Source organism: Amblyomma maculatum, chromosome 11 (assembly GCF_055883805.1).
Source record: "Amblyomma maculatum isolate TAMU_Amacu chromosome 11, ASM5588380v1, whole genome shotgun sequence".
Classification (NCBI taxonomy): domain Eukaryota; kingdom Metazoa; phylum Arthropoda; class Arachnida; order Ixodida; family Ixodidae; genus Amblyomma; species Amblyomma maculatum.
Genome location: NC_139354.1, coordinates 65,790,008 through 65,850,955, shown reverse-complemented (window position 1 = coordinate 65,850,955; position 60,948 = coordinate 65,790,008). Strand labels below are relative to the sequence as shown.

At 43.6% G+C, this 60,948-nt stretch overlaps 2 long non-coding RNA genes across 2 annotated transcripts; one reads left to right on the top strand and one right to left on the bottom strand.

Annotated features, from left to right (window-relative positions):
• Positions 1-15,531: 15,531 nt before the first annotated feature.
• On the bottom strand, positions 15,532-17,511 carry LOC146174004 (uncharacterized). Its single transcript, XR_014701912.1, has 3 exons — positions 17,486-17,511; positions 16,267-16,355; positions 15,532-15,557 (listed from the first exon to the last, which is right to left on the bottom strand). It is a non-coding gene; the product is annotated as an uncharacterized LOC146174004 (long non-coding RNA).
• A 40,386-nt stretch (positions 17,512-57,897) lies between these two features.
• On the top strand, positions 57,898-58,443 carry LOC146174003 (uncharacterized). The gene is made up of 4 exons (XR_014702292.1): positions 57,898-57,932; positions 58,062-58,106; positions 58,287-58,334; positions 58,407-58,443. It is a non-coding gene; the product is annotated as an uncharacterized LOC146174003 (long non-coding RNA).
• The last annotated feature ends 2,505 nt before the right edge of the window (positions 58,444-60,948 follow it).

Genomic DNA, 60,948 nt, shown 5'->3' with positions numbered 1-60,948 from the left:
GGCGGCTGCGGCAGTAGCGGGACGTATGACCAGCCCGACAGCAGACAAAGCAAATAGGCCTATTGTCAGATGTGTGCCACTCCGCAGGACTGCGGGTAGGGTAGCGCAGTGTGTAGGGCGGTCTTGTGGCAGCAGCAGCATGCCACAGGTATTGGCTGTGGTGCAGGAGGTGGCGTGGTAGGATTGGAGACGAGGCCCACATTCGCGATTTCTTGGCCGACAACAGCCTGTATCATAGCTATTGTTGGCTCTGGAGGAGGTGATATAAGTGTAACAGGAGTCAAGGCCTCGGTTTCCCTGCGGACAATAGTAGTGAGGTTGTTCTGGCTTGTAGGCTGCTGCAAAGTGCGCAGATCGTCACAAGAGGATGTAGTCGCCGTGCTGGGAAGGCGCTCAAAACGATGGACGATGCGGTGCTGCTTCGCCTGTTCGAAACGGCGACAGACATGCAGGACTGAGTCCACCGTAGAGCAATCTTTGCAGAGAAGTATGTTGAATGCGTCATCAGCGATACCCTTAAGTATATGGCCAACTTTATCATCTTCGGTCATGAGGTGTTTACCTTTCGACACAGGGCGAGGATGTCTTGTATGTAGGCGAGGTATGATTAGGTTGACGATTGAGCACGTGTAGCCAGATCTTTTTTGCTGCTAGAGCTCGCCCAATCGGCTTACCGAACAAGTCTTGAAGATTTTTTTTTTTGCAGATGTCGCAAGTAGGCATCTCCTGTTCGTAGTTGGTAAACAAGGTCTTCTCCGTTCCCGCTAGATAGAAGATGATGTTGGCAAGCATTATGCTAGCATCCCACCGGTTGCTCTTGCTGCACCTTTCGTATTCATCGAGCAAATCTTCAACATCCGTCTTGTCGTCACCGTTAAAAATAGGCGGATGGCGGATTTTGGTTAAGACCATGGGGGCAGGTGGAGTTTGCGTAGCTGATGATTCGTCCTGGGGTGCCATGCTTACTGTGGCAGTCGGTGGGGTGAGCTCGGAGAGATGGCGTCCATTGCGCAAATCCAGGTTCCTGGCGCGGAAGTACGAGGAGCTGTGGCAAGGGGATCGAAAGCGCCTCCACCAAGATGTTACGGGGGGGGGGGGGGGGGGGGGGGGTAGTTCAGCTTGAGTTTGTAGAGAGCGGAGGCGAGAGTCGAGGCTTTCACACAACAGGCCTTTCTTGCAGGCACTAGTCGACACTGCTCGAACGTCGTCGTCGTCTTCGCCGAAAACGACCGAGATTATTCTTTTTCCTTCTTATGCGCCTATCCGCGCATGCATCGCATAACGTAACACGTTATTGGTTTGATTTAGTTTATGCTGTTTAATGTCACAAAGCGTCTCTGTCTATAAGCGACACCGCACTTAAGTGCTTGGGAAATTTCGACCAACTGGTCTTCTTGACGTGGACTGAAATCGCAGAGGATAAGGGCGCTATGCTTTTCGCCATCGCCGAAAAGCGGCTGTCGCGATCGCGATTCAATACCGCATTTTTGGGCACAGCTGCCAAGTGCTCTACCCACCTAAACCACTGCGTCGATGGGCCGTCAGATAATTGACAAGTGAAATACGCCTAACGTTCAGCCAAACAAAGGCATTTTAAAAAGATAACTGCTGTCTAAACCGTAAACGCTCTTCATAGAGTGCAGCTTTCCATACAGCGGTTAGCACAGCAAGAAACGTTTAGAAGAATATGAAGATACTCACGTCCGCAGCGCGGTTATGTTTGTAAAACTGAGGGTCATTTTGAAACAAAACAGCGAACCGACTTAAGATTCGACTACATAAACAACAAGTGAGACAAGCAGCATGGTGTTCTGTAGCCGCAAAAAAATGGAGTAACGTCACCTGCCTTTCAAACACCAAACAATCTTTTTATCCCTGTAAATTCTGCGTATTCTGCAAACAAATCGTGGAATTACAAAGGATTTGGGTTCGAACAATTTTCGTCATTTTAACCTCATACACATTGTTCTTCGCGACCTTAGCTTTATGTAAAATAGAGCAGAGCAGTTTAAATAGGCATTTGAAAGTTTGCCATTTCACGAACATAGAGAGAAAAATTATGTAAGAATGTAATAGCTTTCTTGCTTTGTCTTTCGGAGATTATGTATTCTCATTTCAGTTGCAGAAATTATATTGCGAAGGACCACTTAAATATTTATCCTACTGATAATTAAAGCTATCGCTCCTGCATTGATTGCTTTTTACTAAAGAATATTTGATACGTATATGCAAGAAATTCGCGATATATTGGCTGCAAGGGCGAATTTGTCTGACGGACTGTGGCCAAACGTATTTTGTTGACGGAACACTATCTTTCGCTGCGTCGGAGATAGTTGACAGAAACTAAATTTATTTACGTTTTGGATGTAAAATATATTTTAATTGCCTTAATAAATTGCTTTAAACTTGAACTACCGCAGACAACAAAACGAAAGATGCCAGACAAACCTGCATATTAATAAATTATCCAGGCAAAGCCATTTCTTCCCTCACCTGTGCTGCCTTGCCAGGGTGTCAGAGAAAACGAATAAGCCGCATTGTGCTCTCAATCAATACTAAAATAAAAATCGACCCCTTGCCAGAACACGGACCACCCTCCGCGTGTTTTCCATGATGTTTTCCTCGCTTTCTTGAGTTTTCTGACTTATTGTGGTTGGATGGCTTGGTAATTGTTTCTTTTGTAGCTTGCTTATTGTTTCTTGGGTTTTTCATGAGACTGTTACCAGAAAGACATTTAGGATATCGCCGAAACCGTAATGCAGGGCTCCTTAAATTTTGACTACTTGCGGTATTTTGGCGTTTCGCAGAAAGACACCTGCGTTTTATCTCTATCGAAATGGACGCGCCAGGGCAAGTATCGAGCTTGAATACTCATGTCAGCGCACGACCACTGTGGCAAAGGAGCGGGGCTATTGTACTTGCAGACAAAAAGTGAAAGTTGTATATCTTCAGGCGAATAAAACCTAATTCGGGGATCGTCCGAGCTCTTATTTCTGAACACGCATGTCAAATAATTCAGTAACTTTCTCAGATTTAAGCAAAGGAAAAAATATCTTCAACAGGGTTCGTGTTCGAACTTACTTTTTCATCCTTCGTCTCGTACTACGCCGCCTAGTGCCAAATTCTTCCTTGTCTGGCACCGTGCCATAGCTTGCATCAAGAATACGCCCCTAAAGGGCGCTAAATCATCCCCTCCCCCCCCACACTCAGAATATACAAATCCATGGGATCTCTCTGGAGGCGTCAAGGGGGAGGCGTTAAATGTGAAGGAGCCGTAGTATAGGCGGGTTTTATTCAGTCAGGAGACACGTCTTCGCAACTATTATTGCCAACCATGAAGTGTTTTCGCCGCAAAATTTAGGAGACTGTTGCAAGGGGTTCGCAGCTATCGCACCAATGCCAACAGTCATTGCAATAGACTCGTGAGCACCAAGGACAGCTTTGGCCTTGAGGCTGCGCTTACTGTGGAAGCATTGTGAAAGCATCAAAAAGCCCCAGAAAGTTACGAAGCGTCGTCTAATAAAAACAACGCTTTATGTTTCATCAAGTAAACCGACCGAAGAAGCAGGCCGAAGAAAGGAGAAACAATCACACTGTAGCTGTGTTGATAGCTTCTAATTTTGTCCGGGAGTTAGCGAAGTTTTTGTACACACGGCATTACAGAGGCAGAGAGGGAAGAGGTCCAAACACCACAACGGTTATCCCGGGACATGATCACACCAGCTGCTCGCAAGCAGACACATTGGCATTCGAAGACCTTGCAACCCTTAGCAAAAAACAGCCACACTAAAAATGTACTTCAAACGCATTGTATTTATTTCGTATTAATTTCGCATTTTTTTGTCCCAATTCCATACAAATATGTTATAAATATACTAGGAGTACAACACTGCATATCTTAATATAAATATGTTTAAAATATGCTTTTTGCCTATTGAGCATATTATTAACATACTGAAAATGTACTTTCTTCAGCTTGGCAGGGTTCACAAAATCTTCCACCAATAGACTGACAATGTACTTTGAAAGTATTACTAATGTACTTGACCTATTTTTCATGCTGACAGAAGTACCCTTGGAATGGATTAAAAATATATGAAAAATAGGATGCGCTCATATTTTTTTGAGCATTACAAATATGTTGCAGTTATATTTTCTAAACAAGAAAAATATACTAATAATATACTAAAAGCATAAATTTATACAATTCTCGGAATGCACTAAAAATACATGAAAAATGGGATGCGCTTATATTTTTGATGCATTACAAAAATGTTGCAAAAATGCACCAAAAATATAGCTGCCAAATGCTGAAAATACGTCAGACATTTTGAAAACTAGCTACCGAGAAACATAAATGAAGGGCAATGCCGACAAACACCTCAATGCGACATTTGTGTTCATTGTCATGACCCTTTTTCATGCTCCTTGGTTGACAATTTTCAAAAGTCAATGTTACTTAAGCTAACTTACCGTTATTTCTGTCCCTGTATTTTACCCACCCAGTCTGAATATATGTGACATAACTTCCTTTATATCTTTATTTGAAGAATTTGAGTACAATGACCCACCGTGGTGGTGCTGTGGTTAGGGTGCAAGACTTCTGTGCCCGAGGATGTGGGATCGAATCCCGGCCGCAGCAGCAACTTTTCGATGGAGGTGGAAAGCAAGGCGCCTGAGTGCTGTGCAATGTCAGTGCACATTAAAGAACCCCAGGTGGTCGAAATTTCCAAAGCCCTCCACTATGGGGTCTTTCATAGTACTCGCAGCAAACAATTTCGGCCATACCATATCACACATCATTAAATCACAATACAGTCCATGGAAAGGAATACGCCTATGCCACTCAATATCTATTTACAGAGTTTAATTTTCAAGAAACAATGCTACAATACACCACTATATAGATTAACAAAACACTGATCTCGTGCTAAACGAAAGCAAGTAGAAAGTCCGGACCGCAGATCTGGATAGGTTCCAAACTTTGGACGCAACGTGGACTGAAAAGGAAGAAAACAAGACACAAATTAAAGTCGGCTTTTTAACATTCCAATTAACAATCATACTGCTACAAGAACTAGCTGTAGAAACCAGATGGTTTGTTCCTTCTTAACATGGTTATGAATGATGACAAAACAAAAGTAAAAAAAGCTGAGCTGGAGTTGGAAACCGCAATGTCTGAAACGCCGTATTTGAAATGTAGACTATGGCAAAGCCACCAACCTGTAATGGAAACCACAATCGGGCATTCTGTTTTTTTTTTATCTGATCCTGACATGAATATAATAGTTCAATTTTTCAGAATAAAGGAGTGCGGGTTAGAATCTTGGAAGCATATATATTTTTTTTTATCAGAGAATGAGAAATGAAACATACTTCCCGTTTATGCATGAGGTTCCATAGCGTGCATCAAAGAAAGGACTGAACACGAGCGCTTGTGTTCTGTCCCTTCTTTAATGTGCGCTATGGAACCTCATGTAGATTACCCACTAGCCCGAACCCCGACCCTTCCTGTTTATGATCCTTTACTTGCTTTCTTCAATGCACTCGCTGCATTGTTGAATTTGTGACGCAAAAAACTCTGGACCATAGAGTAAGGTAGGTGGGGAAATTTTGACATCGCATGAACTGAAGAAGAAGGAAACAAGACACAAATTAAAGCCCTCTTTTTAACATTTGAAACAATCAAATACTGTAACAAAATAATAAATACTGTAAGCTGTAACAAATATGGCAGCCCCTATTAACGCAAAATAAGTGAATGAAATTCTCAAATGCAGCCCGAATCTGGCCAGGTTAGACATACCAGTACTGCCCTTCTAAAAGCCGGTGTCATGATCACAGCTGACTGCATGCTTTCGTTGATTTATAAATGCAAGAATGGACAACTCTCGCAAGAAAAAAGATAAATTTGCCGCTTTTTAACATTTGCATCCACCATAGCTTATGCTACTCCGCACGTTCAGACGACAAGGACGGTCGACTCTGGCAAAAAAAAAAAAAACAAGAAAAAAAAAACATCTGCCGCTTCTTAACGTCCGCCCTAATCCATCCTAATTTACAACGAAATTTTGTTTTTACACAGCAGCATTAATATAAAAAAAACACTGTTATATTACGAACTTCACTGCATGAACAGTTTGTCTTTTAGCGGTGTAGAAAATACAAAACCCAAGTTTTCGAACCCTTCCCTTTCCGCTTAATCTTGAATGCATGCATTTGTGACTATAATACAAGCGAATTTGGAAGAAACAGCAAACAAAACAAGTAAAGCTTTGGTAACATACAAATGCATACCTCAAAATATCAGTACAGTTGAAATTTTCTGTGGAACCAAGCTGCTCCCAAAAGGTGCTCTACCATTAATTTTAACCAAAGAAAACCTTTTGACCAAATTTGGGACATCTCAATTAAAATCCTGACTGACGGCTGGAGGTACAAACATTGCCATCAAAAATTATCATGAGCTTCATGTGTTGATACAACTGCCATGAAATGGGTGCTCCCACTTAATACGAAACCAATTGGCGCTGTGAATGTTTTAACGGTGCCTGAAAGCCTGCAACTGCATTGCAGGTATACTAGGAATGGGATGTGCAAACTGAAAGTCTCAGCAATATAGACCACCAAGTTCACTTTGATTCTTGTACTGTAAGTTCTCAATGGTTTTCTCACATGAATGCAAACTAGCGCCCATATTGTAAACGTGCCTCGACTCGACGCTCTACCACCAATGCTTGGAGTGGAGAAAACAGCCACTCCTCCACTTCAGGGCCAATTAGGATTCATGAATCCAGCTCGGCATTTTCTCTGACAAGTTCTCTCTCCACTCGAAGCAGCGCAAATGGCGTATGGGGATGAAATTAAGGCGTACTTTTGGCCCGAAAACTGTGTGCTAAAGTAGCACGCTTAGTTTTTCATGTTGAGTCTTCAACAACCTTCGCAAGCAAGTTCGATGTTAAGAGCATAGTGGAACTTGTTTTGCGGGCTAGATGAAAAGGGTGGCTGTGAAAAACGACCAAAAATGTTTTTGCACCTGGCAACAGTCGCTGCTGGTGACAGTTTACTCAGTACATGACATATGCTTTGAGAAATGGTGTGAATACTTCAGTTTATTTGTTTGGTGTGAGATGTTCTCGCCCTTTGCTGCTTTGCCTCCTTTTTATTGCCATGCTTTGACAGACATCAAAATACATTTGAAAAAAAAAAAGTAAAAGCCGGCAATTTCTATGAACATGGCTTTGGCCTTCAGAGGGCTCGGGGGCAAACGGTGAAAACCTGCATGCTGCTTCACAGTGCGTTTCAGCGCATACACACTGAATTCGGAGCCCTAACTGAAAATGTGCTTGAAGAGAATGCCTTCGCTGCCAGCGAATATCTTTCCGTAGGACAAGCACACCAATGCACTCCCTCGACAGTGCCGCGCGTCCGAAGACGCACTACGTACCCTCAGGTGGCAGGCAAGCCATTGATGCGTGGGGTGCAGCACAGATGTCCGCACAGCCCCACCGCGCCTTCGGTGCACCCCAGCTTACTGCATGTGACATGCTGTTCCCCCAAGACAAGTTTGCCGCCGTTCATCAGACAAGGCGAGCTATGGAAGGAGTGCGCCTCCCCCACAGCTCGAGTCCACCTGCAAGCAAGCTCACCATTAACCGTGAAATGCGCGCCTCAACTCTGCAATCAGTAGGCTCCGACAAGTTGTTCACTTCATCGGCAACGACTTGAAATGTACCCACACCACAGACGCATAATGCGATAATCAATTACAGTACTGGTACCGGCGGCTGATGACAGTTATAAAAGCTCGGCACGGGCAGCAAGAGGCTACGGCCACACCTGTAAAACGATAACGTGCCAGATGTCCTGGGTCGCTGTCACTTTCAGCCAATGCTTTAGAGAAAGGTTTGGTGCATCCTCGTCATATCCACTTTCGTGAAGTTTGGTATACCGGTAGAACAAAGTCCACACAGCGAGCAAACGATGTGATGTCCTCAGTGTTTACAAGTGGAGTGGTCGAGGAGCGGCGCCAAGGCAGCGGCACTGCGGACTAGAGATTCTTGAGAAAACTCGAGTTCTCTCTGCCACTGTGGGAGTTATACGAGTGGAGGTTGTTTTCTGAAACGAAAAATGGGCCTCAGGGGCCGCTTGGAGTAGAAGTTAGAGTGAAGGCGCAGTCGTGAATATGGCGGTAAGACTAACTGCCACATTCACGACATGCCTTCACTGCAACTTCTACTCCAGGCCGCTTGGAGCGGCAGATCTGTTTTTTTTTCTTTTTTTTGCCAGAGTCGACCATTTTTATAGTCTGAACATGCGGCGTAGCATAAGCTTTGATAACTCTGATCAGCTGCCGGTACCAGTACTGTAATTCATCATCGCATTACACTTTTGTGGCGTGGGCACATTTCAAGTCGTCACTGGTAAGCGAAAGTTTCGTGGCTTGCCCTGCGCGATGGCTTCCCCAGACGATGGTGAACTTGCAGGGGAGCAGTGTGTTACATGCAGTAAATTGGGGAAACTGGAGGTGCGGAGAAGCTGTGCGGACATCTGTGCCGCACCCCACGCATCAGCGCCTTGCCCATCGCAGTCGAGGAAGCGCATTTATTTGCTCATCCTACAGAGCGATATTTGCAGTCAGCAAAGGGCATGGCTTTTCAAGCAGGTTTTCAATTATGGTTCCGAACTTGTCCGAAAGAGACTGGGCAATCAATGAACAGAAGGATAAATGAACACCGGGCAGACACAGGCAAAAACCTCCCAAAAGCAGCTTCCCAGCATTTCAATCAGATGGGCCGTAAGGTTATTGAAATTTATTTATTCTCCATGTTGGGCTTTAAATCTTCAAGGGACACAAAATATAGGGTGGCATATCTAATCCATAAATTTAGAAGATTTGAACCAACAGGAGCAAATATTGTTACGTGGAAACTCTATGTATTTACAGTATATTTACAACAGCCTCAACAAGCATAGCCGCGAGCAGCAACATGGAACCAGGCCCACTTTGTTGTCATCTCCTTGTCCCTTCCAAGAGGCAAGTGAAGGAAACACTTCGTTGTCGTTATCTCGCAACAATATCTTGAAAGAAGCATTAGTATTCCTTAAATATATTTCCTCTCTGCCACAACTAGTCATGACAACAATCCCATAAAGTGTGAATAGTACACTTTTTTCATAGCATATGTACCGTCTTTGCCAAAAGTAACCAGGCTGCACGGTTTGCTCTTTAAGCCGGTAGTTCAGCTTTATGGGACATCTGAAATTCCTAATCGCTTGTACGAGAAGACCACCACTTGCCCTTATCTGTGAAGACCATTTTTTGTCATTTTGGATAGATCAAGGCTTCTAAACCCAGCTGGGAAGCAAACCCTGCAGCCTGGTTACTTTTGGCAAAGACTGTACATACTCTGTATCCCCGCCCCCCTCCTGTAATAGCAAAAGCTCCAAGTGTTTCTTCAAACATGTTCGTTTCTCATTACTTCTTACTTTGGTTCCCCCTTGAATCGTTTCAGATAATTCCATGCTTGGCAGGTATAGTATACTCTGATTTGTTGTTATTTTGATTTTTTTTGTCCTTCTCTCCCCTTTCCAAAACCTCTTGATAGCTGTTCCCATGAAGCTAGCTGTATTGCTCATCAGGTCCCTTTGGAATGCTTGTCCCTTTCAATGTATGAAGGAGCACTGAACAAGGGTAAAAGGGGTACAAGAATGCTGAATTGGGTGAGTTGGTGCGTTTGCATTTGTCCTTGTCTTCTTTGCGCTACGTTTCCTAAAATGTAAAAGGGGTACATCTCAGTTTGCAGGTCGAGCCTACGTTTCGACAAGTGGACTTGTCTTCGTCTGGGCAAAGCGATCATCAGTGGCAGGGGTTTAAATACGCTTTTGCTTCCAAAGAAGAAAAGCTGTGGAGGTGAAAGTGGGTGAGAATAAAGCAGGTGAAGGAGTGGGGAGGGGAGGATGGGTGAGAAGATGAGAAGAAAGTAGGTCATGGAGTGAACAAAAAAAAGACATCTTCAGTATGTATTTCTCAGCCTGGAACCAGGGATCCTGTGGCCAGCAAAAGAAGTAAAAGCAGCATACCAGGAAAAACTACAATACCGGGTAGATGATTAGTCACCACTTAAGAGAATCCCTTAAGTATATTTCATATGCAACATAACTATTCGGGGAAACAATCCCACATAGCGTTAATTGCACAGTTTATTCACAACGCATGTACACTCTATTCCCTTCTGCAATAGCATAAGCTGTACATGCTTCTCCAAACACATTTCCCCCTTATCACTTGTTGCTTGAGTTTGTCCTCAAACTTTTTCTTTTGCATGTCATTTGTGGTTCACTGTGCAGTTATTATCCTGTGACTTTGTACTCACCTCCCCCCCCCCCCCCCACCACCACCACCACCACCAGCAGCTTTGCAGAAAGTTTTAAGAATTGGCCCCCTTAGATATATTCCTTATCAGGGCCCTTTGCAAAACCTGTCCCTTTGTAAGGTGTATCTGCACCAAACCCTCTTAAGTGGTGACAAATCATCTACCCGGTATTGTAGTTTTTCCTTGTATGCTGCTTTTACTTCTTTTGCAGGCCACCACAAGATCCCTGGTTGCAGGCTGAGAAATACATACTGAAGATTTATTTATTTTTTCACTGCATGACCTACTTCCTTCTCACCCATCCTCCCCTCCACACTCCTTCACCTACTTTCTTCTCACCCACTTTCCCCTCCTAAACTTTTCTTCTTCGGAAGCAAAAGCATATTTAAACCCTTGCCAGTGATAATCACTTTGCTCAGACGAAAACAAGTCCACTTGTCGAAACGTTGGCTCGACCTGTGAACTGAGGCGTACCCCTTTTACCCTTGTTCAGTACTTCTTCATACCGGGTAAACCATCTTCCTTTCGTTCTACCTGTCCCCTTTCAAGAAACACGGGTCAGCATCGAACCTGCTTTAGGTGCTGACAATCGTCTACTTCGCATATTAGATTTTCTTGCTGCTGCTGCTTTTCTTTTTTTTTTTTCATGTGATGATGGAAGCACTGGTTCCATGCTCATAGAAATTCATACCCAAGGAAACATTCTTTCACTTCTCGCCCTGCTTCTTTCTCCCCCCCCCCTCTCCCTAGCTTTTCTTCGGAAGCAAAACCGTATTTAAAACCTCCACCAGTAATTGTGCTGCCCAGACGAAGACAAGTCCCCTTGTCGAAATGCTGACTCGGCTTGCTAACTGAGGCTCCCCCTCTACACTTGTTCAGTGCTCTTTCATCCTACAAGCGAATTCCCTACTTTGATCTAATAGATGTGCCACCTTCATGGTCCCAACAGCGCGACAAACATTGTTTAGACTTGATGTTAAACTCTTCTGTTCATAGTAAAACTGAAGGTGTATCTGGGACGATTAGATTTCTTACTGCTTAGACTGTGCAGCTCTGTCAGGTCAATTTTCAGTGCCCCAATGAGGCATTTACACTACCCAACTTGACACACAGTACTTTCTGAGAGAATCATGATTAGCAACGGGTATAAAAAAATAATGCAGAATAGGTGCCTCTTATAAAGGGCTACAGGTTAACTTAATTTTCATTGCAACAGTTGATCAACACTTACAGGATGGCCAAAACACTCAGTACCTCCAGTATTTCCTGCTGCTACCAGCCATCCCAGAAGTATTGAAGACGTCAACAAGTTCTGGCAACTCTATAAAACAACAGAACATTACAGAAAGAAAACATGAGCAACACTGCACATCGGAGCTTCAGATGGGTGAAGTTTAAATTTCCCAAACTTATTTAGCTACCGACAGCACAGAGCAACACAAAGATGCTACTCAGCTAGAAATCCTTTGCACTACGTCGTGCAGCTACCAACAATGCTACTCAGTAAAACTTATTTGCCTTTGTCTGGGCCTTAGAAAATAACCTTTTTTTTTCATTTGCTCCTGCACAAGGTCTGCAGACATAATCAGAAAGGTATCACTTGAAGAGTTTAGAAATCGTTCTTGAGGTGGCACCACAAAAGGCAGCTATGTATTGTACAACCAACGCCGATTGAGCTACCACTGCACAGCACCAACTATAAGATTGGAATGCAAGGAGGCAGTGTCCATATTCCAGTGTACATAAAGCAATACCTACAGGAAGAAGGTGTGCCTACATACACACCCGCCAGCTGCTCGGTTAAATGGACTCACTTGCTCAAAATAATGCGCAATGGTCTCAACTGCCTCAGATGAAACAGACAAAGCGAGCACTCAGATTAAAATATTCAAGGTGCATTCTGAATGAGTGAGCCCAAGAAAATTTGCACTTTTCTTTCTAGATGCAAGATTTCTGGCTCCCAATTCAACGAAAATGTTTGTACTCTAAAAAAGTATTCGCATAAAGTGCTATCTGAACGACAAGCACTGCATCGCAACAGTGCTCAGATAACAACATTTTAGCGCACATTATTTGGATTACATAACTGGTATCAAAGCCTCCCTTGACCTTCACCCACTGGAAATTCCGACGGAAAATTGCACAACTTTGTCCTCATTCACCAAACTTGCTCTTAGAGTTGCCACTAGGCACTTCTCGTTGCAATTATAATTCAATGAGCGTTCAGCGTCTTCATGGTCACACTGACGCTTTCAACACGTCCTTTTTTCCTAGACCAATTGCAGCATGGAATAAATTACCCGAATCAATAGCCTCCAAGCATGACATTTAAATTTACGATTATACTTGCTGCCCATCTAAACGAACAACTACAATGGTTTCCTTTCTGTGCCATTTTTATTCTTTCGAGTTTATGTGATTGTGGTCTATGTTGCATTTGTTTTTGCTCTTATACTGCCATAGTCTGTTTTAGGAGTTTTTGAATTGTGCTCAGGTAAAATTTATGGCATTCTTGTATTGCTGTTGTATTACTGCATTGTAGTGCCTGTTCTCGTTTTTCATTTCCTGACCGCTGATACATATGTTATCGATCCCCCCCCCTCCCCCCCAATGTAATACCCCACTTGGGGCCTTTAAGGGATAGAAAAGGATGGTGATAATGATGATGAGAGACTATTTGGCTGGCAGAAAATGTCTGCTCCTTTCCAGCTCTTCAACACAGTAAAGGTTATGTGAACGCATAACTTTTTCTATCACGCGAACAAGACAGGCAGTCTTGCTCGTGCCGATAACTTTGGCATGTAATTATGCGACATAGTACAGCTAGAAGCAATATAAGAGAGAACACAGGAGCACGTGGCCTCCACACTTTGCAAAGTGCTGCCACCGACATGTGATCAGAATCAGCAGTAAAGGCGCACGCAGAGTAAGCTTGGACGGCTCCTCTTTCCGAGGATGCCCTTTACATTATTTCTTTAAACAAAGAAATAAGTGGTCAGTGGTACCATATGCTCATGGATTGACCCATAATTTGATGAAGATTGGACACAGACATGGCATCCGGATTGTGTCCTGCGACATAAAACAGAGCCAAAGGCAAGTTTGCTTGAGTGAATAACCAGGAATTTAAGTCTAGATGCCAAACTGCGCACCGGACAAGGTACTCCGACTGTATCCAGGGGATTGTCTACCAGATTCCCTTACATTGTGGGAAGCAATACATTGATTAAAACTTCCTGCTGGGCGAGTTGGTAGTTTGTCTTGATGTAGGGTTTTTTTGTTTTTTTCTAGCGCAAACGTCTCGCCTTTCTTGTCTTTGTCTTTGTTTGCGCTAAAAAAAACCTACATCAAGCAGTACATTGGACAAACAGGAAGATTCATTAATGACAAAATTAGAGAGCACGCTGCAGCAATATCGGAGAAGTCAGACACCAACCTCACAGTACACTGCAGAGGCTGCTTTATTTGTATTTGCAAAGACCAAAAATGTCCAGCTGACCTTCACGATGTGAAGGTTTTAAAAAGGAATAAGGACAGGTTAACAAGGGAAATTTTCGAAGCACGTGCAATCAGGAGCTCGGAAGACCAGTGTGTTACCACGCCTTCAGTGGTACTGTTGAAAAAGGAATTAGATTACGCTTGTTGGTAGGATGTTAAAGATAAGGAATAAGTTAGCTGCAGAGGTAAAGTGAAGGGAGAAAAGATGCGCGGGTTCAGATCAATATAGTTGTCAGTGCAGCGTTGTCCTTGTGTCATTGTGCGCTTCTTCGGTTTTGTTCCCTTGCTCTGCTGCCTCCTTCCTAGATGTTACACCAACTAGCTCAACGTTCTACTCTATTATTGTTCAACTGAGTGATTTCATGTGAAAACCAAAGCCTTGAATGTAAAAGGCATTGCGTTTCACTGTTTAGGGCATTTAAAAGGCAATAGATGAGAAATCTATGCGACAGTCAAGCACAGCAAAACTGAACATGCCGCGCCTACATTTCTTGCCATCACTCCCTTGTGTTTCGCCCTGCAGCTCGGAAATTTCTTTCTTCCCCTACTTCTTGCTACGCTTTTCCTCTCTTTTACTTCTGAGTGAACTGCACCACCTTCCTTCCATATTCATAGCCAACTTTACTTTTTTATCCTATGCACTGCATTCTTTCCTTCACGGTTCTAAGGCTTATGTAAAGTTGGCTCCTTAGTGTTGGTGAGCCTGATGGTAAAGCCATTAAAAAAGCAGTTTTGCGTTTTTTGTTTGTTTTTTATATCTGCCCTTCGATTCTAAGTAGTGCGTGTGCAGTGATGTAAATTCAAGGGAAGTACATCCCCGTGGCCAGGTGCACTTTACGACAACTGATTGTTACCAAAAATGTTTTTACCATTTAGGCAAAAGATGTCACTTATGGAAGAAGAACTGGGACTTCAGTTTCATTTTACTATATCCGAGTTTACTATAAGTGAGGTTCCACTGTATTAGCACTGCGCTGCATGTTCGTTTATTGTTAGTTTCGCTGAGCTAAGACAGTGCACTCTTAGACAGGCCCTCCAATAGTTAACCGGCTTCAAGACATAGCAATAAATGAACCAGCTGTGAATGGACCTCTTTCTAAGTCAAGCTAGAGCTTTGAAATCAATACTGGGTTGCAGGCAGTCCCAAATTTGCAGAGATGGCAGATAGGACTGGGACAGACATTGAAAAACATTCCTCATCATATGTCTAATTCTGCACATGCACCATGCCAATCATTTAATGTGCCAGAGAGTGCCATGTAATGATTGATCACAGGCCTTTAATTGCGACACTCAATTGTACCGTGAAAATCTTTCCCCATTTACTAAAGTAATCATTAGCTGTAACATGACCTGTAGAAATTGACACAGAGAGCTGAGGCTGTGTGATCACTACATGTATAATATGATGCTGCATTCCCAGGCCATTAAAATTGCAAACAAGCCATTCCTTTCTCCAGTAGACACAATATGAAAAATTTTTGACTGATTTTAACTCTTATTTATGTGGAGGATCATAATATTGCAAAAGTGTATTTAAATTGCCAATGACAATTCTTTATTCAATATGAGTTATGCATAGATAAGCCTTATAACTACTTCAACATAGCCAAAAACATGTAGTTGCTTACCTTTTGATCTAATTCCAGCCTAAGATGTCTCCCCCTTTCGTTTTCCTGGCTTCTATTATACAAAAAAGAAACACCATAATTTTTTTTTCAAAAATGAGGTTTAACTGCTTAAACACAAACAATTTAGAACTGATTCCTAGCTTTTAACAAGCAGCAGTCATTCATCAATAAGAGGCCTGGAGGAATGTAAGAGACTAATGGTATAATGAAGAATGCAATTTGAACATTATTTTCAATAGCAAGCTGTGGTACTTAAGAGAATAGTGAAAGCTTAGCATCAACACTAAGGCAACAGGTGATGCCACCAAGCTGCCCAATAAGGCTCAGAAAAATAATTTCTTTTTCCAATGTACTGCATGTTAAACTCGCTGAAATTGGTGTGCCAGACTTACTGAATAACATAAAAGACTTTCTGCTGAATAATTTGACAATCTACCAGCTCCAAGATGCTGTGGAGCTGGCCGATACATATGGGGTTCACGACCACCCTGTACAAAATTTCTGGCTCAAACAGGCTTCTGCAGCACACTGCTAACTCGAATAAGGAAGTTGCTACATGATGATCTTAAAACACATCTTAATAGCCTGCAGATCTATTTAATTTCTGACTCTGTCTCAGGGATTAGATTGCAAACGTAAGCATTTTATGCTGTTGTCAAAGAAGGAAAACAATACATTTTTACAGAAATCTAAAAAGCAATAGAAAACATTTTCTCATTATGGCCTATAACACACGAATGGAAGGTACAGAAGACAGAAACCTTGCTGGTCTTCAGTCGATGGGCATCACCATATCCCTCCTCTTCCTCAAGCATTGCATTCAGTAATATTTCCAGATTGCTGCGCACAGCTAGGAAGAAGAAAACCTATTAGCAGACATTCTCATACCCGTCTTTGCTTCACTCTATATTATGGCTTGTGAATGACATCACTTACCTTAACATACAAATGGCACAGTTCAAAATTGAGCTCTTGCTCTGAAAAAGCAATGACTACGTTCATTTTTGTTTTTACATATCGAACACCCTGGGCGGGGACACTTATATCCCCACCCACGGTGTCCGATATGCAAGAACAAAAATGTTGAAGCAGACATTCACCACTTGCTGTGGGACTGCCCAGCACTGAAATTGACACGAATCCGGCACTTGGCGATAGCTAGCCTACCAGCAAACAATCCTGCCTCGTATATCACCTGGACGCAGGGACATCATTGCTCACTCCTTGACTTCATAAAATCACCCAACCTTTTTCCATTAATTTAATCATTTCTTCATTCTTCATCTCATACCCTACTGATGCCCTTAGGCAGTAAATATCGTTAAAAAAAAAAACACAGGCGGCACAAGCAGGCAATGTACTTTCCGGTTCTAACCAAAAAACATTAATAAACATTCGCCGGTAAAAAAATTACGGCTTCTGAAAAACCCAATAACGCCGGTTTTTGGTATCTAGGACCAGTTCTTGACGAAAAAATTTCCTCTTCCGTCCCTTCAGAGTACAGAAACAAGCACGAAGTATTTTAACCATGGCTCCACTCGTTTACGTCACTGCAAAATCCGGACACAGCGATATGTGCCAAAAGTCTTTCTGTGGCGTGACATCGTATTTATTTCTCCCTTAATACCAACGTTGGGGGAAACAAAATTACTGCACTGTCGACATGTTGAGTACTACGTGCATGCCCCTTCTCCCCAAGGAGGGCCGTAAATATAAATAACCAAAGAACCTGGGAGACCCTGCACAGCTCTGACCCTGAGACCCAGCTGGGCACGATCAACCTGACCGAAGAACAACGCGCACCAGCCAGCATCCGAGGCGAAGCGCCAGACGCGGGTGGAGGATATGCGCGAAGTCTATTCCTCCTTCTTGATAAACATGCATGCATACCGCCACAGCGAAATAGCAGCGCTATCTGGCTCAATGGAAGGACGCCAGTTCTACATCTGCAAAAAATACAATAATAGTCTGTATACTTACGGCTGAACTTGACAGCTTGCGCGACGGGCAGCTTTGATGAGCCAGTTGCCCGCGGTTTTTTATCCTCTCGGGCCAGGCAACGTTTATCCGATTGACCTTCTGTGAAGGGCCGCTGAACGTCGGCAAGGTTTTTGAGTTACGTTTGACGACTGCGTCGTGCCCCTGAATTACATTAACATACTCTACAGCAAAAGACTCATCGGGAAATTGGAACAACGCGAACTTGAACAAGGTGTCACATGTCACCAATGGATCCCAAAATGGCCTAATCGCACGTGTGTCGCACCCGCCACCTATAAGGAGTAAATAATGTTTCTGTCTCTTCTTTCAGTAGCAACTCACACCATTTAGCCCCAAATCTAGCCCTTGTTATTCTATTTTAACAATCTTTTTCCTCATTTATTTTTTTTTTTTTCACTTATGACATTAGCCTCCGAGATCACCAAACACGCGCGTTTGGTGATCTCGAAGGCCATAATACAAGCAACTTTTTTATATATTTATTTTTCAAATTTTGTAGGCCTACACGACACATTTTTGTCTCCCTTGACATTGACACACACAATGTTCTTACACAGCTCCTTCTGCATCTGCTTTTGTGTCTGCTTAGGTTTTGTAACGCACCATAATGTGTACAGCTTCATATACAAAGGCGTAGCAATTTCATTATCAACTCCAATCTTATTTTATTTTTATTTTTTTTTGTCAATTAGCGGTCGCCGTCGTCAGACAAGTCGTACTGCATGTTGCTCCTTTTGCCCGGAAGTTAACGAAGAACTCGTCCGCAGCGTTATGAGGACGATTGTTCGAAAGGATAACAATTCGGCTTTCTCGCTGTCTCGGCATCATTTCGCTAGAACTGCTAGCTGAGAGGCGCACACGACCACAAAACATCAGTCATGATGTATGTGCACCCCTCGAATGTATTCAGGAAAACAAAAGGGACGCAGGAGGTTTAGGAGGTATGATCTAGTCCTGAAAGTGGTATACGTGAGTCCCTCTTAATCACTTGAGTTAGAGACAGAGAAGATCGGCATCGTGGCCATCGTGGCCACGGACGTTCCGCCACGCTACGCTCTGTGGCCATTTCAACGTGTTAGCAAACACATCGCAAGACATCGTCGCTGCCGTATTCAACTGATTGTAGTATATGTGAAAGAGCATATGTGTGATCCGTACTAAGCTCGCCATACGTGTTTGACACGACGTCCCGTATATTTGCTTGTGTTATATACGTGATCGGGATTGGGGCAGGGGGTCGGTAGAACACTGCACGGGAACGGGCCGCGGGCCGGAAATGAAGGAAACCTGCCGCTGAATTTGGTCCAGTGATTTATTTGACGCCGAATAAAAGAAAGCGTATTGTAGACAGAGGAGTAAAATGTCTTCCCAAAACTCTCTTGACGAAACCTTTGCTTCTACAGATACTACTGCCCTTAATTCTCTGTTGAGAAGAATATTACTGTAAGTTTCTTTTTTTTTTGTCTCATCTTGGCTTATTTTTATGTACTGGCGGTAAGCAGTACATTTTTAAGGCGTCTGCGCATGCAGACTTTGTCGGGCCTGGGGCGGGCCTAGTGGAAACGCGGGCCAGGTACACGCCTGGTTCATGTGTGCATGGGCCAGGGCCAGTCCCGGGCTTGGAGTTATGAGCCCGGGCTGGGCTCGGCCTTTAAACGGTGGGCATGGGCCGGGCCCGGACTGGAAAATCATGTGCAGTGCTCTAGTCATGGGGTCGAGCGTGTGTTAATGCTGGAAGCGCTTAGAGCATGAAAGCTTGCAGCGCGAACCCAAGACCCTTTTTGCAAGAAATTTCTATAAGCCAGCCAGATATATCACCTGGGAATTAATTTCTATAAACAATTAGACCATGCAATTTACCATGGGCAGTATCAAATAACTATATATGGTCCTTGAAGAAAAAAACTATGGCAATTAGAACATAATCGTTCCGCGGTTCAATTGTGCAAGTGCGTTACTGCAGGAAAGCCAAATTCAATTTCGAGCGACCCGGGAATTAATCTTGTGCCCTGAACGTCCGTTTCAACTTGGATACCGCGGCTGCGCTCACGTACCCATGCATGTTCAACGGACAGTCCTTCACGCTCTTCAGCGTTTGAATTTTTATCCCGAGAATGAAAACGAGTGAATTAAAACGATGTAGGCCAAGGATTCTGTGGCTTAAGGGCTACTGTTGCAAGGTAGTTTTCACAAAATACAAAAGGCAGGTGGCGCATAGTACCACTTAATTTCAGTGGTATGTATATTTACGTTCATGATCTACACTATTTGCCAGATATGTGGCAGTTATCTATTTAATCACCACACCAACCACACCAAACCATAGATCCATAGAGTTAATCGACAAACACACACCGCTTTGCCAAGGGAAGGCCTAGGCCTAGCTGTAAAGGCAGGACGATTTCTGGATACGTTTTATTGGACTGATTCGTCGATGTGCGTTCTGTGACAAAAGGGGGACTGTGGAACCTGTGGAACGACGCGCGCTATGCCTTTAAGGTGCAAACGCCACCTTGAGCAAGATATGTGCTAATGCACAGAAAAACGGAAAATCGGCGGTTCAGAATGCACATGGCTGCCGAGACCTCTCATGCCTCTTCGAGCGGTGGAACTTCTGACTTCGACGCCCACAGTTTGGCGAGATCTACGACGACGACAATTCTACCGACAACTCTGCAGTAGTACAAGGTGGCCGGAGAGGTAAATATATACGTTCGAACTCGGTTGGCTAAAGACGCGCGGACAGACTTTACTCAAATCTGGGCTTGCTGTTCAATCTGTAACCAGTGAAGATCATGGTGTTAATTCATTTTATTTGAAAACATAGAGCCGAGTCTGATAATTATTCTAGGGTCAGAAAGCGCGGTCTTTGAGGAGCGTCTCATTTGCATAAGTGTGTGCGCAGTCGAGAATCCCTAAAAAAAAAAGAAAAAAAAAGTGGCGGGGGGGGGGGGGTTATAAGTACGCCAAACATCTCGGAAGTTGCTACTTTGAATCTCTCACTGCCTGGGGGCTGGACATTACACCGATGCCATGTTTACTGACCTTTCACAGTAATTGGCACAGTATTCCGTACAGCACCTTCATAGACTAAGTGTCATCTTAAATAAGCTCTCTGCTCCCAGTGGGCTGCAACCTATGAGAGTAGGAGGGGGGGAAGGGACTTTGTTTTAAGCTGCATCATATATGCAATCACAAATAATGGAACTTCCAGCAACAGGCACTTAGAGAGAAAGCCAGAACGAGGAGACGGGGTCCCCGCATAATCTTTGTTTAGCTGTTGAGAGACCTTGTCGAGATGCAAAAACAGGATTTCTAGGAGGTCCCTTTTTGTGAGGTGATCTGCACTTGCTTAGTGACAGGAGAAGTGATTTTAATGGTTTACTGTGAATCTCACAGTCCTGTGGTGATAGAAAACATTAAAAAAATGAAACGTACTGCACAATAAATGAGCTAATGAGGAAAATATTTTTCTGCCACCACCATCACAATTACCCTACATCTCTCAAATAGTTCCATCAATGTTTTTCTGCCGCTTTGGAGGAGGAAAACAGGCCATAGCAGTGTGAGTCCAGGACTAGTCTTTTATGCATTACCTCCACGTCTGATCGTTAAATAGCTTGTGCTTGGATTCTGTGAGCTGAAAAACTAATGCATCACCCTTGCCCTAACTCTACTATTTTAGTTCCATGCCGTTAACATATGAACCAGGATATATTATTTACATTATTAGATATATACCATAGTAGGAAGGGCCACTGTGTGTGTGTGTGTGTATGTGTGTGTGTAAGGGTGGGGGGTACATGCTCTTCAGCATGTTGCATAGAGCTCTGTATTCGAAGCTTTACTTGAATGTATTTTAACGGTGTGCCCGATGTTTCATGAAAGTCGGCTGATTTATTGTCTAACATCTATGCTCTTTGTTACCAGGTTACACAGAGCATTGATGAAGACGAGGACGCAGAGGTGCCCCTGGATTGATGCCAGGTATGAAAAAGGCTTTTGGCAGAGAAAGAGAATGCTCATGGCACAAAGTTGTCAGTGTTTAATTATATATTTGTTTCAGTTGCCCCCACTACAAGTAACTTCATATTCGTACAGTAGGAAGTTTCTCGATTTATAATCTGGTATCTAATTTTCAGCACAGTTAGCATAGTTTACACATGACATCTCACACTGCATTCTTTTCTTGATGGTCTTTATTTTGAGATGTTTCAAAATACCTTTTATTTCTCTGTTGAGAAACTTGGTGTCCTATTAGAGCTGTTACTAAAAAGTGATAAACGTGATAACCAATAACCCTGCCTTTCTTACACCAGGCCAAAGCAAGATATTGCTTGCCAGTAGGCACATATGTGCATGACAGTCTCCTGGAGCAGCCGGCAACAGCGCAGGTAAAATTGTAACATTTTAGTTTAGCCTGTCCCAGAATTTGTTATGGAAACGTTACAGTAGCTCTTGTGCTTGTTTTTTTTTGTAACCTATTGTGCTGCAAGTAGAAAAAAAAAAAGATTGAGGTCTAAAGATTCAAACTAAAACTGCAACCAGGGTCCAAGATTTCAATTTTTTTGTCAAGTTTCAAGTTTATTGCACTTCATATATGATAGCATTACATACATAATAAATAAATACAAAAGGGGTCCCATAGTGAAATGTACTGTACTGGGACCTCCTCAGCTAATTAAAACGAGTTATGAAAGGGAGCAGTGGTAACAGCAAATGTACAAAGTAAAAATATAGTATGTTATAGCAATAATAATTTTTTCTCCCTTGCCTCTATAACAAGTAAATGTTATAGAGGCAAGGAAGAAAAATTCATTCTTAAATTATAGAATACCCCACATAGAAGTAACCGTAGACAGAACGACAAGTAGTATCATATCATAAAAAAAATGAAAGGAAGAACAGCAGCATAGCGTAAAGTAATACAAGAAAATACAAGTATCCATTATTCAAATATTAATACAAACAAGTGAACATGTGCAAAAACGTTTTAAAAGTAACTTTTTATTAAGTGTGTACGAAGTATTTTATTAGTTGGTGGCACTGAATGATTGAAGAATTGAAGAAAAAAATGAGCGCCATTAAACAAATGTAGCAAAATACTTGATTTGATGTCCGGAGGTATGTTATTCCATGCTTTGACTGATGTGAATCCAACTACGGTAATTAGTGCTCACTCTTGGCAGGAGAAAATTACTTCTTGATGAAAATCTAGTGGTATTGGGGTCAGTAAGATCTTGACGATATATAAACTAGAGAAGATTGTTGTCACTAACAAAACAATTTGTGAAAGTGCCTAAGTTATACGTGAGTAAGGCAGAGATGGGAAGAATGTTAAGTTGCTGAAAAAACTTGGGAATATTGGCACGGTATGGGATGAATGTAAATATACGTAAAGCTTGGTTTTGTACGTGTTGTAGTGGTGTGATGTCACGTGTGAAGGATATGTGAAATCCCAAGTCGTAATGCAGTAATTAAGATGACTATGTATGAAAGCGTAGTATTATGTTCATATTCATGGAGAAAGGACCGTGACGTTTGAAATCCATTTATCGCTCTGAACGCTGATAGCCTCAGCGCCAGTTGGCTGTCGGCAAGAAACAGGAATTAGTGGCTGAGTTGCTGCTAAAGCAAGGAAATGGCTTGACAAAAGCTGAAAAATGAGAGCACCTGTAGGAGGACAGGGTTTCCAATGTCACCAAGTTGCAGTTTCAAAAATACACAGTGTTATCAAGTGTGTTTACCATGCTTAGGGGACACCCTATCTGAGTTTGGTCATCAATAAATATAAAGTCACTCACTAAAGCCTGTTAATTTGCTTCTGTCAAGCTTTATTGATGACTTTAAGATCATAATTTTAATACCAATGACACCTATAGTTGTATGGATTTACTGAAAAGTCAGTGGCTCTTCAGATACTTTATATTTTTTCTTTCCCACCTTTTAATACCTGACCCATATCACAAAACAGCACTTTAAGCCCTGGTCACATTGTTGCATAAACAAGGATGTGGCTTTGATATGCACCACGCTGAAGGTTTTTTAGTTTTCTTTCAGCTTGAGTGTTACTCGCGCTACCAAGAGTGAGATTCTGTAATCAGTAATGCCTGCGATAATTATGCAAAAAGCAGTTCAGTGACTTAGAGAGGTATGTCACTGTGATTTTAGAGGGAAGTGGATAAACAAAAATATGCTTCAAGGTTTAGTCAAGGCTTTGTCACTTTCTATGCATCAAGGTTGGTGGGGCCTGAATTACCCTTTTCTCCTCTAATTTAGCAGCTGCGCAAGGTGGAAGCAAAAAATTGCTAAATATATACTTAAATATTGTTTAGCAGAATCAGATCTATGTACGTATCTAGCTTGACCATTAGGAGGAGCCATGTGTGGCTCTGGAAGAAGCAAAATCATGGTCAGTCAGCGCTACCACGTGCATCTTCATGTTTTTGCTGCAACAAGAGCACGCCATAATTACCCCCCGCTGAACACAATTACTCGTGTCTGCCATAGGATGCCACAATGTTAGGAGACTCAGGTTATCATAAAAGACATAAAAGATGAGTGCTTGACCTATGGCAATGTAGTCGCTTAAGATTTACATTTTTCCAATGTACATTTAGTTATTTAAATGTTTAGTTCTGGAGAATTGCTGATTTTAACTGTAATGCCGCCAAGGCTACTAAAAAAGGTGCTCTTCCTGGCTGAATATCGTTCCAGATACTGAAATTACGAACACTTTTTGGCTTGCAGTTGGCAAGCGGCCATGTAGCAAACTTGGCCTTCCAGCGTTCACCATGTAGCATTTCTCCTTTTCCTTCCATAGATACCCCTTAACATCCAAAGCGTTTACATATACGGCTTCAGGTGGGCGTTTCAATCAATTTCAGTTATAACAGTTGCTTTTAAAATTATAATTGCCATATGAGCGCTTAAGCCTGTTTTACATGCAAGTGAAAACTCCAGCAATTTCTGCCGGAGTAAATAAAATATTTATTTTGAGCTGTCGCGGCAGCTCGAGCTCTCCAGTTCCAACCTGTTGGAAATTTTTTGCTGTGTCGATGCCGCTCACCACTGAGTTCACTCAATTGCTTGCATGTGAACCAGCCTTTATGTGAACATTTAAAAAGTAATTGAACAAATTTTAGTTAAATAGGAAACTAGCAGGGATGGCTATTGTCTCTTTAAACGTTTATCGAGCCTCATAAACTGATTATAAAAATTAATTGCATGTAGTGGCCATCCTCTCTTTTTTTTAAAGAATTGGATCTGTTGTGTCCACTTTTCTGCTCCCCCTCCTGGGTTTAATGAAACTGCCATGCAACATTGATTAATATGCTACTGTCATTTAATAGTTGTAAGTGGCGTGCAGTGCTGTTCATGAAGATTACCATTATATAAATATTTTAAGCTTCAACAATTTCAGAAAGGAAAGCTGGGCTAAGTTCTTATTGAGTGAGGCAAGATTTTCTCCTCTGGACTCACAACATTTTCTTTTTATGAAAGCAGGAAGAAGTGCCAGTACCTTATCCTGTGCCAAATGATGCAGACAGCTCAAGTTCTGATGAAGACTGAGGTCCTCAAGTGAGCATGTTTCTTTTTTTTTCTGAAATGCTGAAGATTTAAATGCCATATAAAACATAAATTAGAAGGATGCAACTTTAAGTATACATTAATTGTAGTTCAAAATTGAGTTTATTATGTGTATATAATTGTAAAGGATAATTCCATCTTGACACCAAAAGCTTTGAATGAAGTGCAAATGTTAAGCATTTTGGGCAGATAACCTTTCTCTGGCTTGCATGTTCAGTATATGCTCACCTTTATGCTGACCCTAACAAATGTAAAAAAATGAAATTTATCATGCAAGGAACCATATCGCACTGTTTGTCAGTAAAATACACCTGTCATTGTATCAGTTAGACTTTGCTATTTGGCACTTATGTATAGGTGGACTGTAGGAAAATTTGATGAGAACTAACATTTTCCTCCAAATAATATTTGTGGAATATCTCATTTATTTTAAGATGCTGACTGCAGAGCTCAACAAAGTACTTTGCAAGTTGCTGATGAGAGGACACAAGTTGCAGCCCTTCTCATGTCCTATGTGATGCGCCATAAAGTCAGCGACCAGGGGGATGACAGACCCGCTGGACCTGCTGAATATCATCTAGTACCCAGGAAAAGCTCCAAAAATTGAAATATACTTGCTTTTCAAATCTTTGGGCGTACACATTCCTGAAGCTGAGAACCACTTCTATTGTCTTGATTGTACCAGGTACTTGGGTAGTACAGCTCAGATTGAGATTCACTGGGAGAACTGTGAATGGGATATTGACATAGCCTTTTGCTCTTCCTTCCTTGTAATTCCTTTGAAAGAGCAGCTTCAACAAATTCTTGGGCAGCAAAACTTGAAGTTGCTTCCGCAAAGAATCAGAGGAAGTGTGATGACGTAGTGGATGGCATAGAACATGCCAGGCATGTCGGCTGATTTTTCAACTCACAATATTTCACTATTGTGGAATACAGATACAATTAGTGCTTTAAAAATTAACTTTTGACATCTGGCCAGTTCAGTGTGATATTCTTGAGCTGGACCTTGCAGTCTGAAAGCAGAACATGCTTATGCCTGCTATTTGTTTTGGTATTTCAAAGCCAAACATGACCACTCTTTTTACACCCTTTGCAAAGGAGCTACAGAAGCTTTCCGGGTATTTGCAGCTGCGTATTCAGTGGATGCCATTCGTTCAGCAGAAACTATAAACAATTTAATGGTTTTTATGGGTGTGGCTGGTGCTACTATCCCGGGGGCTCTTCATATGAATATTGAGATCCTGCTCCAGTGTGCAGGACTGCTGTGAAGCATATTGAAGTGGCTAGAAAAGGCTCACCTTAAGTGCCTATTTATTAATAGAGTCAAGGGACCTTGCCTTGCCGTGACCTCGTTTTGATGTGGTGGATGGTTTCATCCCTGATTACCAACATTGTGCCTGCTTTGGTGTCATGTGACAGTTACTCAAACTGTGGCTAGAAAGCGAGCATGACTGCCCTTGGTAGACTGAGCTAGGTAATTGGAAGGTGTCAGACCCCCTGCAGACCCCCTACCATGCTTTGTAGAGAGGAGGGCTCCTGCTTCTTTGTCGAGCAAATAGTTACTTTGGGCATACCACTTCTTTCTTTTTATTATTATTTCTTTTATTTTCTATTATTATTATTTTTTTGCTGGAGGTGCTGCGATGTGCAGGTCTGACTTACTCCTTTAGACTGAACCAGCTCTGCTAGATGCTTTAACAATAGTTACACGAGTTGTGTCGATACATGTCATAACTCCTCTGTGGTGCACTGTTATTCACTGAGGCCTTTTTTTTGAGCTCCAGAAGCCTGCAGTATTGGTGCAGTAGGCATTACCTTTAGTAAGTGTCGGTTTCCTCTTTCACTTCTTGTTTCCACTTGTGCAGCTTTATGCATTTTGGAAGTTTTCCAGTCATGGATGGTTACTGAGTTTTTTATTGCCTTTACTTTTACATTTGTCATTTTTACTAATTCTTTTTCCAATTGTATACATAGATATATATATATATATATATATATATATATATATATATATATATATATATATATATATTGTGGAAGAAGGCTAGGTCAAGACGGCGAGGCCGTGGCGGCAAGGACAGCGAAGCCTTGTCCAGCGTTTTAATCCGGTCACCAACCCAGGCACGCGCCAGAGCCGGCGCCGCGGGACGATGATGATGGTATGTACAAATGAAAGAAGATGATGATGGCATGTACAAATGAAAGAAGGTCCACAGAAGGCTCACACAATCTGCCCGGGGGGTCGGAAGCGGCCAGCCTGGCCGCTCCTAACTAACCGATGTACCGCGGCGCACAAACGGTTTCAAGCGAGAGACATGAACAATTTCAGTTCCACGGTGGCGTCGATCGGCTGGGGGATCAACAGGCGCGACTTTGTAGTTAACTGCAGAAGTTTGGCTGATGATCTTGTAGGGACCAAGGTAGCGGTGGTGGAATTTGTCACTAAGGCCAGGGGTGCGCAGTGGAGTATAAAGCAGTACTTCGTCACCGGGACGATAAGGGACCACGCGATGCGTAGAATCGTAGCGGCACTTGCGGTCTTCCTGGCACGCTGCTGTGTTGAGGCGGGCAAGATGACGGCATCTGGCCACACGAGATAAGAACTGGGTAGGTACCGATGTGGAGTAGTCGGGCGTAGAGAAGAAGGAAGCGTCGAGAATTGTAGTGGGAGGACGGCCATAAACGAGGAAAAATGGAGAATAACCGGTAGTCCGTTGTACTGCTGTGTTATAGGCGAAAGTGACGAATGGTAGAATAGTAACCCAATTTCGATGATCCGGTGTGATATACATGGAGATCATATCCGATAAGGTGCGGTGAAATCGCTCAGTCAGCCCGTTAGTCTGGGGATGGTAGCTCGAGGTTGTCTTATGAAGGGTGGATGACGCGTAAAGAACTTCGGCAACGACTGTCGATAAGAAGGCCGTCCCGCGGTCACTTAGGAGCACCCGAGGAGCGCCATGACGCAATACAATTGATTGCAAAAAGAAATTTGCTACTTCTTGAGCGGAACCGGTCGGTACAGGTGCTGTCTCAGCATAGCGTGTAAGGTGGTCGACAGCTGTTATAATCCAATGGTTACCCCCCTCGGAGAGAGGTAGGGGACCATATAAATCGATGCCGACTACGTCGAATGGCGTGGCGGGACAGGGAACAGGTTGTAGAAGGCCAGCGGGTGAAGAAGTCGGCCGTTTGCGACGTTGGCATAGAGGGCAGGATGCGACGTACTTGGCAACGCTGGAAGATAGGCCAGGCCAAAAGAATCGTTTTTTCACGCGGTCGTAGGTTTTGTCAATACCAAGGTGACCTGCAGTAGCGTCATCGTGGAGAGCCGCCAGTATTCGTTGACGAAGCGCACGCGGCACGACTGGTATCCAGCGTGTTCCGTCTGGGCAATACACGAAGCGGAGCAGGATGCCATCTTCGAGCTTGAAATTGCGAAGTTGACGGCGAAGCCGAGCATTGGGCGGGTCCGAAGCGCCAATAAGGCGATCGATGATGGGACGGCAGTAGGCATCGGCTAATTGCTGTGAGCGGAGAGTGTGTTTGTTCTCTGCGTCGTCAAATGAAACTGTTGTGATATACGTCGGGGAAAGAGATGGTCGGCTGTGGTCATAGGTGGAAATGCATTGGGAAGAAAAACAGCAAGCCGATTCCGAAAGTGGACAGCGAGAAAGGGCGTCGGCGTCTTGGTGTTGGCGACTCGATTTATAAATGACGTCAAAATCGTATTCTTTCAGGCGTAGAATACAACGGCCAAGTCGGCCTGTCAAAGTTTTGAGCGAAGACAACCAGCAAAGAGCATGGTGATCGGTCACAACTGTGAAGTGCCGACCGTATAGGTAAGGGCGAAACTTTTGGACAGCCCAGACGACGGCAAGGCACTCCTGTTCTGTAATAGTGTAGTTTTTCTCAGCTGGAGTCATAGTCCGACTGGCGAAGGCAATCACTTTCTCACGCGAAGTTGCATCGCGCTGCAGAAGTACAGCGCCAAGACCGATACCACTGGCATCAGTGTGCAGGATGGTTGGAGCGCTGTCACTGAAGTGGCCAAGAACAGGGTCTGATGTGAGGGCGTGCTTCAGGTTATTAAAAGCAGCTTCGCACTGTTCAGTCCACACGAAAGGGCTGCGTGCTTTAAGTAGTTGATGGAGGGGAGCAGCAATACTTGCAAAATGCTTTATAAAACGCCGGAAATAAGACGCCAGGCCGAGAAAACTGCGCAACTCTGTAGTCCGTTGTGGACGAGCAAATTTCAAGACTGCAATAATTTTTTCAGGGTCTGGACGAATGCCATCATGGCTGACTAGATGTCCCAATATTTTAATTTCCTTCTGTGCAAAGTGGCACTTCTTGGTGTTGAGCTGAAGGCCCGCTGAAGCGAGACACGTGAGGACCTCATTCAGGCGCGTGAGATGGTCGTTAAAAGTTGACGAAAAGATGACAATGTCATCCAAGTAGCATAAACAGGTTCTCCATTTTAGGCCACGAAGCACAGTATCGATCATCCTTTCAAATGTCGCTGGTGCGTTACAAAGTCCGAAAGGCATAACATTAAATTCGTAAAGGCCATCGGGAGTTGCGAAAGCGGTTTTTTCTTTATCGTCCTCGTGCATAGGTATTTGCCAATAACCTGAGCGGAGGTCCAAAGTCGAGAAATATTCGGCGCCTTGGAGAGAGTCAAGGGCGTCATCTATTCTTGGCATTGGGAATACATCTTTGCGGGTAATTTTGTTGAGTGCGCGGTAATCAACACAAAAGCGTACCGAGCCGTCCTTTTTTTAACTAACACTACTGGGGAGGACCATGGACTTGTCGAGGGACGAATAATATTGCGATGGAGCATGTCATTTACATTTTCTTCAATTACCTTTCGTTCAGAGAGGGAAACCCGATAAGGCCGTCGGCGAACGATAGAGTTACCTTCAGTAATGATGCGATGGTGCGCAACACTGGTCCGTCCCAGTGGTGGGGAAGTGGCATCAAAAATGGCTTGGTGTTGTCGAAGCAATGTCAGCAGTTCTTGGCGTTGGTTCGGCGTGAGGTTAGGATTAATAGTCTTTGTGAGAACAGAAAGAGAGACGTCTGTCGAAACACGGTGCTGAGACTGAGGGGCGGTGAGCACCATCAAGGACAAAGGTTGAACATCCACCTTGCAGGGGAGAGAAGTTCCTTTTCGGAGCACGAGGGATTCACGTGAAGTGTTAGTGGCCGCTACTGTCGCTGAGCCGTTGCAGAACCTCACAAGACTAGACGGGAAGGCGATACCGCGTTCAAGATGACGATAAGATGGTGCGATGAGTACGTCCCCGTCAGCGATGTGGTCAGAAACAACGGTAAGCAGTTTTTCGCACTGAGGAGGCAGAACAGTATCAGCGGCGGCAACGAGGGGATGATGTCGTTCAGAAACTTCAGATGAAAAATCGCTGTCTGTCATATGGATAACACGGTCGCCACAAGAAATTAATGCCGAAGCGGTTGACAAAAAATCCCATCCAAAAATTATCAGATGCGCACATGGAGAGAGCACAGCAAACTGCACATGATGGCGGACGCCGTCAATAACAACTCGTACGGTGCACTTTGCTAAAGGGCGCAAAGGGACGTCATTGGCTCCACGGAGTTCAGGCCCATCATATGGTGTCGTAACTTTTCGTAAACGGTAGCACAAATCAGCGTGAATGACAGAAATTGCAGCCCCTGTATCAATCAATGCTTCTACCGGTAATCCTTCAGCGAAAACAGAAATCACATTATACGGGCGATCTGGAGGACTTTTGGTAAGTTCGCAGACTGCAGTTTGACCTCCGGAAACTGCAACGCTTAGTTTTCCGGATGGCGGACAGGGAGAGTTGTTGCGGGTCGGAGAGGGGAAACTGAGCGGCGGTATGGGGATAGGGACCGACGTCGGGACGCATGGGTTCCACGAGGCTCAGACGAGGATTCTGGAGGTGGGGATGATCTTCGAGGTGGGCTGGACATAGGAGGTCGTCGCTGATAATATGAGGGTACGTCACTTTCGAATGCGACATAACCACGCCGCTCGTTCTGAATACGGCGACGGCAGAAGCGGGATATATGTCCTCGTATTCCACAGTAGTAGCACACTGGGCGAGAGGGGCGCCAGGGTGCGTAATAGGGTGGCGTAGGCTGAGCCGTCGTCACGGCGTTGATGTGGTTGTAGGGCGATGCCAGTTGGGGCGGCGGAACAAAAGGAGGGGGTGATGCTGCGACGTGCGCGTAAGTCGATGCTTGGCGGGGTGCAGGAGGGTCGGACGGCATAGGTCGCGTGATTGTTGCCAGCTCATCTTTAATGATGTTGCGTAGACCGGCGTCATTAGAAGGTACGGAAGAATGATCGCACCCGTGTCGACAGACAGGCTTGAGGGCTTGGAGCTCCTCCCGGATGATGGCTCGAATCAGTGCCCGTAGATCCAGGTCAGCATAGGTCGGGCCTGTAGCAATGCTGGGCTGCAATCGGGAGGACTGCAGCTGGTCGATGCGTTGGCAGGTCGCAATAATGGCATCAACAGTAGAAGGATTCTGGGCAATCAGGGTATTATAAGCCACAGAATTATATTCCTTTTAAGATGTGGTGTACGCGTTCAGGTTCCGGCATGGTGGGACTAACACGCCGGCAGAGTGCAAGTATGGCCTCTATATAAGGCGCGTACGACTCATCGGGACCTTGGAGGCGAGAGGCGAGCTTGTTCTTCGCGACCTCAGTGCGAACTGCTGGGTCGGCGAAATATTGGCGGAACTGCTGCTTGAATGTTGTCCAGTTAGTGGTGTGGGGTTCGCGGTTAATAAACCAGGTTCTGGCGACCTCACTGAGGTAGAAAGAAACGTTCAGAAATTTTAGAGCGTCGTCCCACCGGTTGTAGTTACTGCAGCGTTCATAGGTGTCCAGCCAGTCATCGACGTCTTCGTCGCGACGACCAGCGAACAGCGGCGGGTCGCGTTGTCGTGCGGGCATAGTCGGAGGGGGTGGTGCAGCCGAGGTAAAGGGTCCTGCCGAATCGTGGGTGCTCTCGGTAGACATAACGATGGTGGCAGGCGGTAAACAGCGACCGGAACGTAGCTCCAGGGAGAGGCAGGGCACAAAACAGCAAGGGGATCAATTCTCACCTCCACCACTTGTGGAAGAAGGCTAGGTCAAGACGGCGAGGTCGTGGCGGCAAGGACAGCGAAGCCTTGTCCAGCGTTTTAATCCGGTCACCAACCCAGGCACGCGCCAGAGCCGGCGCCGCGGGACGATGATGATGGTATGTACAAATGAAAGAAGATGATGATGGCATGTACAAATGAAAGAAGTTCCACAGAAGGCTCACAATATATATATATATATATGTACATTTTACTTCTCCCTGCTAAGTTTTTTGCCATTGTTACAAGCAAGCTTGTTTTTTTTTTTCCTGTCGTGTGGCTTCTATGAGGTATGTATTTATAGTTGTGCTTCATTTACCCTTTCATACATCTTTCCCAATTTTGCCTGCTTGGCGAGTATTTGGGTACAGTTTAAATCTGATGTAGTGAAGGATGTGTTCTCTGTGCATCTTCTTTTTCCCATTATTTTTTGTCTCTATGTTTGTTTTTTTTTCACTTTCTGGCCTTTTTCATTTTTTTGCCCCTCTTAAAATTGTAGTCTAACGGCCCTGGAGGAAAGTGGTGGCACATGGAGCACTGAACACAGGGCTCCACTTGGGAAGAAAGAGATAAATGAAATAAAATTTGTTCCTCCTCCTAAATCTGCTACTAATATATCTTTGTCAGTTAATGAGAGTGGGCACGTTCCAGATATCTTGTCTTTGGTGAAGTGAATTCCTCGCTGCTGGCTTACTCAGGCACATTGACAAGATCTTGCCTTTATAAGAAAAAGTTGCTTGCCAAACTGCACTATAAGCACTTGCTTCCACTCTGATCAGCTTTTGAAATGGTAATGAAGGCTTGGAGCATCATGTTTTGAAAGGGTGATATAAAACGGGAGAGAGTGGGCAAGTGATCTGAAAAGGCAAGCTGTTGGGTATACTTATGATCATATTGACATCTATTCATTAATAGCTTTCTGTTGCCATTGAAAGTCACAATCAAGGAGTCCAGCAAGGTCATATAACATTCACTGCTCTTGTGAATGCTTGAGGCAGCGAGGCTTGCCGATTCTGAAAGTCGACAGTTGGAACTTGCATGTTCTGGGCAGGGTCGGTGCCAGGGTTGGCTAGAGCTGTTGTGTCAGTGACAGAGTGGCAGGGTCAGTTGGTGGCAATATCAGTAAGAATATTGTAGATGATCTCGTCTTCATAACAAAATTGTTCAGCGATTACCAAGCCAGCGGCTTCCTCCCATTTGTTGAGTGTTATGGCAGCAGTAATGGGGCAAAGGGGGCAGGTGGGCATCAGCTTCTTAGGCTTTGACTGTCTAGGCTTTTGGCAAATATGGTCAGCTACGAATGGGCAGAATGCTTTGAAGTTAGTGTCTTTTATTGTGCCTTATGTGAGCATGAATGTATTTAGCACTAATCCAGTGGTTCAGGGCATAGCCAAATTGTCTAATGCTTGTGTGTCTGCTTGTAGTGCTTTCACACTAAAAAGAAACAATGGGGACATAGTGGATTCAAACCCAGGAATTACTCATGGGAAGCAAGTATGAAGTGCTGTAGCTATAACTGCAGTGGATCCCCCCATGTGCAGACTGCAACACACTCTTGCACTGTGCACTGGATGTCCTCATCTCCATCAACTGCCACCTGTGCACAAAAGCTTTCGACGTCCTACTCGATTTAACTGTGTTAATTTATTTTTTTTGATGCTCAAACAACTGGGTTACAGGCAATTACACAGAATGGCTAAAACAAAGGCTCATAACGCAAGATGAAGCCGTGGTTGTCTCTGGCTTCGTGAATGGGCTAAGCTTATTGTTTTGACTCCATTGCTCTTCGGGTGTCACTTGCTGATTCTAATGGATGGCTCGTATTCTCACTCATTTCATTTTGTAGAACAGGTGCTGTTATATTTTTCTTCTATTATTTTCTTTGTGCAGTCACCATTCTTTGTTGGTTTAAAAAGTGTAATAAATTTTTTGAATGTCTTGCAACCTTCGTGATTATTGTCCTACAATGATACATACGTCACTGAGCAGCTCATAAGTTGCAAAGGGACACATGAGTCATGATTTCCACTTTTTCTGTGCTTCCATATATCCGTAAAGTTTCAACACATTGTTTAAATATGATTTCAGCCATGCCTACTTAATGAAGCAGCCAGTCTAGAGCTCGAAACTTCATAGCTTTTTGCAGATTCATTAAAATAAAGATGCCAGATAAGAGATTTTCTTTTTTTTTTGCACAGAAAGGAACAACTATAGATTGTAACAAACACTTGTTTGGAAAGTTAGAGGGCATAAAGAAAAGCTGTTTTCTTTTACCATGATGAAAATAACCACATTTTGCTCAGCCTGACTGAATTTTGAGCGTTAATTTTCTAATGTCTTTTGCAGAGTTAAAAAATAGCCCTGGGCTAAAGCGCTTACATAACCGCCCCCCCCCCTTTTTTTTGCCCTTACTCACTTTTATCCTACACTTCTGCAATATGCCCCATTTTATTCTATCTATAGTAAACTTAAGAAGGACAAGATGTGATTATTGCGATTAGTGCGAGAGATGCATTAGTTTGGCACCACACAGAACAGAAGCAAAGCCACTAACAGTCAGACATGACTAGTCCGGCACTCACTCTGATACAGCCCATTTTCCTCCCCTAAAGAAGCAGAAAAGAACAGACAGAACTATTTTAGAGATAAAGGGCGATAGTGATAGGGATGAAGGTGGCAGTGTAAAAAAAAAATACTTGCATCAGTTCTTTCAATTACATTTTTTTCATGTAGTTGACTGTCACAGGAAGGAAGCCCGTTATACTTTGTGGCACGGGCAGAGGCTCTTTATTTTTCTTTCCTTTGCACGCCTCAACATAATATATGTCACAGGATGGAGGGGAAACTATTAAAACTTCTGTGATAATATAAGCAGGTGCAGATCACCTCACATGAAAGGGGCCTCCGAGAATGGTGGGGAATTCCTGCTTTTGCAGCTCGACAGGGTCTCTCCTGTTGCTAAACAAATCAGTCGGATTAAGCAGGGACCCCGTCTCATTCTTAGTTTTCCTCTTCATACCTGTTGCTCATAAGTTACGTTATTTGCTGTCCTATATATGAAGCAGGTTAGAATAAATTGGCCCTCTCCTCCTACCTTCGGAGATAAGATCCTGGGCCGCAGCCTCCTTAGCCCACATCTTAATTCAGCGCTGCTTGGCCACCAGCTCATTAATGGCCAGAGATTAAGACCCGCAGTAGCAAGAAATCCCTTTTAAATGAATACATATTGGGAAAGATGGTCAGTTTGATGAATGTAGCTCAGTTTGACATTATCAATATTTAAAACCATGCAAAAGTTGGAAAAAAGTGTGTTCTAGAATGAGTAAAAAGTGCAAAATAGTTATTTTATGCAAGCCCGACCTGCTCGGTCTCACTTTGTGCAAGAACTTTTTGGCAGTTTCTTGGAACAGGAGCTTGTGGGTAAATGCAACATTGAATGGAAGGAAGGAACAGCTCAAACGGACCGGATGTAGGAAGGCGAGACAGGCACATGAGTAGCTCATGTGTCTGTCTCGCCTTCCTACACGTCCCGTCCGTTTGAGTTTTTCCTTCCTTCCATTCAACATGAACCAACCAGCCCGACAAAGCCCTCTTCTTGAAATGCAACATTATGTCTTTTGCTTGTCATCATACAGTGGAATAGCGCCTATGTGTGTGTCAATTTTTCTGCTGGATAAAAATTTCAGAAATTGTTGAGCACTCTTTCTGTGAAAGTAGCTTTGTTGCACATGCAAAAAAATATTTTTTATTACCTTTGAAAAATCCACAGAAAGAATTAAGGGTTGAGCAATGAATATAGGTTCTTGGCCCCAGGTCCACCAGGAGCCAGAGACAGCTTGAACACACATGGCAATGTAGTGGACCCAAGGACGGCAATGAAAATGACAGGAAAACAATAAAACAAAAAGAGCATCCTACATGAACGGCATTGTTTAATGCCAATGGCTAGCAGCGAGGTGTGGGACAGCAGCGTACGTCGCCTGCATGTGGCTTGGAGCGCTGAGCGCTTGCGTCAGATAACATACGGGCTGGCGGCTGGCAGGGTACCATGATGCGTTGCCAAATGCCAGTCTCACGCGGCCACGTTACCTGACCGTTCCAGCTAACGGCATCACTGTTCGGATGCGCACGTGTGGCCAGTCCGCACGAGCTGTCATCCACATCATTACAATGCATTTTTATTTGCACAAGGTTTAATGATCATTAAATTTAGACCCCAGTGTCCGTTTATTAAAATTGTATTTTTGACAAATTAAATACACATTTGCAGAAATACATTTTTAGTTAATTGCCAATATGCTACCCCAAATATGATTTTGAGCACTGATCTTTGAAGGCAGCTTGAAGTGTGCTTCAAATATATTTTCAAGGACTATCCATTTTCATAATTGAAGTATACTTTAGCCACATTGCTTTCACATTTACAAAAGTACATTTTAAATTCATTTTCAAGATGCTGCCCCAATTATGATTTTAAGCAAGGTTTTTCTAAGGATGCTTGAAGGGTGCTGCAAATATATCTTCAAGGGCTACCCATTTACTATACCTGAAGTGTACTTCAGACAAATTTATTTCATATTTGCAAAAGTACATATGTAATTCATTTTAAGTATGTAAAAAATGCCTACAAATTTTTTCACCTATTTGAACTATACTCAAAATGTACTTTCAGATGCGATATTTTTGACACATTTTAAAAATACATTTTGAATATTCAGCAAGGAATTTGATGAACATATTTCAGACATATTTTGAGCACATTCGTGAATACGAATTACATTTAAAATGCGTAAAAAATATGCCACTGTGTATTCCAAACGTAGTTCTTTTTGCTAAGGGAAGGCCCAGGTCCGCGCCTCTTTCCCTTAGCGCAATGTTCGACAAGTATTCGTACAAACATACACATACGAAGGCACGTGGGATTCTACAAGCGGGCCATGCCAGCTGGAGAAAAAGTTGGGCGGATGTCGGTGTCGCGTTGAAACGGCTGGAAATGTTTCGTCGTATTGACTGTTAAAATCGAATCCGCGGCCGCCGCGTAGGCGATGCGACACGACGATGTAAGAAACGTAATGCACTGCCCTGCCGTGGGAGTGAGGTCCCAATCGGGAGTGGAGAGCATCTGCTGTCTAAAGGAAATGTCATGATGCTGCTTCCACCGAAGTTGGTCGTCCTCGGCCTTTTAAGCCCAGCCCACCCAGAAAGCTCCTTCGAGTCACAGGTTAGCTGATATTGCAGAGTGCCTCTGGGACAGTATTCCTTTGTTCCCATTAAGCATTACACAACTACTCCGAAAATGTAGGCACTCAGTCAGCAAGCACAAAAGCTAACCCACTAAGGTTTGTCAGGCTCTTTCCTTCTTATGTTTGTTGGCGGCGTGCTAACTGATGATTGGTAGCACCAGGAGAGGCAGACGGTATGGCTGCAAGAAGTTTTCCGAGACGAGGGAATGCTTGCCGTCATCCTAGCTTAAGGCAGTGGGATCTGTAGTGAGCTGGTCTAAAAAAAGGCATCTCCAGTCTAATTGCCTTCGAATGACACTCTGCGCACGCGATGCATCAGATTACGTTCCTGCACACAAACCCTCTGTGTGGTCAGGCGCCTCATATAGCCTGTCTGAGCTTGATACGCAGCAGCACTGTTTGTCGCCTTGTTTTCGTACCTTTCTTAGGCCAGGTGTTGCACGCACTTTAGGCATGGAAAGAATGCTTTCACTTTTCCCATCATGCAGTACCATCCGAGGCACCTGCGTGAATTTTTTAAGTGAATTGTCATTTCTTGCGTTTGAAGTGCGCTCTGCAGCAACCACTCAATTCCGGTTCCTGAAGCGCAACGATTATGTGCTCAGCCTTGGATCAAATCTCGACCCTTTCGACATTCCACCCAATAAGCAAGTGTATTTGCATATGAGTAATATAAATGACGAAATGACGATGAACGCTTCTTTATAAATACGCGCTGGGGGAAAGCCAACGCAACACGACTTCAATGCCGTATTTTCGGCGTTCAATATTGCAGATGACAAAATAATTTAAGAGAAACTGGAAAACGTAACAACTTAGCCTAACAACAGCTTTCACTTTTTGGTATAGCTGTACTTGTTGAACTAAAATAATAAACACGAGTGCTTTATTCTGTCGCGTATTAAGGTTTATTTTTAGAAACACCGCAGTGACGTGATTCTCGTAGTATATATAAGTGAAATATGTGCAGATTAAAAATCTCCCCATAGATATGGTCTCCTCGTGAAGTTAGAATTGTAGTTCAGTTATACGTGCTGTTCGCGATTGCTCAAGCAAAAGGCTGAACAAACTATTACAAACATGGGGTGAAAGCTGGCCAAATATTGCTGGCGGCAACTTTGCGCAGCACAGGCAATTTTTTGGTGTTTTGTAAGCTGCGAATTTAAGTTATTGGCAGAACAATGGAAAGTTGATGTCATCCTGAACGTGTCAGCGCGAAAGAACACGTACGTGAAAAGGAGCAAGGAAGGAGATAATTCTCAACGAAAGTTCATTGAAGGCAACGTGAAATGTATAAAGAGACGAAACAACCCCGCAAATCACTCTGTCACCGATAAGCACACAGCAAAACATCGTCAACCAAACGCCCAAACAGCCATATAGATAACCCAACTCACTGCAGGTTAGCGTGATGGATGGCTGACTCGCATTTTCTTTACCAAGTCGCAAAATGTATTTTGCGTCAATCATTTTCTGGTTGATTTGCAATGAATGAAAAGAAAAACATGCGTGTAGCTGAAAGCAACAGTAAGCAACCAGCAAATTCCTTACAATGAACAGCCAAGTTGGTACCTCTACTTATATCTACGCACCTCTCGTGCTCCCGTAATCGTACATTTAAACACCTTCCAGATTGACCCACATACCACATACCCACATGCGTGTAGCTGAAAGCAACAGTAAGCAACCAGCAAATTCCTTACAATGAACAGCCAAGTTGGTACCTCTACTTATATCTACACACCTCTCGAGCTCCCGTAACCGTACATTTAAACACCTTCCAGATTGACCCACATACCACATACACACATGCGTGTAGCTGAAACCAACAGTAAGCAACCAGCAAATTCCTTGCAATGAACAGCCATGTTGGTACCTATGCTTATATCTACACACCTCTCGTGCTCCCGTAATCGTACATTTAAACACCTTCCAGTCTGCCCCACATACACTAGACCTCAAGATAAAGGTATCCGATACACAAGTTTCTCTTTGCATGCTGTGATAGATTAAGACCTGTGAATATCTTGAAGTTGTTTAGGGAGGAGGACTTGGGTCTCAAGTTTACGATATAACAAAAGACTAAACAACACGACCTACGGTATCTGGGTCATTTCTTTGATGTTCTGAAGGCACCATATGTGCTGGCAACATTCTCCTAGGCATGCTAAGCCCCTACCTGATTATACCTCTAACCATTCAAAAATTGTCAAATACACTATTTAAATATCGAGTCTGGATTGACTACTGGTTATGGTGTGTTTTCACCGCAGACGATCAGTTTTTGATTTGCAGGTTTTTAGAATGACAAAGGCATGTTTTCTAGTTACGTTTTACACTGGAATTGCGGGAGCAGGCAGGGGCCGAACTTTGCGATATTAAAACAGCAGTTATGTTATCATATGTGCGTAGACGTTTGCATAATTTCAAAAATGCAGATAGGAGGTATGGTGTCAGAGCGGTGCTCTGGGCCCCAATAAATAGCCAATAAATTATGATATTGTTAAGAATAAATTGGCGAATGTGGCTTAGGAAACACGCCTATATTGAGTGAATTTTGGATATTTTTATTTACTATGTAAATTGAATGTTGTATATCAGATACCTTTATACCGCGGACGCGTTTATGTGTCCAACTGAAAGGAGTATAAATGTAAAAACATAAGATGAGGCTAGATAGAAACAGAGGTAACAACTTGGCTAGGAATTAAATGGGCTGCGAAGGTTGATTTTCATTGCTTCAGCTACTTGCATTTTGGCTGTTCATTAATTGCAAACCAACAAGGAGGTCCCTGAAGCTGGACATATTTTACGGTTTGGTGAAGAATGTATTAGTGAGTCGTCGTTCATTACGTTAACATGCAGTGAGTTGGGCTGTGCAGATCAGGAAACTGTTCGGGAATTCAGTGCCTCGTGGTTTGCTCTCCGCTTATTGGTGATTGAGTGGTTTGCGGTGTTGCTTGGCTTCTCTATATACTCAATGTTTTGTTCAACAATTTTTAGTTGATAGTTATAGCGCCTGTCTTGCTCTCTTTCACATTCTGTTTTTCAGAGTTGCTACGCTCAAAAATAAGGTTATTTGCACCAAGTAGTAAATACTCACATAGAGAAATAAATGGGAGTTACATATTCTGAGCGCTCCTTCGCTTAACTCTTTCTCATTATTTTGTGGTAAGAAAACCTAACATTTGCCTTTTTTTATTCCACTTGCAGATAACGAAATGTACATATAAATACTGCTACGAGCGCATTTCCGGGCCGCAACTGCTCTACTTTGAACCATAATTCGAGCGAAGGAAACGAACTGCAGCCACGATGGATGGCCCGGTTGCTGAGTAAGGCTGACATGCTGGGGACGGTTTTTTCGTTTAAGATGGTTTCTTCGCGCCAGCAGTCCCTTCGCATAGCTGATCCCAATTACTCGACGACCAAGATATTCCTCGCGATAGTATAGGTCACTCATATTTTCGCCTGTATAATTTTGGTGGAATGTTAAAGATGGTAAGCGACCACCACGGACACTGCTGGCCGGTCAGTTTGAGACCCCTCCAAACGCCTTGCCCGCTGCTGCCTACGTCTTCAATAATATAACATTTCTGTACCCTACAAGCCTCGCCGCAAGCATTCCGGCCCACACAGCTTATTCCTGGACCATGCTGAAGCTGCCCCAAAAGAACATAACGGCGACGCCTTCCCCAGACCAATAAGCGCCAGCTGTTTCTCTCAATAGCAGCAGTCAAAACCTTAACTGAAAGACCTATACTAATATCTGAAAGGAAAGACCGCTTCCCATCCGTTTTTAAGGCTTCATTTTTCATCGTTCACGTTAAGCAACAACGCGCTCGTGGGGAACTTCGCACCCAATATCCGACACAGCTGCTTGTGCTTAAAAGGCTCCGGCAGAACATTCTAGAGGCGTTGCATTACGTGCCGACAGCGGAGCACCTTGCATCAAATCCAGGAAAAGTACTGCTGTCAGCCGTTGGCTGCCGATGTTGCCAATTATGTGAAAAATCTGTATTAGCGATGCAAGGCGTCCATGATCAGGCCTGCCCGGCTACTCAATCCTATACCACCACCGAATAGTATAATTCGGCAAATTGGCAGAGGTCGCGTCAACCTCTCTCCAACTTTCTGCGGGCACCAAGCGCTAGGCCGATGTGAATACCGTGCCTGATGGTATCACGCTGAAGGCACTAAGTTCTTCGTTGAACGCATTCTCCTGCCGCACGGCGCTGCCGAAATGCTCATTCCGGACAGGGGTACATCATTTACAGGGAAGCTGACGCAATTCACCGTAGCTTGCAGATATATATTGCATATTTTTTGTAAAACCATCCCTGAATTGCCACCAAGAAATTAAATTGTGATGTGTAGGATATTTTCGATTAGCATGATTGTATATTACACTTTGTTTACATCATGATCGATGTATTTCGAACTAATAACGAACAAATTTAAAAATGTAATAGACAACGCTGGTGAAACTTAACATCGATGTAGCAGCTAATGGCTGTAACTTTAAACACAAGATACGAGGATGAGACAATATCTTCAGCTACCTTATAGTTAACCAGTGACATTTATGGGAAGAAAGCATTCAATTGCAATAAGAATACTGTGATTAGAAGACACTAGTGAAGCTTAGGAATTTATAATAAGACTCAAAATGGTAATCTCCTGCGTCGAAGCAGCTGCCTTTTGATAAAAACGTTTCTAAAGTCCTTCTTATTTGAAAATATTATGAAGACGTTAACATAAAGCCTGCATTTTTTATTCTAGTAGCATGAGAAATAGCAGTCAATTGTGCAGACGTAATTGTTCATATTAAATCTCATTTTGTCCATTGGAAAATTTCATTTGCTGGTCACTATGTCACTACAGTGCAAATGAAAAGTTCCAGAATAAAAAAAGGCATTTCAATTTAACAAATAAATGTACAAAACTTCCTGATGCTGTTTTTTAGTTACTTTGACATGGAGGTGATCGCCGAGAATAACATAATAAAAGGACGTCTTGTAAATTATGAAAGGATTTACACAGCGAACAATAGAGCTGAATATTTTCAAAGATATATAAGCTACAATACCTTGCGTTGGATATAATAATTGGGATGATGGTGATCGTTGCGAATGCGCGGGTTATTCTAGAAGAACTGAAGTGCGGCCGCGTGCGGGGCGTGCCAGTGCGCGCGAGTTTGTTCGGGGAAAGTGAACGGGACGGACGTTCCTGAGCGTCGCTGGCAGTTGAGTTTATCGTCCTGGGTCTGGCGTAAAAGGCTGGTTCGCCAGAACCTGCTGGGCACCTGGTCCGGGGTCTCGTGCCGCTCAGCACCTCGCCATCCTACAAACTCCAGGAGGCAGCTCGACTGCTCCATCGTGCCTGCCCGCCGCACTGGTCCCGTTGCAGTACTAGGGCGCGACCCACCACAGTACCCCGGACAGCGACGCAGACGCCGGAGCGTGGCCTGCCGCGCTACCGGGTACTCAGACGTCTAGGCGAGACCAGGGCCCGCGTCATACCCCGGCCGTAGGTCTGTGTCACCTCAACCGGACTTTGAGGATCGCCGGACTCACCTGCACCGGCATCGAGTCCCAGAGCGGACTAAACGGAAGTGGGATGTTTTTTGGACATGTCCCATTAGGTATTAAGCTAGGCTGTATGCATGTGTTGCCCGTGATACGTTCATGGTCAAGAAAAGAAAAGTGTACGTGTGACCGTGAACATGATCTGTTACCTGCCCAGAGCTCCAGGACGGACCTGGGCCCATAACATAGCATCACAATGACGCTTCGAGCTGAATTGCAGAAGATGAAATTTTGAATTGGTAATCGGCAATGCGAAAATGAAGTCTAACAAGCCAAATTATGTTTTGAAGTGCAAATCAGTGCATTCCGACTATATTTGTAAAATTTATAAAGCAACCATGTACAAAATATATGTGTAAAATGTACGATTCGAGATTTTAGTTTTAAAGCTACCAACAAATTGCAGGGAACACTTAAGTTCCTCTTTTACGGGAATGACATATTAGCATAGGAGCCACCCGCAATGTATACTAACATTGACATAACCGTATGAATGTGCTATGTAGTCTAGGAGTAGCGTGCCACATTGGGCATCCAAGCACACTAGACGTTTGACTTTTATTCCACCTTTCCGCATGAAATTAGAAAACCCTGTTCCCAGCTCTTTCCAAAAGTTAATATATAAAATTACCTAAATACATAGCACAAACCATTAAAGAATCAAAGCTCGGCCATCTCAGCTGCCATCTACTATGTCGGCGCATTGCACCCGTGGTTTCTCGCTCACACAGGCGCCGATTTTTCTGTGTAACATCACCTTTAGTGCCGTAGCGTTCAAATAAAAATTCTCCGGCGCGCCGCTTTACAAAGGGAAGAAATGATACATGACAGGGAATAAGTATAAATTTTAAGTTCGAATGCACGTAAGTTATCTTAACTAGCTTTACCTGTGCTTGAAATTTGTGATCGTTTGAAAAGTCGATTATAGAACTCATTTACGCAGATCAATATCGAAAATAAAAATTGAGCATTAATTTAGGTTGCTGAGTGTAGCTTGAAGAGACTTGTGTCATGTGAAATCGCTTAGCGGAACACATGTTTTAAAGAAGCGAGTGAAATACGCGCAAATCATTTTCGGATGAAATGAATTTTTGCACATCTTATAAAGCAGTGCTTATTTCGGTGTCATTTTCGCATTCCTTAACTTTAAAGGTACCTACATTACACGCTGTAATTATCAAACGTTGAAAAATAAAATAAGGGCCAGAAACTCGGAGATCAGAAATAAATTTCAGCATAAACTTTATTTTATTATTCCCGAATCATTTTTTCTAACTTCAGGTAAGTGTGAGATCTATACACAATTATTTGGTCCCATCGATAGGCGAGATGTTTTTCAAATAATAAAATTTGATTGTGGAGCAATAACCGCGTTTTTTAAACGATTGTTGTATCTAGCCCTCTTGACGTAATAACCGGTACTGAATTTCTGGCCGAATGATCTGCCCTCAGTGCGTCTCCTCCTGGCTTCTTAAGCTAATCCCACATGCTTTAGGAGCCTCATAAGGATGTGGTGCAAGTAGTACCTCACGCCACTCTTAACGCGCTACCTTAATTGACCTCTTGACCAGGAAAATTGATGTTAGCGTCGTTGCCCACATCGGTGTTGGTGTAAGTTGGTGTCAAAACCGATTAGCCAGGTAAGTTGCATTCACGTTACCCTAGACCACGCAGGCACACAATGAAGGCTTACTATATGCCTGGATTTATACGTGGGATGGCAGCCATCATGATAGCGTATACCCATAAAACGAAGCTTAAGTGACTTAAGTGTCCCCCTCATGTACCTATGTCGTAGCGACGACACAAACACACTCTTTGCTAAATGTTTAGCTCCTTTTTTTATATTGTATGAATAGATTCTACGGTGTGCATGTGGTTCCTACACAGCGGTAGTTGTAAAGGTCCCGCTCTCGATAAATTTCGGTGTCGGCGGTGTGAGCAAAACTCACATTTCTTTGGAAGATGGTACTTGGCTGGTGCCACGCCGCGCATGGACTTTTCATCGGCATGGAACAACACAATACTGCACCAGAATATGGAGTAGACCTCGATGACTTTGCGGTTCCCACTTCACGTTTCTAACTATAGAGACAGCGGCTGCCGCTAAAACAATTACATCTGCGCGAAAACTCATGCTTCCTGCCTGCTGTCGAGTTTTGTCGCTGATATTGTGAATGTTTATGTGCAGTTTATTGTGCATTGAAAAGATGTTAACATCCCAAATTGTCCACCACCGGCTGTGTGCTGACACTTTGTTGCGTACACGTAATTGTCCCTGAACACACAGCTCCGGCGCAAACAGAGAGCTGAGGCGCAAGACCTCAGCACATAATGCCTGACATCGCTTCCCGACAGGCACACCTGGCAGAGAGAACATTATTTTATTGGGAAAGAAATTCTGTTTATCGGTAAGCCCTTGAACGGTCCGCAGAATGCTTGTCCGATTCGCTTTAGATGAACTGTTTATTTTGGGCAGATACCGAATAAATATTATTACAGGTATAGTTGCATTAGAACGCGAATTATGAAGGACATAATTTTCTGAATACTAGCAAGTAAAAGTTACCCTCAGCTCAATTTTCCCCTGCATTAATCTTTCAATTTCACTCGGCCTATAGCGACACGTGTAGGAAAAATCAAAACAGCATACATGAGCACATCCCTACAACGTCGCAGAAGATGTGTTTTCATGGTTTCCCGGTCGCTGTAATATGTTTATGCCGAAGCTGTTGAGCTCTCTCCCTTGCGCCTCACTAAGTAGAATAAGGAGCAAGGATACCGGGAGTGCGCAAGTAAAGGAGACATTACTTCGTAACTATGCACTTGCAAATATTGGGCTCTTCACCTTAGACTTTCATTTCTTTTTATCCCCAGGAATTCTATATATCGAGTAACAGCTGATGAGATTGTTCAACTCTTTCCACGCTGGCTGCATAGCCGCAGGTAGCTGCAAAATCCACGTGTATAAGTAGCGAAAGTTTTGGATGAAAATTAGTATGCTCATGTTTTCTTGCTTTTTCTGTCACTTATTTTGCAGTGTCTGTGTATAACAAACATGCTGGATTTATTGAGTAAATATGGAATACCAGAACACGACATAATATATTTTCCTATGGATAAAAATTACAGAGCATTCACTTTTTATTCAATTGCAAAACGCTCACCGGGTGACGTCACTAGCCGCTGCAAAGAACCACCACTGTACCGGAGCTGTCAATACGAGGGTGTTAGTTCTCGCCAAAATTAAAATTTTAAATAATGAAATACGCATGTTACGACCAGTGATAATACCATCGCCATACCTCAACAATTGCAGTAAAAAAGAAAACAAATGCGCTGAAATGATGTCGCTGAACCCTTTCAGGAAGAGTTCCAATGCTCGGGGACTTGGTGTTTCATACGTAATTTAAGCAACATTACGAAAAGGGCCAAGCGCAAAACTTAATATAATAGCTATGTATGCTCTTATCCCGCACATCCGTTTACCATTTGGTTTACTTTCTTTTTCGTGTTTTATAAGTGGTTACTTATAACTTTTCTTCAGTGGGTGAAATCAAGTGAGTGCTGCGCCGGTTGTAGCATAAAAACGTTTAAAAAGAAACTCCCTTCATGCTCTATTCAGGAGCCCAATTACTCCCAAAAACGAACGCTTCGTTTAGTGGGGCAAAATTTTTCATCTGCCCTGTCTCGATCGCCTCCCCAGTTTCCGGACTTCCGAATATCACGAAATGACACAGAATCCAGTGTGCCCAAGCGCGTCTTCAAGGGTCATGAGGGATACCAGTCGCATAACCTGCGCCAACAAGTAAGCGTCAGCGTTTTTTTCTACCGTACAAGGGCAACAGAAGTCTTCCTATGCTGGCTCCAATTGATCTTGCTGACGGCTAGGGTTCACACAGGAACCCAGTGCGAAATAAACGCTGGATCCGCATACCAACACGCTGAAGGATTCGTTTTCCCAGGCCCGTACCAAATATTTGCTCAATAGATCCTGCTATGGCAGCCTTATATGGGGTTCCGTGACGTTAGTGCTTCAAATGGCATTAAGGTCATGTGCATTCCTTCTGCTGCGAAAAGATTCTTTCAGCTGAACGCATCACAGCGCTCTCTCTAAAATTATGGCTACACGCTAGGAAACTGTGTGTTCCATTACCTGTGAACTCTGCCACCTTTAATAGGCTATAGACTAGTGATTTGACTCATATATTGGGCTTCTATCATAATTTGTTCTTAGACATATTACACCAAACGCTTAAGAATGACATTGAAATCATACCATATAGTATTGCGTTTTCACCTGTTAAAAACTGTGACATATGTTGTGAATGTTTTCATTGATGGGACTTTTTATGCTTTTGGGAGATGCGAATGATAGGTTGTCATTCAAAATATCCACGATCATCGGTCCCGAATCCAAAAGCACTTGTGTGCTGGGATTATATTCTACCTCTGAGGGACAGCCTCGCTTGATACAGAATAGTGCTCCTTGTATGCTTTCCAAAATCTCATATTTGCAATCGTGGGCCATCGATAAGGCCATGCATGACGTGCACACATTTCTAGCCGGGTAATTTGAGGCCTGACCATTTTATGTTCTGCTTCATTCAAGATTCCTGATACAATAAAGGAAAAAAAAACGATGGCATACAGTAACTGTTTCAGTACTCGCCTGAGGTATGGAAAGGTGGCAGTTCGAGTCCAGGTGAGGATACTACTCAAATATGGTTCCTACTTTCTTTCCCATGAGATCACACCCTGTCCACAGCTCCCGGTGGCACATTCTTAGGCACTCAAATATAAAGAAATATTTATCATAAACAGGGACTTCTGGTTGGAAGTGCCCGACCTTTATATTGCCGATGCAAAATTCTTATATGCCGACTTTTTTTTTTCATTTACATATACTGTCGTCAAGCTTTCGTCAGTTGCTGTCTGCTGATCAGGATCTACAATGCACATAATGTTAGCTTTGAACTACATCGACCTGATACGGATAGGCTCACGTAACTCTTAGTTTAAAAATTGCATTGAATATTTTGAGATGCTTTGTAGGTAACTTCTAACGATTGAAATAACGGTTTTAGTAATGTTATGACAGCAAATTCAATCGAATTGCAAAATTTTCTGGTTTTCGCAATCGTGACAATCGTAATCCAGCAAAGTTTCCAACCAGGCAACAACTACCACATTGAAGCCCAGTTTGTTACTGAAGTGTAACATCAGTTATGCATTAGTTGTAAATCATACGTTCACAAATTTATTGAATGTTACTTTTCTCTAGAAGCAGTTATGGGTGCTGTTGAGTCATATATTGAGAGTACCTGACATATGCCGGGCCATTAATGGCCAAAACAGCTCAGCTTAACCGATTCACAATGTGTGGCAGGCGAGCCGCGCAGCCGGCGCGGTACATAATCCTACTGTGTGGTGGGCAGTTCTGCAAATAAATTATGTTGCACTCCTGTGGAATCCCTTGGTTCACTGTGCGGCTTGACTGGAGAACACGGCAAGCTGTTTAAAGAAGGAATAATAAATATAGTTATAGGTTGTGTATGCACAGCACACTGTCATTTTAGCCAAATTATTAAGATATAGTGAATGTAACTGTGGCTGTTTTGGGATGGCGGTTAGACACAGTTTGTTTTCATCATGCTTTGCCACTTGGTGAAAGCTAAACTGAGCCTTAGGTTTACAATTATGAAGGTTCCATTTCACATAACGTCAATCATACTAGAGTGCTTGGGTTTACATTTTTTTGGACGTTAAACCCCACAAACCAAACCAAACCAAACCATTTTTTTGAAATGGGTTTATTACCGGAGTTGGGATTATTACACTATAATGTAATGAGTTTATTATACTCTGGCATCTGGTGTACTGTTAACTGCTGGAACACAAGCACGAAAACACCAGAGCAAGCGACTTCTATGCAGTGTAAGCAGAAAAGATAATGTAGAGTTCAGAAACGTGTTAAAACGTTACCTGCTAACAGGTGGGAAATGTCATTTGTAGGAGAAAAGAAAGTGAAGAAAGTGTTTTCTAATTAGGCATTTGCTTTTCCGAAAACACTACCTTGCATTTTCAAATCTGCGTCATCTATATAGATGCACTCGGTTGTGGTTATTTATAATGTCGGCATTGCTACCAGCTTCGCACTTTCCATGCCTACACAGACTGCCTTTGTTATGGTTATTTGTTGTGGTAATGAGCTGGAAGGTTAGATTAACAGCGGCATGATTTGTGTTCGCAGGTGCAATGAAACGTAAGACGGCGTGTGTATATATCGTATGACACACTTTCTTCTCGTCGATGAATATATCTGGGTAATTTATTGCGTATACCAAATTTCGACATTTTCAAAATACAAAGCAAAATAATTGACGATGATAAGTACCAAGTAAGGTTCGACTTAATTATAAGTTTGCTTAAAAAATAAGCAAAGGTATAACAAAGAACAGGACCAGGGAAATAGATTGTTGGAGCGTATACTTGCCTCTTCCACCAGGTCCATTTGGAGTAACGAGAATAAAGCAGCCACTGCGCAGGTCTGCGTACATTATTTTGAAGAAAATGGAGCTGCTTCCTGAAGGGCCAGAGAAGAAATCGGCTTGATACATTTTATTGCGATTTTAGACGTTTCGAACGTCTCATCGACTGCCAACAGCCTAGAAAATTCTATACCAATAATATATCAAAATGAAGGCTCCAGCAACAATGCATCAAATTTATATTAAACATTACAGGTACTCAATACCATTTAGGAGCAAACGAAAGGTATTAGCTTCTTTTGTCCCGTGTGATGAAGGTATTTTTCATGACGCGATATTGTACAAGAAATGGGATATTTTACACAAGCTTTATCGCGTAGTTCATTTAGATAAAGTTTTTCTTGTTTCCTCTCGTGATTCAGTGTTCCGTGCTTGAATATCACTGCTTTCTGTACTAGTTCCTCCGGAACAAGACAAGACCAAAAAATGTCCCTTAAGAATTCAACCGCAAAAACTAAATAGGTCAAAAATTAGGTCAAAGCCATGTTCCGTTGGATATAATAAACAAGCGGACAGTCTTGAGGCTTGGTAATTTGTTATTCAGCTACGTTGATTCAAAGATTTATCTTATATGTTATCAATCTGGAAGGTCGGAAAACTGTCATTGGGGCAATAACAATGAAGGGTAAGTTAAGCCGCTTCATTTCCGTGAACCTTCTATTTTAACATCAATATCTCCGCCCTATAGAGAAGCTCAAGGCGCGTTTCGCCAGCAAAGCCGCGTGAAGTAATACAAAGCTGTGGTAATACGGGTTGCCCCTCATGAATTCTACATCACTGACATAAAGCAAATGGCACAGAAAAATGAACTACACACTATGGTAGCGAGGGTCGTACCTGATTACTTTGAAAAAAACACTGCTTCATGAAACGTACACTTCTCCGATTAACCCTGCTGCTGTGTTTCGTAGCACGCCTTACAGCTCGGCACCTCAAGCCTGTGGCCGCCGGAGCGGTAGCAGGAGAGTAACGACCAGATACACATTAGGGGGCTCCGATAGGGCATGCAGTCGGTCGCAACAACGATACTGAATCCGTCGGTCAAAACCGTAATTGGAGCCCCTTGAGCAGTCATGCAGCGGCTGCGATCGCTTACGTCTTTGTGGTGGGCGCAACTTTGCTGCTGTTGAAAGGAGCGGACAAGAGGCCGCAAAGCAGCCGTGTTCCTTACCTGCTTAGATATGGGCAATCAAGGGACGCGAGGACAGCAACGTTCCGATCACCTTTCTGTGCCAGACATGTCGGCTAACACTGCTTGACGCGCGTGGCCGCGAACCAATTTTTCCAAAAGTTTTCTGCGTAGAGGCTCGAATACTATGGCCATAAATGAAAAGCGAAAATTATACTCGACATGGGGAGGCTCAATATCACTAAACATGACAAATCTTGCCTTTCTATGGCCCCCAAAACTGACTACGCCAAAACCTTTGGACTCACTGCGGTAGCTTGATTTCAGAGGAGGCTAAATTATGCATAATCATAAAGCCCCATCGAATATAAGTCTACTCAGCCGGTCCCTTCCGAGAAGGCCTCTTGGCATGATTGTGAGCTTTTCAGAATCCTTAGATGACAATGTGAATTTGACAGGAATATTTCTATCGGTTGATAACAAGATTTGCACATGCAGGACGCACGCCCTTACATTGACGAACTGAGATGTCACATTAAACATTACTGGTATGGCAAGAACATTGATGTGAAGAAGAGCTTCTGAAAGTTCCAATAATATACAAGAGCATGTAGGTGAGGGGCTTCTGTCAGTCCATCTTCCGTCACTTTTCGCAGCAACCCTGACATCCGCAGAGGGATATCCATGGCCTTTCATTAGTCCCGTATAAAAGAAAACTACGTGCCAAATTCTGCTGCTGTGTCGCGCACTTACGCCGATGTCCTAGCACAACCCTCGCCATCTATCTGCAATGTTTCTACCTGCGGCAGCATGGGACCTGTTCTGCGACAGCCTCGACGAGCAAATTTCTCTCGCACAAGTGACAACCGCAAAATATGCTACATTTGTGGACTCCCGAGACATATCGTCCGCTACTGTAGTCGTCATCTTCTATTGTCAGCCTCACCTGCGCAACTTTCAGGGTACTGGCCTGTAATGGCTCAGTATTGCGCACCTGTCGAGCAATCCTCAAATCATTTTTTCCCTTGAAGGTACAGCCGTCTCGAGCTGATTCCCTTCGTCACAACATCTTTCCATCGCCTCATACGACATTGCCCTAATTCTCCTCAAGAAGAAATGTAAGTGCCGCATGCATGAGCAAGAAATCTACCCCTCTCGAAATTCTGAAGGCCTCATCAAGGCTTGCTAACCTTAATTACGTTTTGCTGTGGGCACTCTCAAGGAAGCAGGTACCATGAATTTGTAATGGACGCAAAGTTCTGAAGCTCGTTTAGAAAGTCAGCCCTCCAGTTTCTGAACTCCAACTGTGCACGACCACGCCGGTATCAGCATGCGCCACTCGAGTTTATGTTCAGGACAGAGTTCACACTATTGAATTCGTTGTGCTGCCATCTTGCTCACAACCTATCATTTTTTGGGATGAGATTTCCTCTCGCGTCACAAAGCTGTGCTCGCGCTGAAGTTGGATTAAACCCCTACTGAAAAATCTTGTATAAAATTTATACAGGAATTAATATACAGGTTTACCATACAGGATCTGGGATACAAGATTGTTAGCTATGTCAGGAAATTCCTGTACTGCCCTGCAAAGTCCGGATTGACACCGCGTGGAGCTCTGATACCGGAATGTCCTGTATGGTTGATGGCCCTCGTTTGCAGAAAGAATCACGTCGCCAGGCTGGAAAAAGCATGAAACAATATAAAATAACACGGCTACTTTTAAAAATAAATAATAAACTTAAAAAATTAAAAAAGTGCGAAGTCGCGAATTGAACTTCGGTATTCATAGCCTTGAGACGGGCACATTAACCACTGCTCTACGCCGGGTTACGGTACAGGAATTATGATTCAGTATATGTAGCTAATATTAATTCAGTATTCAGTAAATGCTGCACGCGTTTTAGCCCCTATTGGACTGAAACGTGGAGGCTAACCAAGAGGGTTCTACTTAAGTTGAGGACAACGCCGAAGGCTATGAAACGAAAAATGGTAGAGGTAACCATTGAGAGATAAGAAGCGTAAAGAGTGGGTCAGAAAATAACTCAAGCTACTGACATTCAGTTGAAATCAAGAAGAAATGGGCATGGGCAGGACATATAGTGTGAAGAGATGATAACCGATGGTCGCTCAGGGTAACATACTGGATTGCAAGGGAAGGAAAGCGTAGCAGGGGGTTGCAGAAAGTTAGGTGAGCGGATGAGGTTAAGAAGTTGGCAGGGGTCAAGTGGATGGAGCTAGCACAGAACCGGGTTATATAGAGAAATATGGGAGAGGCCTTCACTCTGCAGTGGGTATAATCAAGCTGATGATGATGATGATTATAAGGATAATATGTAGCTATTTTGCTCTTTCGTACTTTGTATATTTTCCTTGGCTGTAGAATTTGTGGCCGTAATTCACCGATCGCCCTGTAAACACGCTGAATCTTTTTCCAAGCTATTAGGAGGGTTCACAAATATCCTGTATCTTTATAATGCGCCGCTTTATTGCAGGAAAACCTCAAGGTATCATAATTTACCACTGCTGATGTGTTTTTCATCGTGTACGAACGCTTGTAAGTTTTCCGAATGGCCGTTTTAGCCTCACGTGTTACCAGGGAAGCAGTGACGTCAATTAATGCACTTCCAGCTGAGCTGTTTCAATATGTAAACATTTGAGAAAGCGTCGCCTGGTGTGCGGCTATCTGTGCAGCTTTCGATGGTCAGCGATGTGTTTAATTTATAGCATATTTTTGTCATCGCTTGTGAAACGATACGTTCGTGCTTCCACTTTCACGTTGAAGGCGGCTGCGCGTATATGGATGCTACCGCACACTTCAAAGACTTCGTATTTTAGAGGTATTTGTGAAAGGAAGCGTGCTCTTTATACACAGAATAGTTGCATATTATGTTTGGTATCATGCTTATTTAGTGCGCTGGCGTGTCTGGCATGGTCATTCTGGTTGAGCCTCATCAATCGGCCCGGCTCCTGTTCTAAGCAGAAATACAGTACCCGGTATCAGTTCCAGAAATGATGGGTTCGTCCGGTTTCCGGTTAATTGATGCAGGCTTAATCAAAATGAAACCGCACGGAGCTCTCATTCCGAAACGTTTTGTATGGCCCGTGGCCTTGTTTCAGAAAACAAAAAACTGGACGCCAGGCTGGAAAAAGCATGCAGAGATATAAGATGATACGACTGCATTAGAAAAAGAAAAGAAAAGAAAAAAAATTAAACCTAACGCTTCGCGATTCGGACTGCCGTCATAAAGGCCTTGAAGCAAACACTCTAACCACTACACCACGCCTGGGTACGATTGCGGTGTTTATATTTCTGTTTATGTAGTCGACATTGCTCTTTCGTACTGTGTGCATTTTTGAGGGTGTAGAATTAGTGGTCGTAATTGACCTATCGCACTTTAAACACGCTGAAACATATTTCTGGCTATCAAGAAGGGTTATTTGTGTGCCGCATCTTTACAATGCATCGCTTTTTGTCATACAAACCTCAGAATGTCGCAATTTACAAGTGCTGATGTGTTTTGTCATCGTATTCGAACGCATGTAATTTTTGCTACGTACAGAGATGTGCGATGTACCAAACACTTATGATGCACCTCAGAATGTCGCAATTTACCAGTGCTGATGTGTTTTGTCATCGTATTCGAACGCATGTAATTTTTGCTACGTACAGAGATGTGCGATGTACCAAACACTTATGATGCTGCTTATTTTAGCTTCACCTGCTGCCAGTGGAGCAGCGACGTCAATGAATGTATTTCCGACCAAGTGTAAACACTCGAGGAAGCGACTCCCGATGTCCGGCTAACCTGTGCATTGTTCAATTGTAAGCGAAGTGTTTAATTTATTCTCGAGCGTATTATTATCCTCACCCACAAAACGCTACGTTCTAGCTTTCACTTTCGCATTGAAGGTTACGTATCTTCAGTACAGATATGAAGATGAGCCGCAAGATTGTACAAGCTGCAGCGACGGTTACACGCGCAAAAGCAATGCGATGCGCATAAGTACTGCTAGCGCACACATCCACGGCTTCATATCTTCTAGGTATTTGTGAAACAACGCGTACTCCAGATATACAGAAACGTTTTAACGTATAATATGAAGGGTTTTATGCTTATTTAGCGCGCGGGCATGTTCCGATGTGGTCATTCTGGTTGAGCTTAGGTTCCGACCGTATTGTGTTGAGAATCGGAAATACTCTGTCCCGTTTCAGTTCAATTCATGTTGGTTTGTCCGGTTTCAGTTAAACCGGACGTGACCTGTCCTGTATATGAGCTCAATACAGTGTGGTCCGTCCTGGTTTATATTCATACCGAGTTGTGATGTCCTGTTTGCGATGCATATTGTAAATGGTCTGTCCTGTATTAACTCCATACCTAACCGGACCGTCCGGATTGAGATTCACACCGGACATGACCTGTGCGATATAAGCCTGTTTAAGCTTCATAAGGGGCTGGTTACACCGGTATGAAATTTAAACGGGATAATACAGGACCTGCTAAAACCGGTTTGGTGCGATAGGTGATTTTTCACTAAGGACGCCTTGCTACATACCTTGCCACACGATGCTCCTTCGATTCCCTGCGCAAGAAACCATCGTCAGTGAAGTGGTAGACCTTCCTCGCAGCACTACGGCGCTTTTAATCCTCTCTTGTGACTGTGATGAGGTTCATTTTACGCCATCCTATGATTTTCTGCGCCGCAAGTGCCTTCCGCTGCTCCATTGCTTTCAGGACTTTGGGTTTTTAATTCGTTATCTTGCCGTGCAGCATTATACAAAATATTGAGTGTCTTCTCACCCGTGAAGAACCTATCGTTTCGCATCATCTCGTCGTGACTGGGCTCAGGCTTCCATTTTCCGCACCTGCTTCCTTCTCTCCAGACATGCTCCTTTGCACTGATGCCGATCTTCCTTCATCGCAAGGAGCGCAGCTTTGTACCCTCCTTCGTCAGTTCCGCTCCTCCACAAACGGTCATCAGAAATGCTTGGGCCAAGGTTCTAGAGTAGCCCAAAGCGTCGACGCTGCTAACCACGCACCACTGCTGCAGCACCCATATCATGTATTTGCAACCGAGCGCAATTGCAACCGAGCATGATAATTGCAGAGCAAGTCCGCACATTACTTTAAGAAGCGTGATTCAGCCCTCTAGTAGCCCTTGGGTTTCAAAGACGTCTTCCTTCTGGCGAAATTTGATGCCGCCCTCGACAGTTTTCAAGGGGTCGAGCTGTTTTCTTCTCTCCATCCAGGTACCGAGTATTGCCTGGTATCGCGCAAACGTGATATCTCCCCAACACAGCTTTTGCAACCTCTGACAGCTTATCCGAATTTACGCCTACGCTTATCGACGTTCCCAATGTTCCTGCATTATTTGAGAGAATGATAGACACCATCTTGCGGAGACTAAAATGAATGATATGCTTCTGCTGCCTCGACGACATTGTCTTCCTTTCTCCAGATTTTGACACCCACCTCTACCACCTGTAGCACGTCTTGACCTGCCTTTGTAATGCAAGCTTGCATTTAAATTTAAATAAACGTCGTTTTGCCGCTTGTCATTGAAATAACTTCGTGCACGTCGTCGCGAAGAAAGGCGTCATTCCGTAACCAGCCAAATCATGCTGTCACTGCCTTTCTCAAGCCTATTTCAGGCAAATACCTCCTTAGCTTACTTGGCTCGTGCTCCTATTTCCGTAGTTGTATTCGAATGTTTGCTTCATATGCGGCCCCTTTAACACAACCTCCATGCGGCCTTTCTTACTTTTCGCAATGCCCACCTGCATGTGACGATGCGTTCTCTTTCTTAAGGCACGCTCACACTAGCGGGAAAACGCGCAACGCTGGACGTTCTCCGCGTGCCGCTTCCCGCAGAAGCCGGTTTTTTTCCCGCAGGCTGACTTGTTCGATGTTCCGCGGAGCGATGGGGTTGGGAGCTATTTTTCCCGTCCCGCAGAACGGAGTAGCCAATCGGAGCGGAGCGCAGACCGTGACGTCAGTCCAAGTTCATGACTCCCGGCGGCGGCTGCGCGGGCGAACAGAGCATCGCTGCGGTTGCTGTTCCAGCATGAACATGCGGCTTGAGGAATTTGAGCGTTTTTTGGAATGCATTCGACCCTACCGCTTCCTCTACGACAAGACACACTGCGGCTATAAGGACACGGATCTAAAAAGCAACCGATGGGAATTAATCGGACTGGAGTTTGGCCTGACAGGCAAGTTTATTTCGTTGTGGAGTGTCTAGTATCTGTTGTCGATACAAGTGTCTTTCAGCATGAGAAAAACATTTTCTGCAGCTTCCCAGGCGTCCGCAAAATTTAGAAATGCAAGGGACCGTTGGCTGAAGATAGTCAGCGGCATTGACGCCACATGTCGGAGTGGGGCACCCGGCAACGGCGACAACGGCGCGAAAATGTGGGCGCTTTTCCCCCTGATTGACGGCATGCTGCGAAGCACGCCGCACTACGCCAGCAGGTTAGTATACTGACACCTTTGCCGCTATGTTTTACCTTTTCAGTGTGAATATTTTTATGACTTGGTACATAGCCACAGTGCTCCAAAAGAGGTTCCGCTACCATTTGCGCAGTGGGAAGCTGTAGCAGTGATGTATGTTTCCTTCTTTGCTTGCCCTACTCGGAACTTTTTCAGCGCCATAATTCTTTCTCAACAACCCGTACCGCTTCTTTTCATGCACACCTTTTCGTTCGCACTTCCGAAACGCGTGCTTAGCCCCAATATCATTGAAAAGCTAGTTAGATTTGGGTCCGACCAGGCTGCGCTAGTGGCAGGCCATACTTAGCAGTCTCTGGCTCCATTTGTGCTTGCGGCACTTTGCTATTGTGAGGTGCGAATTTAAAACATTCTTTGATATCTCCCGGGAAATATTGCAAATTCCATGTACTCATTTCGCGTCGTTTGAACGTTTACGCCTCGGAGAGTTAGAAGAATTAAGCATATTGCCTCACTGACAGTGCTGTAAACATGTTTCTTTTTTTTTTTTGCACTTCAGGATCACGACAAACATACGAAAGAAAACCTGGTATGTATAGTTATGACCTGCAGCTGTGATCTGCATGCATGCTTGCATGCCTGAGCACCAAAATGTTCTTGTGTGGCGTCTGTTATGCAGACAATCACAGGGGCCAAGTCAACCGAGTTGCAGCAGGTTTGCTACCCCAGAAAGGTAGGCAGTATTGTCGGCATGTTTGGCTGGCAAACGTATGCAATAATGTCAAGCTTCTGATTGTATTTTAAGCAGTGTTGAGGCAAGGTGAGAGGGCATTTCAATCTTCAGTGGGCTTATTTCATGCAGTACTGACACAAGACAGAGCTCTCCAGACATGGAGCTTCTAGGAATGTAAGTACACACTCAATAAGCAAGTGTGTACTGTGCTATACACTACACACTACAGATTTCGACGTTTTTGTACCTTACAAGGATAAACCATACATATGTGCTTCTCAGTATGTTTTCAAGCAGTGTTGGTACATGGAGAGTACAAGGAATGTCATATTTCAATACAATTATTTCATGCAGTGCTGATACAAGCAGCCAGAGCCCTGCAGAGGCACAACTTCTCGCATTGTAAGTAGACACATCCATATATAAGTCATATCATGCCGTACGTTCAGTGAACTGACATTTTATGCAATCCAGGTATGACGACACAGTTGTCAACTCGGATGACGACGACAGCAGGTAAGCATCTACCAGCCTTTTTACTGAAATTAGCAGGAACTGCCTGGAGTAATTGATATATATCAGAAAGTTTGGAAATGCATTGTTTGTCATGCAGCCCGGCACCTGCCCAAGCTAGAGTTCCAGGGTCTAGCAGCCCTACAACGGCTCAAAACTGCGGGCCGCCGCCTCTTAGCCCTGCACCAGCTGAGACTGAGCTACTTGGGCGATACACACCCCCAGCCAGGTAGACAAGCAAGCAAGCAAACTTTGTCATGTAGTCATTTATTAACTTTTTTGTGCTTTTTCTTCTCAAGGCTGTCCAAAGGAACACCTTCAGGTGGGCCACCTTCACGGTATGTACTTGCAAGTGTCATACTTCCTAAGATAAAAGATTAAAAAAATGGTGTGAAACAATGCAGTTTTCATCATTTTGCAGAAGAAAGAAAAGGACAGAGGACACTTTTGAAGACTGCGTCAAGGCGAGCCTTGACAGATGTGCTGGCAGTCTTGCTAGCATGACGAAAAAACAAAAGAATGAACAAGAATGTGATGACAGTGACGCCGCGGGCCGCTTAGTCACTGCGAAGCTTCGTGCTCTAACACCAAGGCAGCGATCGGAAGCTATATTTAAGATTTCTAAAATTTTGTACGAAGCCGAGCAAGAAAGTCTGGAATTTTGAAGGGAAATAAAGCTAACAATTGTTTGAATTCAAGAGTATCATGCCTGCATTAATTTTAAAGAATATCTTTTAGAGCAGATGCAGCATTGTCCTGCTTGTTTTACCTTCCGTCCTGCACGGTTGACAATCCTTTCTTGCCATGGAACTTTGCCATCCGTGAAAAAAAAATTTTTTTCAAGTCTGTCAAGCACATCCATAGCAGACCTGCAACACAACATCGGAGTAGCTCAAGATACACTGCATAAAAATGTTGATTGACATAGGCTTTCCCTATTTACCTTGCAGAGTGGCAGCCTTGTCTACTTATTCCTCTAAGTCCTGGAAGGTCATTGCCGTCTGTCCTCCATAAGCCAGCAGTCTCATTTCCCTGCCAGTCCTCACTGTCGGCATAGCCAGGTGGGCTGTAGGCAGATCGTGCCAATGCGCTCTCCGACATCATGAAGTTATGCAGCACAACACATGCCTTGCAGATATTTTCCGTCGTTTCCTCTGATGCTCTAAAGGGCCTCCTTAATATTCGCCATCTTGCCGCCATAATTCCAAACGAATTTTCAATGACCCGACGAGCCCGGCTTAAACGATAATTAAAAGTAGCTCTCTGCTGGTACTCCTCACGTCCAGATGGGCTTAATCTGTGCTTCTGCAGGTCTGTAAATGAAAGCATGAGGCATATTAATTGAAAGCAACTTGCCACATTAAATCATTTTAAATTTTAGCTCTACAGCATAAAGGAACAATGAAAAATAAAGTGGGTAATGGCTGTATTTGACCAAATGCTTACTGCTCTAGATCATCATCAGCAGCAGCAGCAGCCTGACTATACCCACTGCAGGGCAAAGGCCTCTCCCATATTTCTCCACTTAACCCGGTTCTGTGCCAGCTGCATCCACTTGACCCCTGCGAACTTCTTAATTTCATCCGCCACCTAACTTTCTGCCGCCCCCTGCTACGCTTTCCTTCCCTTGGAATCCAGTTTGTTACCCTCAGCGACCATCGGTTATCCTCTCTTCGCACTACATGTCCTGCCCATGTCCATTTCTTCTTCCTAATTTCTACTAGAATGTTGGTAACTTGAGTTATTTCTCTGACCCACTCTGCACGCTTTCTATCTCTTAATGTTACCCCTACCATTTTTAGTTCCATAGCCCTCTGGGTTGTCCTCAACTTAAGTAGAACTCTCTTGGTTAGCCTCCACGTCTCAGCGCCATAGGTGAGTACAGGTAAGATGCAACTGTTATATACTCTCCTCTTTAGCGATACCGGTAAGCTGCTAGTCATAATCTGCGAGTGCTTGCCAAATGCGCTCCATCCCAATCTTATTCTTCTTGTTATTTCTTTTTCATGGTCCGGATCTGCGGTTACTACCTGTCCTAAGTAGACATGTTCGCCTACTACTTCCAGTACTTCGCGACCTAATGTAAACTGCTGTTCCTTCCCGAGGCTGTTGAACATTACCTTAGTCTTCTGCATATTGATTTTCAAGCCTACCTTTCTAGTTTTCCTGTCTAGGTCATCAATCATTATTTGCAGTTCATCCCCCGAGTTGCTTAGCAAGGCAATGTCATCAGCAAATCGCAGATTACTGAGGATTACTGCTCTAGATGGCGCATTACAAAACGCGTCATGTCACTAAGGATGACTTGCATTCTATATTTGACTTAAAAAAACGAGTTTGATTACTGCAAGTACCATTGCTTTTGAGAAAAAATATGTGGCTGGTTACTGTGACAAAAAAAAAAAATAGAGATTTTAATGTGGACTTCAAAGATCACAAACTAAACTGTCTGTTTAAATGAGCATAATGCTCTTTAGTCCCATTCGACTAGGGTACTTCACCC